At 43.0% G+C, this 51539-nt stretch overlaps 3 protein-coding genes across 6 annotated transcripts; 1 reads left to right on the forward strand and 2 right to left on the reverse strand.

The window, feature by feature from the left end:
- Positions 1–470: 470 nt before the first annotated feature.
- Positions 471–14267, reverse strand: LOC113426388 (vomeronasal type-2 receptor 26-like). The gene is made up of 6 exons (XM_087954121.1): positions 14056–14267; positions 12643–12934; positions 4051–4375; positions 3563–3876; positions 2560–2784; positions 471–587 (listed from the first exon to the last, which is right to left on the reverse strand). Exons 1-6 carry the CDS (start codon positions 14265–14267, stop codon positions 471–473), a joined length of 1485 nt encoding a protein of 494 aa, XP_087810247.1.
- Positions 14268–22280: 8013 nt separating this feature from the next.
- Positions 22281–29134, forward strand: LOC113429633 (uncharacterized). 3 transcript variants are annotated; one of them, XM_087953093.1, is made up of 4 exons: positions 22308–22596; positions 23051–23122; positions 24711–24824; positions 26522–29134. In XM_087953093.1, the coding sequence occupies exons 3-4, from the start codon at positions 24749–24751 to the stop codon at positions 28174–28176; spliced, it is 1731 nt and encodes a 576-aa protein (XP_087809219.1). In that variant the 5' UTR covers positions 22308–22596; positions 23051–23122; positions 24711–24748; the 3' UTR covers positions 28177–29134. The 3 variants fall into 3 exon arrangements, with proteins under 3 accessions (XP_026547920.2, XP_087809219.1, XP_087809220.1); XM_026692135.2 differs by lacking the exons at positions 22308–22596; positions 23051–23122 and adding an exon at positions 22281–22301; XM_087953094.1 differs by lacking the exon at positions 22308–22596 and having other exon boundaries at positions 23037–23117; positions 24709–24824.
- Positions 29135–35153: 6019 nt separating this feature from the next.
- LOC113426394 (uncharacterized) lies at positions 35154–43324 on the reverse strand. 2 transcript variants are annotated; one of them, XM_087953030.1, is made up of 4 exons: positions 43192–43324; positions 41065–41803; positions 39371–39500; positions 35154–37356 (listed from the first exon to the last, which is right to left on the reverse strand). In XM_087953030.1, the coding sequence occupies exons 2-4, from the start codon at positions 41785–41787 to the stop codon at positions 36254–36256; spliced, it is 1956 nt and encodes a 651-aa protein (XP_087809156.1). In that variant the 5' UTR covers positions 41788–41803; positions 43192–43324; the 3' UTR covers positions 35154–36253. The 2 variants fall into 2 exon arrangements, with proteins under 2 accessions (XP_087809156.1, XP_026544533.1); XM_026688748.2 differs by having other exon boundaries at positions 41065–41806; positions 43192–43284.
- Positions 43325–51539: the final 8215 nt, after the last annotated feature.

A 51539-nucleotide genomic window follows, 5' to 3' on the forward strand; every position in this document is an offset into this window, starting at 1 on the left:
GAACATGGCAACAGAGCCTTCATGGCACTGTAGAATGATTTCTGCAGATTGTGAATGCATGTCAGACTCAGGCGATGGAGGGGAAACAGCTAACCAGATGCTGCAGAGAACAACTTGGAACCCACTGCAAGAGAGGATAATGGAGTTGGCCAAACTTTTTCCCAGCCATCTCTGAACATTACTCCCTGGTTTTGTGGCCCAGAAGGCCAGCACCACTGTGATGGTTTTGGCCAAGACAGAAGAAATGGCAGCAGAGAAGACGATACTGAAGGCCGTTTGTCATAGAAGGCAGGTGACTCTCCTTGGCTGACCAATGAACAAGAAGGGGGTGAAGAAGGAAAACAGGAGACAAACCAGAAGGATATAAGAGAGGTCCCGATTGTTGGCTTTGACTATGGGAGTTTCTTGGAATTTAATGAAGATTCCCAAGATAAAGCATGTGATCAAAGAGAGGAACAAGGCAATGGAAGTCAAGGCAATGCCCAATTTTTCTTGATAGGACAGGAAAGTCTGAATCTTGGGGATACAGTGATCTCGATTATTGTTTGCATATTGATCTTCTGAACATCTGTTGCACTTTTCTGCATCTGAAAAAGGGCAAGAGTAATATTTACCTTAAAGTTTATTCTTTTGTAAATGCTAAAATTCTTGGTTCAAGTGTTGTCTTAGTTGGAAGCAGTTGAGGAACTTTAATTTGGCTTCTCGGAGTGAGCAAAGCAATGGCCTCATGCTCTCATTGATCCCTGCCAAAACGAATTCTACTGAAAGGCATATATTTCTCTGATAAATGATCCGCAATTTCCCTATCAAGAGACCCTAAAACTCTGACTTTGGGAATGGGCTAAAAGAGTACTTTTGTGCTGATTCCTGTTAAAAGTAGAGTTCCCCAGGTAACCTTTCTTTTCAAGAGAGTCTGTTCTGATTTAACAGATAACAGATAATCAGAGTTGGAAGGTGATTTGTAAGTCATCTAGTCCAACCCCTTGCCCAAGCAGGAGACCCTACACCATTTCTGACAGATGGGAGTCCAATCTCTTCTTGAAAATCTCAAGTGATGGTGCTCCCACAATTTCTGAGGGCAACCTGTTCCATTTCCGAGGGCAAGCTGTTCCTTTAATTCCTTGACTTCTGTTTATTTATTATTAATGTATTTATTTATAAAATTTATAGGCCATCCATCTTACCTCAAGGTAACTCAGTGCAGCCAACAATAATAAAAAAATGAAACTGCAAAAATTAAAAGCATAAATCAGTTGATGTATTAGTTGTTATCAAGTCAGCCTTGATGGAATTGTTATTCTCACTTAGCAATCTTTTTAGAAAGTGTCAACTCATAAAACCTTCCTATGACTGTTTTTGAGTTGCCATAAACAAGGGATGGGGGAATCTGAAGGAGCATAACGGCAGTTTAAAACCAGAAGTACATTCCACCCTTATCTACAAAGATTGTAGCTAGGCTACCGGATCTTCTGCCCACTAAAATCCTTCATTGGAGAACGTCATTAATGACACCCAGCCCATGAACGTGCTTCATTGGAGAATCTGATTTATGATATACCCAGGGGGGAGGAGGGAAACACGGTCACAAGTAAATTATGTATGCCAGAGTTGGCTTCATTTAGGTTAATGGTGACATGTTGCTCCTTATAAATCTTTTGAATTTTTTTGAAGCTTGGCTTGAGATTCATGATTTAATTAGGGCAATCGCTGAAACCCTGACAGAAAGATTGTCCCTTTCCTCTAATGTCACCCACCTTCCATGGTGGAGATGCTTCCTTCTGCACAAGGAAGACAATCATAGCAACAGATGAGCTTCCCTTCCTGTTCCACCTTCATGAATCCAGGACGGCAGTTTTCCACACACCTGGAAGGAAGGAGAGTCTGGGCAGAGGGAGGAAGGCCATCCAGAAAATTATTTATGATTTCTTTCCCACAAAGAGGCAAAGTAGAAAGAGGTTGTTGATCACCACTTCAAGAGTTAGCTTTGCTAAATTGGAAACCTATATAAAAAGCTCAACAATCATGCTGCTTCCCTTTTCTTCTGCCTTCCTCATTTTTAGTCTACTTCCATTTTTTTGTTTAGGTTGTAAATTTACATATTCAATTGCTGTAAATGAGTTCGATCCTAGGTAGAGGCAGATATTTCTCTCTCTGGACACAATGAGAATATATCTGCTGAACAAAAACTCTGCATTGGGGACAAGAAGGGCATCCGGCCAGTAAATACTCTGCTAGCTCCATTCAGTTGCCCAGACTCCACCCCACAAGGGATGATGGGGTTGTTAAAACTATGATGATGATGAATTGCTAAAGGTAAATGGATTTTTCTCCTTTAGGGAAAGGAATTCAGACCTACCCTGTTTTAAATGCACATCCCTTCAGAGAAAATTATGAATTGTTTTCTTAAATTGTGAAAGATATACTTCTCATAGACAGCTTCATTTCTAATGAAAGAATTTGTTGCCTCTCTGGGAAACATTCAAAGCCACTCTCTGACCCAAGAAAGCAATCCAATTGGTAAGAGATTTACCAAGACTGAAATAAAGGTTTTCCCCCCACCTGGTTCATCTTATCCATCTCTGCCACATCCTTTGGATACAACATAAACTTGAAATCCAGGGATCCTTGTTTTTCTAGGCTTCCAATTATTATTCTGTGAACTATGCTTTTGTGAAGCAGCCAGTTGACAATGTCCAAGTCCACTGCCAGAACTCCATTCTCATCGAGAGACACTCCAGCTATGGATTTATTATAAAATTCAGAGTTTCCAAGGAAGGGATGAAGCTGGAATGGAAGAAACAATGGGACATGGCACATTACCCCTCTGGCTCTGTTACACAAAGGTGTTACATTTCTACTGCACATTCCCTCTCGTTCACCCTTCCAAGACATAGAGCCATGTTACTTGTGAGAGTGCCATCTCCCCAAAACATCAGCACTTTCGCAAGCTTTAGAAAACATGCCTCTCCAGCTTGCACTAGCAACCTGGGATAAAATCTGGAGAAAGGTATGCATGGAATGTGCTTCAGGTCATATCAACTGAGCTTCTCCGTCAGTTCTCCCACCTCCTTCTGTTGCAACTAAAGAACAAGCCAGGAATGCTTTATGAGTTGACATTAGGATCCTGTTCTCCAGACCAATCCATTCCTGCTAGCAAAGGGAAAAGGGACATCAAATGACATTGGATCGAATGGAGGAAAAGATGGCTAAACAGTGAAGACCTTGTAATATTCTCTTTCACAACCATTATCAGTTTCCATCCATTGCTTCTTGTCCTGCCCTCAGGTACTTTGGAGAATAGCTTGGCAACCCCTGAGATATTGGAAGGTGGCTATCATGTCACCAACCTCTAGAACATTCTGTTTGAAAACTTAGAAGATTTAGGAGAAGAATATGTTCCAAAGAAACGAATGAAAAGAACACAAAAGGAAGAGTAATGGAAAGTTCAAATTGACTTCTTTATTGAGAATAAATTATGTTTTTCAGAATAGCTACCCAGACCTTACAATTACAAAAGAGATTCTTGATGGCAGGAGAGATGCATGGAACAGAAAAGAAATACCTGCCAAGCCTTCAGCCTTGCAGTTTCCAAGCTCTTACTGCCTCTCATCTTTGTCCTCCTGGATCTGGACAAATCAGCTGCATGTAAGGCCCGTGCCAGAGCCCAGATGGTGCTGTAAATAAAGTAGTTGTCCAGACACAAGATTGGATCCATCTCCTCCTGGGACAAAGCCTGCAGTTCTTCCCTCTCTCTGCAACGTCTCCAGACTTTCACAGAAACGCCATTCTTGGTGTAGGAGCACAGAAAGGATTTCTCTGCTAAGCTTCTCATGAAAGCATCAAAATGACTATACCCACCATACTTCATCACTTGATCTGATTTCAAAACAAAGGAAAAAATGCTATGGATGTTTAGGTAAAGAATTCCCCTCTCTTTCAAATAAGTGCTTAAGTCCCAGAGTACTGTTGTCACTAGGACTTTTCCTGCAGGAGATTTCATAATCCTTTTATGTAACTGATACAGAATTATTATTCCTGTGCTGATTGTACCAGTCTCTGCAGCATAAAGAGACACATTCACTTTGCTCCAGTTGTGATACTTGATAAAATCTATGAAAATATTTTGAATATTGGGTGAAAAAGCCTGTGATATTATTGGACAAATGCCATTTCTTTTCAGCATGGAAGTCAATGTTGTTATGAATTTCTGCCCCTGGTCACTGTCCGGAGCAAGCAACCCAACCAAAGTCCACCTGAAATGGAGGAGCAGCTTGACCATCCCTGAATACTGGAATCCTTCAGCAGGGAGCATTGGATAGAAGAAAGGAAACCCAGTTTTATCCGTCAGAATTTGGGAAACAAAATTGTAATTAATCTGAAAAGGAAGGAAAAGTGAGTACTTTACGTGAGATCCATGAGACCAAAATGTAAGGTGTAAGTCACTGTCCCTATTGAAGGTTAAGTCCACTCTTTGCAGTGAAGACCTATTTCTCAGTCATGACTTTATGCTTTGCTTCCCTCCTCATTTACTCCTTGACAAAGTTTTTAGCCCAGAAAAGATTCCCAAATCTGGACTATGACCACAATGAGAGCAGATATGTTTACTTTACTCCTTCCCTCCTTTTGGATCATCAGAGCCATCATCCTTAGTTCAGCATTCAATACCATTATTCCAGACATTCTTTTAACTAAATTAAACCAGCTAGCGGTACCTGAACACACTTGTAAGTGGGTCATAAGCTTCCTAACACACAGGAAGCAGCCAGTGAAGCTAGGCAAAGTCACATCTGATACCTGTACAATTAGCACAGCACCCCTCCCCAGGGCTGTGTGCTTTCTCCACTTCTCTTCTCCCTATATACCAATGCCTGCACCTCAAATGATCCGTCTGTTAAAATACTGATGTTTGCAGATGATACAACTCTGATTGGTCTCATTCAAGACAATGACAAATCTGCATACTGACAAGAGGGTGAACAACTTGCCTCATGATGTGACTGGAACAATCTGGAACTGAACACACTCAAAACCGTAGAAATGGTGGTAGATTTTAGGACTACCACCTCTTACAATACTAGACAACACAGTATCAACAGTAGAGATCTTCAAATGTCTATGTCCTATCATATCACAAGACCTAAAATGGACACCTAATATCAAAAACATCATCAAAAAAGCACAAGAAAGAATGTTCTTTCTGCACCAACTCAGAAAGCTCTAACTGCCCAAGGAGCTGCTTCCTGATCCAGTTCTACAGAGGAATTATTGAATCTGTCATCTGCACCTCTATAACTGTCTAGTTTGGTTCTGCAACCCAACAAAACAGACGCAGACTTCAGAGAGTAATTAGAACTGCAGAAAAAAGAATTGCTTCCAACCTGCCTTCCATCAAGGACCTGTATACTGCACGAGTCAAAAAGAGGCTAAAAATATTTACAGACCCCTCGCATCCCGGAAATAAACTGTTTCAACTCCTACCCTCAAAACGATGCTATAGAGCACTGCACACCAGAACAACAACTAGATACAAGAACAGTTTTTTCCCAAACGCCAACACTCTGCCAAACAAATAATTTCTTCAACACTGTCAAACTATGTACTAAGTCTGCAATGGTATTGCTATTAATCCTCCCATCCTTTCTTTCACCCATCTCCTCCCGCTTATGACTGTATGACTGTAACTTGTTGCTTGTATCCTTATTTTTTATTTTACAAATTTTATTAATTTTAAAGACATACAAAACATAAACACACAGAAACACAAAACGTAGAAACATAAAAAAACTCTTTTCTGAAAGTTGCTTAGTCCCTGGTTAAAACTCTTGGTACAGACACAAATTCAAATTCATATTCATTTTGCATACCATTCCATATCTTATTAACATTTTCAATTTTCTATATAGCTTCTCCTCTCTTTTAAATTTTCTTAATTTTATTTTATTTATCTCCTCTCAATTCGAATCATAATATTTATTATTCTTTGTCTGTTCTATTTCCAGCTATCCATTTATCTTTCTTCTTTGGAAAAAACTTCTCCTGTACACTAATTGGAGTATGATGCCTTTATCTCTTTCCCCTATATTTATAATACTTAATATAGAATACATAGCTTACATTGGGATTCTGTCTGGTACATTCTAAAATTATACAATATTATCAATACCAATACAAATCTATTCATTAATATTAATATTCATTTATATCTTAAACATTTAGCACATTACTTTTCAGTTAAATCACATACTTTTATGGGAGCACCTATTTTCCATAGTTATTCCCCCCCACATCACATATTATAAATCATTATTTCATTAAAATGTTCCCCCTTCTCCTACTTCAAATCTCTCATTTCACAAGAAATTTCACTAGGATAACATAGTCTAATCATTAATATTAACAATCATTTATATCTTAAGCATTTTACCCATTTCAGTTAAATATCATGCCTTTATGGGAACACTTATGCTTTCCAAAATTATCCCCCCCCCCACATCACATATCTTAAATCATTGTTTCATTGAAGTACTCCCCTTTTAACAAAAATTTCACTAAATTATACTAAATATTTTATCACATTTTAAATTGCATATTATTTCCAATTTTCTAAGGTTATATCTAAGTACAAATGTAAAAATACAATCTTATGTACCTTTCTAGAATCCCTTTTTCAATAAAATTTACCCATTATCTCTAAAAAAAACTTTTGTTTCTTTGCATCTTGCTCCCCACCATTAAGGCTTCTTATCCCTTCCTTTCTCCCTTGCTTATTCTTATCCTTGTCCTCTTTACCCCCTTGTCTCTCCACCTCCCTTTTATTCTGCTTTCCTCCTTTCTGTTGTTTTCTAACATAATATCCCCTTTTCACCTTATTCTTCTCTTTTTTGATTGTTTTTCCAAGTCTTAAAGTCTTCTTTTCTTTTTTCTCTTTCTCCTTTCCTTCCCCGACCAAAGTCACTTGTTCATCAAAAATGGCTTCTTCTTTGTCCCAGTCATCCTGTTGCTCATTCAGCTTTACATAAGTACAAACCGCCATTTCTAAAAATTGAAAAAGAGTGCCAAGAACATCCTTCCCTTCTTGCTTTTCTTTTTCATATTTTTGGTATACAAGTTTCAATCCATCCACAAGTGATGCCATTGTATAGAGAAAAAGTTTTTCCAAACAACCACCCAAGTGCTTTTAATCAAAGATAATTCTCAGAAGTTCCAAAATCACCAAACAATCCAAACAAGCTGTTTCTTTTAAATAAATACCTTCTCCTTCTTCACTTTCTCTTTCTGGGGTTAAAGTTTAGTCACAAAGTTCCCTTTAAAATATATCTTTTAGAAGTCTTATTTATTTAAATAGAAATATTTAACAAAAAGAGTTCTCCACTCCTCTACTCGTTGCAGAAAACCTTATTCCACCAGACTTGAAATTTTAGACCTAGATAATCTAGAACCACGCTGCCTTCGGTCCGATCTTAGTACATAAAATTATGTATTGCAATGCCCTACCTGCAAATGAATACTTCAGCTTCAACCATAACAATACAAGATCACACAATAGATACAAACTCAAGGAAAACTGCACCAAACTTGATTGCAGGAAATATGACTTCAGCAACAGAGTGGTCAATGTCTGGAATACTCTACCTGACTCTGTGGTTTCTTCCCCAAACCCCAAAAACTTTAACCTTAGACTTTCTACTATTGACCTCACCCCTTTCCTAAGAGGTCTGTAGGGGGCATGCATAAGGGCACCAACGTGCTACCGTCCCTGTCCTACTGGTTTTTTTTCTTATATGTATCCCTTTCATGTATTCATAACTATGTTTATACTTAAACCTGCTATCGTATAATCACTTGACAAAATAAAATAAAATAAAATAAAAAAATTAATTAATTAATTGTAATTAGTTTACCCGGCAAAGACTCACCTATGGCATTTTGTAGGTGCCCAACATGGATGATATCTGGATGGAGAAGCCAGTCTCAGCCCCTTCCAGAACAGCCACTGTGTTTCTCTGCCTCCCACAACTGTAGTTGGGAACATTGGCCTCCCCGTCTGAAAGCAGATCCAGCAAAGCATCAGAAGTCTTTTCTACATTGAAATAATTTTCATAGATATTGTAGCCCAGAGTGATGTTGGGTAAGAGACAGGAATCCTGATTGATCTCCTGGATAGCAAAAAGGAAGGATAGCATATGGTGGCATAAGGTATTCTGCAACGAGTAGAGGAGTGGAGAACTCTTCTTGTGAAATATTTCTGGACTTTCTCAACTGTGCTAATATCAGATACGTAATGTGGGTTCCAGACTGATGAGCTGTATTCGAGTATTGGTCTAGCAAATGTTTTGTATGCTCTAGTTAGTAGTGTGATATTACCAGAGAAAAAGCTACGTAGGATTAGGTTAACAACTCTTAATGCCTTTTTGGCTATGTAGTTACAGTGGGCTCTAGCACTTAGAAATGAGTACTCCAAGGTCCTTTACAGAGCTTGGATCAACAACAAGGTCTTGACTATTCAGCTTGTATTTTATTTTCTGATATTTTTTGCCAATATGTAAGACAGAGCATTTATTTGTTGAGATTTGAAGTTGCCATTTGTTTGACCATTCTGATACATAGTTGAAGTCTTTTTGAAGGGTAGCAGTATTGTCTGTGATATTGAACAGCTTTACATCATCAGTGAAGAGAACTCAGTTGCTCTTGATATGATCACAGAGGTCATTTATGTAGAGTATGAAGAGAGTTGGTCCTAGAACACTGCCTTGGGGGACACCATAATTGACAGGTACAGAATTTGATAGGACACTCCCAATTTTGACCATTTGTTGTCTGTTTGACAGGAATGCTTCTATCCAGTTATGCAGTTGTCCAGAGATACCATAAGATTTTAGTTTTAGGAGTAGTTTGTCGTGTACCACTGAATCAAAGGCTTTACAGAAGTCTATGTAGATTGCGCTCTATTGTTTTGCCCTGATCGAGTTGTGTAGTCCATATGTTTTGGCAGTGTAAGAGTTGCAAATTACAGGATAGTTTTTTTCTGAAACCAAATTGTTTATTGGAGAGTAGGTTGTTTGTCTCTAAGTGGAGGATAATGGATTGGTTAATAATTGATTCCATGACTTTACAGGTGACACAGCATAAGAAGATTGGTCTGTAATTTTCAACTAGGCTGGGTTTCCCTTTTTGAAGATGGGGATGACCGTGGCTTGTGACCATAGGTTAGGCAAGGAGCTGGTCCTGAAAGATTTTTCAAAGATTATGCTTAGAGGTTCTGCTATGGCAGTAGATAGCTTTTTTAAGAAGTAGGTACATATTCCATCCGGTCCAATAGATAGAGATGGTTTTAGATTGTGTAGTGCTTTTTCAACATTGTCTTCTGTAAAATCGATATGTATTAGATCATTGTAGTTTTCTGTGGTTCGGCTACAAAATACTGGACATGATCCATTGCTTTAATGGTGTCATCGTTGCAGTCTTTACCATTAGGTCCTATCAGGGGTGGGATGGACCTTGAGTCTTTTACTTTGTTGTTTACAAAACTGTAAAAAGCGCCGGTGGAATTGGTGCGTAGAAGGTTTTCCTCTTGTTTAATGTGATAATTGGTGCATTCAATCTTTATCTGGTGGTATAAATTTTTGTATCGGTTTTTGAAGTTGGCAATGTGACCAGATTTGTTTTTCCGCCAGAGTGATCTCTTTTTGGATTGACGTTTCCTTATTGTTATGGATAATCTGTTTTTTTTGGGGGGGGGGAGTTGTTATTGGTACATATAGTTTGATGACTCTTTTGACTGCAAGTAAAAATATGTTGTAATGATCTTCAACAGTATTGCATCCAGTGAATAGAGATTGCCAATCAAGGGATGAGAGATCGTTGTCTATAAGATCATAGTTGCCTTTTTTGAAGTTATAATTGGGGATTGTGTCATTGTGATGATTTTTGTGTGGGCGTATGTTGAGACAAAAGTCAATCATATTGTGGTCACTGTTGGAAAAGGGTTCTTTAGTTTGTATTCCGTAAATTAAATTCAAACTATTGCAGAAGATGAGATCGAGGCAGTTGTTAAGTCTAGTATTGTTGGTTACTAGTTGTTCCAGTCCCAGATTTGTAACAGCATTGTAGAAGGTTGCATGTATGGGTTCAGTTGTACATTCGTTTAGGGTCCAGTTAATATGAGGTAGATTGAAGTCACCAAGAAAGATAAAAGCGTGTGGGCAGGATGTTGCCCATGTTAGTAGTGAATTTAGCTTGTTTACATGTTCGATGTCATAATCAGGTGCTCTGTAACATAGTAAGAATCAAAATGTGATATTTAAGGATAGTTCACAGATGATGGTCTCAGGAAGAGTAAGCTCCTGGGTAACTTGGATGTTTTTTAGATATAAGGACTTTTTATAGAAGATAGCAACACCACCTCCTCTATGAATTTCATGATCTGATTGGTAAACATGATAGCCTCTTACTGTGGTAAAGGAGTCAGGGAGAGATGCATTGAGCCATGTTTCACAGACAAATATGATGTCGAATTTAGCCATATTTAGTAAGAGGAGAAATTCAGGTATTTTATTCACAAGGCTTCTTGCATTGAGTAGCTTGCATTTAAGGCCAGCTGTAGTTGGAAATGAGGTAGTTAGGGGCGTGCGTGCCTAGTCTTGGGTGATGGTGGATTGGTTGAAGTAGGATTGTGGTTGAAGGTTAAAGCTGAGTTGCGGGTTGTGTGGTTTACTTTTGATACAGTCAGCATGGTAGTCAATGTACAGGTCCTTCTCTCCATTGTCTAGACGTTTCTTGAGTTCTATGTGGAGTAGACGGGAGCGGGCATGTTGCTGTATGGTTAAGTCAGGGCGAGAACGTTCTTATGGTTGGTGTTGCTTTTGGCAAGTAAATTTATAGTATAAATGAATTTACGTTTTCTTGATTCATTTTTGCAAATGACCCTGCAGAAGCGTGGGGCCACAGAGCCATCTCTGTTTTTGAGCTCTCGGCCAATGCGGGAAATGTCAAGTATTTCATCAGGAGTGATGGTTGATGCTTGATAATCACAGATGATGTTTCAGACAGTTGTGATGTCATCAATGTCATTGATGTCCTTTAGAGTCTAGACCACATAAGATGGCGTTTGGACGTTTCCATTCACGCTCAACAGCTTCTCTGATGAGGATTGAAATATCATTATTTGTCTGATTTATGTGTTTTGTGGATTGGGTTGTGGGTTGGGTTGTGGTTTTGGGGTAGAGATGTGGTTTGTAGCTATTGGATGTTCAGGTTTTTGTGTTGTGTCTTTTTTTTCAAGGTTGGATAATCTTTCTTTTAAAGCGTCCAGGGATGCTACTATGGTGTCAAGGGATGTTATTCATGTTTATATGGTTTCAACTCTTTCAAACAGATCCAGTTTGGGTCTGCATGATTTGCAGAGATATGGAAACTCATTGGATGATTCTAGGTATTGAATCATTTGCTCAGGTAATCCCAAGCAGTCATGATGAGCATATTTGTTACGTAGAGAACATTTGATGGAATTTTCATTATCCTTTAGAGTTTTATAGCATTTAAGGCATGTGCAAGAGTCTTGTGGTTCATTGGTGGGGATTACTTTCTCTTTAGGTTGTGGTTTGGCATTGGATTTTTTTCTTGGCATGGTAGGTTTGTTAAGATGGTAAAATTACTTAATGAAACAATTTTGGGCAATCAATATAGCCAATATCACGCCAATCAATCAATTGCAATAATCTCTCTAGTCAAATAATTTTGCTAAGCAACAATCAGCCTAATCAATTAATTACACTAATTGCTAATCAATTAATTACACTAATCATTAATCACACTGTTCAATTAAATTCACTAAATCACTAATTTTACTAATCAATTAAATTACACAAATCTTGATCTTTTAAACTAATCAGTAATCACACCATTTGCACTAAACACTCTAATCACACTAATCATTATAATTATAATCTCTGCAGCATAAAGAGACACATTCACTTTGTTCCAGTGGTGATACTCATGAAAACTGTGAAAATATTTTTAAGACTTGGTGAAAAGGCCTGTGATATAATTGGACAAATGCCATTCCTTTCCAGCATGGAAGTCAACGTTTTCATGAATTTCTGTCCCTGGTCACTGTCTGGAGCAAGCAACCCAACCAAAGTCCACCTGAAATGGAGGAGCAGGTTGACCATCCCTGAATACTGGAATCCTTCAGCAGGGAGCATTGGATAGAAGAAAGGAAACCCAGTTTTATCCGTCAGAATTTGGGAAACAAAATTGTAATTAATCTGAAAAAGGAAGGAAAAGTGGGTACTTGATCTGAGATCCATGAGAGCCAAAATGTAAGGTGTAAGTCACTGTCCCTACTGAAGGATTAAGTGCACTCTTTGCCATGAAGACCTGTTTCTCAGTCATGACTTTATGCTTTGCTTCCCTCCTCATTTACTCCTTGACAGAATTTTCAGCCCAGAAAAGATTCCCAAATCTGGACTGTGACCACAACAAACACATCAGAGCAGATATGTTTACTTTACTCCTTCTCTCTTTTTGGATCATCAGAGCCATCCTCCTTAAGGCTTCTCATTTCCATAATAAAATCCTGATCTTCATAAACAAGGAAGGACCTCTCATTCATTGTAACTGGTTTTCCCAACAAAGACTCACCTGTGGCATTTTGTAGGTGCCCAACACGGATGATATCTGGATGGAGAAGCCAGTCTCAGCCTCTTCCACAACAGCCACTGTGTTTCTCTGCCTCCCACAACTGTAGTTGGGGACATTGGCCTCCCCGTCTGAGAGCAAGTCCAGCAAAGCATCAGAAGTCTTTTCTGCATTGAAATAATTGTCATAGATATTGTAGCCCAGAGTGATGTTGGGTAAGAGACAGGCATCCTGGTTGATCTCCTGGATAGCAAAAAGGAAGGATAGCATCTTCCAGTATTTTGATTTCATTTCCCTGCAAGGATAATGTATTAAGCATACAGTGATCAAAATACTTTTTACCAAAATACATCTAATCTGCCAAGAAATTCTTCTGATTAGAACAATGCAGAAAAATGTAACCTACAAATAATTGAAAAAACTGTAAACTATATTAATAAAATATATCTGATTTTATAGTTCATAGCACAAATCAGGGGTCTGACTGCTGAAAATATGTGGAGCATTTGATGAGATATGTGGATGGATTGTTCCATCTCTCCTACAAAAGCTAAGGCATTTCCCTAGATATCTGACATATTTTAATAAAACTCTGGGATTCATTCAATATATATTTCATTTTAGGATATTCAATGCAATTTTAAGTATATCTATTTATTATTACCTTTCTCATTCTTGATGTTGTCAATATCCTTGGAATTGGACTAAGATTTCAGGTTCATTTATATACATTTTTCTCTCTAGTAAAGTTTTCCAATATTTAATATTCGGATTGTTTGACTTGATATTAAATATAAAATCATGAAGTGCACACTCAGACACAAATCCACACAGATAATGAGGAGCTGTGATACTCGGCAAAGCCAATAAAATATTGATTCCAACATATATTTGAATGTTGATGTGAAACATCTTTGACAGGAATCAAAATCAGAGGTGGGATTCAGCTGTTAAATTATTTGAATCCCACCGCTTGACTTAATCCACATTTCAATTATTATAAGATTAGAATCAGCTTAAAATAGGAATGTTAGACCAGGGAATTGAATAATAAATTCTGATCTGGGATTTTTTTATATTATCAATGAACACAAAAACCAGAACAAAAGGGAGAGGGGAAAATATAGCATTCTTTTATTTTGGGGTCCATGTTGTCTTCTTTATGGGGTAAGGGAGGTGTAGAAGAAAGTATCCACTTTCTCCTCTCTATCCCCTGTTTATGTCAACCAAAGTGGCTGTTCATTCTTCAAATCCAAGAAGAAAAGAACATTTTCAAGAAAACACCTGAAAATGTCAAAGGAGGCTTATCATCTGTGGGGGCTAGAACAGATCTCAAAAGAAGAAATGATGCAGTGGAACTGTTGAAATAAGTCAGAAACAAGGTTGCTCTAATGTAGTGCTAGAAGATAGACTTACCCTGATAACTGAGTCGAAGGATATTTTTCAAAACTTATTATTTGGAATAAAGCCTTACTTTCAGAGATGATGCCACCAATGGAAAGCTCCCCTGGCTTGTAATGATTCTTTGGGGCCACCTCATCCATCTCCAGAGTCAGGGGGCATTTGGCTTTCAGCAGCCCTCCGACCCCCTGAACCCATAAAAGAAGCAGCAGAAACAGCATCAACATAACGTGTTTCTGATGGAGCCTCCAAGCTCATATGTGAATTATACAAAGAGTGAGAAAAAGAGTTGGGGGAAAGCTTTTTTATTTTACACAGAACCCAGACAAAGCTTCATTTCTGAACCTCATTAGAAGGGAAAAACACCTCCTTGCCTGCCCTTTTCTTTCTCTCTAGCACCATTTATGCACCCACAGATTTCCAATGCCCTTTATGCACCAGACCAAAAGGCCTTTGTGTGAAGTCAAAGTGAAAACCTATTATTGAGATGTTTGTGTCAAATCTTCTGACATGTTTCTAGAGAATTAGCACCAAGACAACAATTAAATCACTATAATCTGGATAATGGCCAATGGGGAGAGAAGTCACAGATGAGGCTCCAAATCTTTGGAGATGAGCAGCTGAGTGAGACAGGGGACTTGGACTCCAAACTTCTGTAAGAAGTTGTCTTGGTGCAAAACCAGTGTCTAGAATGAGTGGTAGCAGGTGTGTAAGTAGTCACACATTGTTCTGGATGTAGTTGGTCTCTGTTTGTGCTGGACTTCGGCTATATTGTCAAATCAGTCAAGGGTCTGTGTTATATTGATGGTTGGTCCTTTTTATGACTGCAACCACCTACCTTTTTTCTTTTATTTCTTTTATATATATATATATATATATGTGTGTGTGTGTGTGTGTGTGTGTGTGTGTGTGTGTGTGTGTGTATATGTATATGTATATATATATATATATATATATATATATATATATATTTATTTTATTTTATTTTATTTTATTTATTTATTTATTTATTTATTTATTTATTTATTTATTTATCAAGCATGTATTAGAATAATAGATATAATTAGAACATGATTATGACTACATGAAATGGGTACAAATAAAAGGGGACATTAGGACACATTGGTGCGCACATTGGTGCGCTTATGCACGCCCCTTACAGACCTCTTAGGAATGGGGTGAGGTCAACAGTAGACAGTTTAAGATTAAAGTTTTTGGGCTTTTGGGAAGAAACCACAGAGTCAGGTAGTGCATTCCAGACATTGACCATTCTGTTGCTGAAGTCGTATTTCCTGCAATCGAGTTTGGAGCAGTTTACCTTAAATTTGTATATATTGTATGCTCGTGTATTATTGGGGTTGAAGCTGAAGTAGTCATTGACAGGGAGGACTTTGTAGCAGATAATTTTATGCACTATGCTTAGGTCAGACCGAAGGCAGCATAGTTCTAAGTTGTCTAAGCCCAAAATTTCAAGTCTGGTGGTATAAGGTATTCTGTTGCGAACAAAAGATTGGAGGACTCTCACCAGGCTCAAGGTTGACTCAGCCTTCCATCCTTCCGAAGCCAGTAAAATGAGCACCCAAATTGTTTGGGGGAAATAGGCTGGCTCTGTAAACCACTTAGAGAGAGTTGTAAAGTGGTATATAAGTCTAAGTGCTCTTGCTATATAGCTGGCCAATCCACAGTAAATATAATGAGAACTGATTCTATTGATTCTAGTGATCAATAGAAGATAGTGATCTCCTGTCTGGCTATTCCCAGTTTTAAGAGCAATTATTCTATATTGAAGGGGGGATATTTTTTTCCTTCCTTGTGAAAATTGAAATAATTACAGGGGTGAGGTGCTGGGGTTCGCAGGGGTTCGAGAGAGACCCTACCTAAGATTCTGCAGAGTTTGGAGAACCCCCAAATCCCACTCTTGGCTGGCCCTGCACATCGCACCCCTCCCCTCCCAGGAATCCCCACATGGCCCGTTTTGGTTGCAGGTAAGTGCAGGGGGTCAACTCATAAAATATTTCTATGGTCTTTTTAGAGTTGCCAACAGAAAGGGAGGGGGAGCAGTGCAGCAGCTTGCAAACCGAAACTGCATTCCATACATGTTTTCAAAGATAGTAACTAGGTGACCAAAGTTTCTGCCCCACAAAATTCTAACTGGAGAGTATGATTGATGACTCTTGGCTATGGATGTGTCCCATTGGAGAATATGAATTACAATACACGCAGGGGGGTGGGGGAAAACCAGGGTCAAGGGTGACAATGAAGGATGTGTCTCAGAGTTGGCTACACCCAGGCAGTGCTGGACATGTTAACTCCTAATAAATCATTTGGAAGTTTTGGTAGTTTGGCTTGAGACTCATGATTTAATTGGGGTAACTGCCAGAGCCCTGACATCAACTCACCACAGCCAATTCGCCATGGTCCGTTCACCATGGCCAATTTGCCGCGAGACGACTCACCACGGCCACATCACCACGGGACAGCTCACTGAAGGACAATTGAAGGATTCAATTTAATTATTTAAAATGACTTTTAAAAAAAAAAAATTTAATTTTGTCATTCACATTTCATTTTGCCCCTCCTTTGGCATCCTTTCTTTAATGATGCCATTCCATAATTTCTTTGATTTTAGTGTAACTCTTGTCCCATGACAAATTGACCTCTGTGTCAACTCATAAAATATTTCTATGTTTTTTTTAGAGTTGCCAACAGACAGGGAGGGGGGAGCAATGCAGCAGCTTGCAAAACCAAAAGTGCATTCCGTACATAGTTTTCAAAGATAGTAACTAGGTAACCGAAGTTTCCGCCCCGCAAAATTCTAACTGGAGAGCTTCTTGGATGCTGTGGTTTGCTGGCAGCCTGTGGAGATGGCAGTGGAATCAGACAGTGGGGAAGAAAGGGGATAAGTCAGGGAGTCTGGAGAAGACTCAGATGAGGGTCCTGTGTCCATTACAGAGATGGGGCCAGGACCATTTGGGAGTGGGGTGTTGCCTCTGGAGCCTTCGGAGTTTGGCAGCAGCGAGGCAGAGGAACAAGGGGAGTGCAAGTGTGCGCAGAGCTGCTAGAAGGTGAGAGCAACTGAAACAAAAGGGGCGACTCAGGAATAAGGCTGGGAGGTGATTGCCCCTCCCATAAGGGATAAAGGACAGGCAAAGATGACAAAACCTTTGCAGGAAGCAAAGTCGTTCATTCAGTTCAGACTCGTTCTTGAAGCTTTTTGTATCTTGGTTGGGTTTTTTTCTAGTTCATTTGACACTTCTGTTATTGGCAGCACTTCACAGGAACAAAAGGTGGGTGCTTATCTCAAGGGACTGTTTGAGATTCATTAACGGCTGGGAATGAAAATAATTCCTAGCGTTGCAATAAAACAAGACTTATTTGTAAAATAAGCATGTGCATAATTATGGTCTCGGAAGCCTTGGTCAGAACGTCTTCAAAGAAAAACCAGAAAGTCCAGTTGCCTCTTGAAAAAAAAAAGGACTTTTGGGACAACCATGACCTAGATCAGGGGTCGCCAACCTTTTGGACCTCAGAGACTACCAAACTCATAATTTTAAATCCCAGGGACCACTAATATGAATTTTGACTGACGGTGGCTTGCTGACATTGGTGGGAGAGAGAGAGAGAGAGAGAGAGAGAGAAGAAGGAGAGAACATCTGATCTAACATCTCTCTCTCTCTCTCTCTCTCTCTCTCTCTCTCTCTCTCTCTCTCCCTCCCCTCCCTCCTCCCTCCCTCCCACACAGACACACACAAACACAGAGGCAGGAGTGGGATTCAAATTTCTTAACAACTGGTTCTGTGGGTGCGGCCTAATTTGTGGGTGTGGTTTGGTGGTCATGTGACTGGCTGGGCATGGCTTGTATGTAAATATTATAAATATTTATATAAATATTGAATTTTTTTATTAAAAAAGAGAAACTTTTACCCAAAATCAGGCAGAGCAGGCAGGCAGGTTGTGTTGGTCCTAGAATCACAGATTCACTCAGACATCTACCATTCTGCAATCTGCTGCCTGAGTCTGTCAAATAAAATTTGCTAGCAAGCAAACTCACAAAATTAACTCACAACACACCATGTACATAAATATTGGATTTTTTATTTTAAAAAAGAGAGAGAGAGAGCAACTTTTACCCAAAATCAGGCAAAGCAGGCAGGCAGTTTTAGTTGCTCAGAGAATCACAGATTCATTTAGAGATCTGTGTTTCTGCCATCAGCTAGCTGAATCTGCATTGCTTCAGTCCTAAGGGAGGTTCGGCTCTGCTTAAAATCCAACAATTTCCTGCTTTCTAGCTAATCTAAATCTCCCAGCACAGCAGAACAGCTGATAGTCGGGAAGAAGGAAAAAGGAAAAATAGCAACTTAGCAGGCAAGTTGCCAGGTAAGGAATGAGTGGACGGGGAAGGTTCCTGCGGGCCATGTGGGCAGCCATTGACCTAGATGACTCTCCATAGACTCCTATATCAGGAGTGCAGTCAATAAGTTAGTAACCCAGTTGTTAATTGAATCTGGCTTCCCCATTGACTTTGCTTGTCAAGACGGTCGCAAAAGGGGATCGCATGACCTTGGGGCACAGCAACGGTCATAAATATGAACCTGTTGCCAAGCATCTGAATTTTGATCGCACAATTCAGAGGATGCTGCAAAGGTCATTCACCGTGGAAACAATGGTGATAAGTCACTGCTCTCTGTGCCGTAGTAACTTTGAATGGTCACTAAATGAACTCTTGGAAGTCCAGGATGACCTGTGTTATTATTCAGCAGCTTAAGAGCAAACCAACAGCTCCTGTTCACAGGACGCTGGGAGAATTTTTTTGTCAAAAGTAATAAACCAGCGACTTGAGAGGAAACTTCCTAACAGGGAGGAATTCAAAGCAACAATAAAGTTATTCTAAGCCTAAATCTCTAAGAATAGACAAAGGTGTTCAAACTTGACAGCTTTAAGACTTGTGGACTTCAACTCCCAGAATTCCTGAGCTAACATGACTGGGAGAAGGAATTCTGGGAGTTGAAGTCCACAAGTCTTAAAACTGTCAAGATTGAAGACCCTTGGAATAGAATAACAGAATTGGAAGGGACCTCGGAGGTCTTCTAGTCCAACCGCCTGCTTAGGCAGGAAACCCTACACCACTTCAGACAAATCCAACATCTTTTTAAAAACTTCCAGTGTTGGAGCATTCACAACTCCTGGAGACAAGTTGTTCCACTGATCAATTGTTATGACTGTCAGGGAATTTCCTCCTTAGTTCTAAGTTGCTTCTCTCCTTGATTAGTTTCCATCCATGGCTTCTTGTCCTGCCCTGAGATGCTTTGGAGAATAGCTTGACTCCCTCTTCTTTCTGGCAGCCCCTGAGATATTGGAAGACTGCTATCATGTCTCCCTTAGTCTTTCTTTTCATCAGACTAGCCAAGCCCAGTTCCTGCAACCGTTCTTCATATGTTTTAGCCTCCAGTCCCTTCATCATCTTTGTTGCTCTTCTCTGCACTCTTTCTAGAGTCTCAACATCTTTTATTACATCGTGGCGACCAAAACTGGAGGCCATATTCCAAGTGTGGCCTTACCCAGGCATTATAAAGTGGTATTAACGCTTCACGCGATCTTGATTCTATCCCTCTGTTTATGCAGCCTAGGGCTGTGTTGACTTTTTTGGCACCTGCAGCCCACCCCTAAGTGAGGAGAATTAACTAGTGGAACAGCTTGCCACCAGAAGTTATGGGTGCTTTATCACTGGAGTGTTGGAAGAAATATCCTTCTGGGTTCAGTCCCAAGTGGGGGAAAAGACACTGGAAACTAGGAGGCTGTTTGGAAAGATGGTTTAATGATCACATGGCTTGGAGCTCCAAAGTGAAAAGGACGATCACATGCTTCAAGGTGTTGGGTGAAGGAAAAGAAGAGCAAAAAGGGCCAAGATGCTGAGAGTCCCTGAGTTTTATGCCCTCTGTTGGGATTTGAATTTGGGCTTGTATTCTGATTGGTTGTCAGACTCACATGAGGCCATGCAGGGCCAACTTTGTAGGCTGTCCTGAGTCCCAAGGCTTGGTTGAGCCTTGCTGGATGATGATGTAATGAAAGGGCTTTGGGCAATCCTATTATGGCTCTACCTGCTGTAGATCTTTGTTATGTAGAATAGAATGGCCCAGGCCAGAATAATGGTCCATTAGCAGAGGTGTGTGTGGGGGGGGTGAGTTTCTGCCTCTCTGAGTTTCTACTTTTCTTTTTAGGGGAAATATTCTGCCATTTTAGTATATCCTATAATATTTCATTTTCCTAGGAGAGGGGTGGGTTTTAATAGATTCAATAGAATTCTTTATTGGCCAAGTGTAGTTGGACACACAAGGAATTTGTCTTGGTGTAAATACTCTCAGCATATATAAAAGATACATTTGTCAAGAATCATAAGGTACAACACTTAATGATAGTCATAGGGTACAAATAGGCAATCAAATCATACTAGGAAACAGTCCATATAAACAGTCCATATAAAGGATACAAGTGACAAAGTTACAGTCATACAGTCACAAGTGGGAGGGGATGGGTGATCAGGAGCGATGAGAATAGTAATAGTAGTGCAGACTTTGTAAATAGTTTGACAACGTTGAGGGAATTATTTGTTTAGCAGAGTGATGGCGTTCAGGAAACAACTGTCCTTGTGTCTAGTTGTTCTGGTGTGCAGTGCTCTATAGCGTCGTTTTGAGGGAAGGAGTTGAAACAGTTTATGTCAAGGGGTGTTGAGAGAAAAATTATAAGTTGCTCTTTTATAAAAGGATTCATATAATTAGACTAAAATATTCTCTTTTGCTCTTTCTGATGCTTCTTGTTAATTTCCTCTGTTTCTCTTTCTCTGCATAAACCCCCACCCTATAACGTAAAATGTGTTCAGCTACAAGTACATAATACATTGTTATAATCTTCTTGGAAAACAGGAAGATGTGCCCAGGCTAAGCAACAAGTAAATAAGATAAGGGACATCCTCCCAAGGTAAAGGCCAGCATCAAAATTAAGATAAGATACTGAAACACAGGAAACAATGTCATGCTGACCCTCAAACTTATAGTTTAGAATATAGAGAATGGGGGTGTCTGTGGAGGGGGCTTCTTAGGGGTGGCATGTTCTGTGCAGGGGGTATAAAATGTGTTGTTTGAATATGAAAGCTTGCTCTTCTTGTACCCAATCCACTTTGGAAGGGACTTGAAGGCCCGTTTGCAAACGCTTATTTTCTTTAATAAACCTTTGAATTGTGAACCAGACCTGTTCCTGTGTTGTATACAGGATTGAAGGCACGTTGGTAGCAATTGTTTTTTTTCTGCAGTCCTAATTATCCTCTTGTTGCAGAAAATTACAAGACTCAGACCTTGGAATCAGAAATAGTTTTATTTACACAAAGGTTCAGAGCAATTTAGCCAAAGCAACATCTAAACAACTTCCTATAGATTTTACACTCACATATATATATTCACTTCAAAAGTAGTAAACTACGGAAATGTAACTTGTCATTCATCCATTGGTTACTTGAAACACAGCCTCTCGTTGCTAGGTTGGAGTAGCTAGATGTCACAAGTGCCTTGCTAAACCATCTAGCTTCCTGTAGCTCGTTTGTGGTTTTGTTTTCTGTAACAAGCTTGACAAATATGAGTGAGTGACCGACAAATGAACCTATGATCTGACATTTTTCATTTCTTTAATACACACATTTCACTATCAAAAGAACAATCTTTTATATCCTCCTTTATATTCTGCCTCACTCTGAAGTCCTGTTGGGTTGCAGAACCAAACCAGACAGTGATAGAGGCGCGGATGACAGACTCAATAATTCCCCTGTAAAAGGAAACATTGCCGAATTCTAATTAACTTCCAACAGGAGGTTTTTAAGAAGAGACCAGAGAGTCACCTCTGTCTGAAATGGGATAGGGATGTCCTGCTTGACCAGGGGGCTGGACTAGAAGACCTCCAAGGTCCCTCCCAGCTCGATTCTGATTCAGAAACCGCTCTCGCTTCGCCCAAATTCAGGAACCTTCGATTGAAAACGAAGGGAAATTCCAGTCGCTTCCAGGAGAAAGGTGTTTTCACACGACTCGTGGGTGGGTGGGGGTGGAAGAACGCGTCTAAAAAGCCCGATCGGCCATAGGGAAATCTACACACACACACGCACGCACGCCGGCGACCGGCAGAGGGCGCTGGACCGCGGCTCCGCTCGACGCTGCTGGCTCTGGGAGGAAGGGGCCGATCTTCCCAGCCGGACGGCGGAGTTCTATATCCGGAGACAGGTAAGAGGGCTGCAGCCGGGAGGGGGATTCGACCTCTCCAGCACAGGAAGGAGCGCAGGTCGTTTCAAACCTCCCCAGCCCCTCCCTCCCTCCCCCTCCAAAAAATCCCACTCCATGGGGTTCAATTAACCCTCCCCCTCCGAAGCTGCCGCCCTTCCCGCGTGTATTTTCGAACGATCGGTGCAAAGATCAAAAGGAGAAAGCTTGCGATCCAAGCAACAACTCCTCCGATTGTGACGTCAGAAGAATTCGGAGGGGATTCCTTTGAAGTCGGGGCGCCGGAAGAATCCCAAGGGTTCGAAAGAGGCGGGGCGCTGAAGTCAGCTTTTCGGCCCTTTTCTCTCTCTCTCTCTCTCTCTCTCCCAGGATCTAGAGACTACAGTCCCCATACACTCTCTCTCTCTCTCTCTCTCTCTCTCTCTCTCTCTCTCCCTCTCCTCCCCAGGATCTAGAGACTACAGTCCCCATGGATCTAGAGACTACAGTCCCCATACACTCTCTCTCTCTCTCTCTCTCTCTCTCTCCTCTCCCCCCCAGGATCTAGAGACTACAGTCCCCATACACACACACACACACACACACACACACACACACACTCCCCAGGATCTAGCGACTACAGTCCACACACACACACACACACACTCCCCAGGATCTAGAGACTACAGTCCCCACACACACACACACACACACTCCCCAGGATCTAGAGATTACAGTTCACACATACACACACACACACTCTCCCTCCCCAGGATCTAGAGACTACAGTCCCCATCGGTCGCCGCCCGCGCCCTGTTGGGAATCGCCTTTCAGAGGAGGAGGAGGTGAGCTTCAAATCCACCAAAGTAATCTTGGAATTTTGAGGACTGCTCAGGAGAGGTTTGAGAGCAAAAAAAAAAAAAAAAAAGCACTCTGTATAAGCTCAGGGGAACTGGCTGACCCAAAGGTGCTTTTTTTTCCCCAAGAGACAACTGGACTTCCTGTTTGTTTGTTTTTTCCTCCTTTGAAGACATTTAGCTTCTCCTCCAAGAAGCTTCTTCAGCTCTGATCCAAGAAGCTGCTCCAGAGCGGAAGAAGCTTCTTGGAGGAGAAGCAAAACGTTTTCCAAAGAAAAAAATCAGAAAGTCTAGCTGCCTCTTGAAAAAATCACCTTTGGGACAACCATGACCTGGGATGACTGAGAATCTCCATGGAAATGTCCCTGGCTGAAATCTTGGATCACAGAGCTCTAGCTGGGCACCATGGAAGTTGTAGTCTTTTATAGATATACAATTTTATTGACTTTTTATTAGTTACATTTCTTAGTGTTTAATAAACATTGTGTTGCCTGGGTATTTAATTTGCTTAACAATACTGATTTATAATATATTTATATTAATTATAGTGTGTGTTTGTGTGTCAGTTAGGAAAGGCCTGGATGGAAGGGAGTTTAGATCTAAACCAGTATTACTTGACCTTGGCAACTTCTAAGAGGTGTGGACTTCAACTCCCAGGATCCCTCTGGTGAAAGCATGGGGACGGGGGGATTCTGGGAGTTGAAGTCCACACCTCTTCAAGCTGCCAACATTGTGAAACACTTCTAAACTATCAAGAGACAGGAAGAGAGTCTCAATAAAGGAGAAGCGAGATGTCATGCCCCATCCGAATTTGACTCGGAGGAGGAAGCCGAACAGCTGATAGGGAGTGGGAGTGTGGCTCAGTTGGCTGTGGAAGAAACTGGGGAAGGGCACAGTCTGGTTGGGCAGAGCAGGGGAGAGGTAGAGCAAGGGAGAGAGAATTCAGAGGAAGACCCAGGCCCCTACTCCCTCTTCATCCTAGGGCATGCAGGAAGGAACGGAGAAGAGAGCAACATGGGTTGTGTGGCTTACGGGGGAGGAAGGGGCCCTGATTCCCTTCATTAGCTGCAGCTGGGAACACTGTTTAAAAAGGGAAGCTGCACGCAGCAAGCTGTTGGGAGCAAATTGTGAATTTATCTTGTATCGTGGCTTATCTGTGTTCCTGGCGTCTTCCCAACTGTGTGAGTTTTACTGTGCTTTCAAGTTTGAAATTCCTGCCCTGCCCTGCCAAACTAATTACCTCAGTTTGGTTTGTTTGGATTTTAAGTTACAGTTTGTGTGTACCTTGTTTTGGACTGAATTTCCTCCACTTAAAGGCTGTTCCTGAGAGAGTTTTTCTTCAGCCTGAAAGTAACCTGGATATTGGGGGGCAAAGTTAGAGATAATAAAGGGACTCTTATTGCTTGACTGACTGTGTTGCCTTTGTGCCATGCCCCAGGTCATCACACAATATTCCATATTTTAGCATGGAAAGGAGTCTGTTTATCTTCTGAACAGAAAAGGAAGAGCAGATTTCAGAACGGAATAGCTTAATACCCAGCGTTGTTAAAAACCACTTTTAATATCCTTTTTCTAGCTGGGAAGGCATTGTGGTTCCGCAAACAGCCACGTTTCATGGAGCTAGGAGAGACTTCTGCGTCCCCGATGGAGCGAAATCCCATCCTCCAGAACGTAGATCCAGAGCGCCGAGGTAAATCGGATTTTCTTTCAGCTATTGGGGCTCACGTCTTCCCAATTCACTGCTCAACTTCCAGGTCCTGTTTTCTTTAACCATCCCCCGCAGAAGCCACTACCTAGTGGCGCTTTTTAAAAATATAGGAATTTGTCTTGGTGCAAATACTCTCAGTGTACATAAAAGAAAAGATACATTCGTCAAGAGTCAAGAATCATAAAAATGGAATGGAATAGGAATAGAATAGAATTCTTTATTGGCCAACTGTGATTGGACACACAAGGAATTTGTCGGTGCAGATGCTCTCAGTGTACAAAAAAGAAAAGACATTCGTCAAGAGTCAAGAATCATAAGAATAGAATAGAATAGAATAGAATAGAATAGAATAGAATAGAATAGAATAATAGAATAGAATAATAGAATAGAATAATAGAATAGAATAATAGAATAGAACAGAACAGAACAGAATAAAATTCTTTATTGGCCAAGTGTGATTGGACACACAAGGAATTTGTCTTGGTGCAGATGCTCTCAGTGTACATAAAAGAAAAGATACATTCATCAAGAATCATAAGAATAGAATAGAATAGAATAGAATAGAATAGAATAGAATAGAATTCTTTATTGGCCAAGTGTGATTGGACACACAAGGAATTTGTCTTGGTGCACATACTCTCAGTGTACATAAAAGAAAAGATACATTCGTCAAGAGTCAAGAATCATCAGGTACAACACTTAATGATAGTCATAGGGTACAATGAGCAATCAAATCATACTAGGAAATAGTCAATATCAATAAGGATACAAGTGACAAAGTTACAGTCATACAGTCACAAGTGGGAGGGGACAAGTGATAAGGAGTGATGAGAAGATTAACAGTAATAGTAGTGCAGTAGTAATAGTTGTACAATGTTGAGGGAATTATTTGTTTAGCAAAGTGATGGTGTTGGGGAAAAACTGTCCTTGTGTCTAGTTGTTCTGGTGTGCAGTGCTCTATAGCATCGTTTTGAGGGAAGGAGTTGAAATAGTTTATGTCCGGGATGTGAGGGGTGTGTAAATATTTTCACAGCCCTCTTTTTGACTTGTGCAGTATACAGCTCCTCGATGGAAGGCAGGTTGGTAGTAATTGTTTTTTCTGCAGTCCTAATTATCCTCTGAAGTCTGTGTCTGTCCTGTTGGGTTGCAGAACCAAACCAGACAGTTATAGAGGTGCAGATGATGGACTCAATATTTCCTCTGTAGAAGATTAGATAGAAGATTAGACACAACAACATTCTTTTTCAGAGAATCAAGGACATGTTGCCCTGCAGCTGGAGAGGAGAGGGGTGTCTCCAGTTGGGATGATGATTTAATTGGGCCATCTGATGAACTGGTGGGTGCAGGGGATGAATCTTTGATTTTTGTTTTGGGAAGGGAAAACCTGGAACTCTCAGATTCGGGTTATACCAGATGTACCAACATGACAGAACTTTGAGGAAATGCCTGTTTTATTGGTTTGGAGTTATTGGTTTGGAGTTTGTTCGTTGGAACGCTGACACCATATCCGTCATCAGACATTGGCGATTATGTTGGCAATCCTATTTTTATCAACAGCCGCACAAAAAATTGCTGAGTTTTGTCCAAACCGGTCCCTTAGATTTTGAAAGCTATTATGTTTTTTTTCTGTCTTTCCTCATCTTTATGGGCTAATCACTTGATTCAATTTGTTGTTTCAGTAATTCAAAGGCCGAAGTCTCAAGAGGAAGAGCAGAAGGAGGCCATTTCCAGCCTGGATAACTCTGACCCATTAGGCGTACGCGAGAAACTGTTCAGCAAATCCAATTCCCACACTCCGAAGGAGGGAGAGAATTTGGAAAACAAGCCGAAAAAGGAAGAACAGGCAAGGAAAAACATGACTCAGCCCCTTCACAGTGGAGCAGGCGATGTAAACAATGCACCCAAAGGCAAGGGGAAACTTGTCTGCAGCCGTTGCAAAGAAAGCTTCAGCAGTACCTCCCACCTTATTGCTCACGAGAGAATCCACACCAGAGCGAAACCGTGTAAGTGCCATCGTTGCGGGAAAAGCTTTGGCAAGAAATCGACTCTGGTTGCTCATCGGAGAATCCACTTGGAGGAGAGACCGTACAGATGCCGCGTGTGCGGGGAAAGCTTTCGGCAGATTTCAAGCCGCGTCACCCACGAGTGGATCCATACCGAAGGAAAATTCAACGCCTGCCCGGAGTGCGGGAGGAACTTCCGTCTGAAATCGAGCTTGGTTTCCCACCAAAGAATCCACATGGGAGGGAAACCTTACGCGTGCTCGGCCTGCGGGAAACGTTTTAGCCAGAGCTCTAACCTCATTGCCCATGAGAGAATCCACACGGGGGAAAAACCCTACCCGTGCCCTCACTGTGGGAGAGGTTTCGCCTGCAGCTCCAGCCTCGTCCGGCATCAGAGGATCCACGCGGGAGACAAACCGTACGGATGCACGGCCTGCGGGAAAACCTTCCGCTGCAATTTGAGCCTCAGCAGGCACTGGCGCACCCACACGGGGAAGAAACCCCACCAATCCCCCAATTGTGGGAAAACCTTCAGCGTGAGCTCCCAACTCGGCGTGCATCGGAGGACCCACACGAGAGAGAAACCCTACGAATGCTCAGAGTGCGGGAAAAGGTTCGGTGTGGCATCGAGCCTTAATGCCCACCAGGGAACGCACGGAGGTACAGAGCCTTATAAATGTTCTGAGTGTCCCAAAAGCGTTTATTTGGGGTCGAGTCTCGCAGCTCACAAGAAAGAGCATGGAGAAAAGGCATTTGACTCCATAGAGTGTGGCAAAACCTTCACCGGCAGCTCCGGGCTCATCTGCCACCCGAGAATTCACACAGGGGAGAAACCCTTCCGTTGTGCCGACTGCAGGAAAGGCTTCATCTTGAGCTCCAACCTTGTTGCCCACCAGCGAACGCACATGGGAGAAAAGCCGTACCAGTGCTCAGAATGTGGCAAATCCTTCAGCGTGAGCTCGAAGCTCGACGTCCATCAGAGGACCCACATGGGGGGGAAACCGTATGTGTGTCCCCATTGCAGCAAGAGCTTCACCTGCAACTCCGCCCTTATCCGGCACCTGAGGATCCACACCGGAGAGAAACCCTATCAGTGCTCGGAGTGTGGGAAAAGGTTCAATCTGAATTCGAATCTAGTCGTCCATCAAAAGACCCACGCAGGAGGGAAGCCCTATAAATGCATTTATTGTGGAGAAAGTTTCTATACAAGGCCACATTTTGTAGAGCATCATAAAGCCAGACATTTGGATGTTCTAAATACGAAAACAGCCGAAAGCAACGTTAATTCCAAATCCATTAATTACCAAATAAACTATGTGGGATGGGGTTGATTAAATTGAGGAGGAGGAGCCTGAATCCACCGGAAAACTTTACATCAGAGGTCTCCAAACTTGGCAACTTTAAGACTTGTGGACTTCAACTCCCAGAATTCAGAATTCTGAGAATTGAAGTCCACAAGTCTTCAAAGTTGTCAAATTTGAAGCCCCCTGCTTTTACACGAAGTGTTTTGCAATATTCCGTTGCTTGCACCCCTAAGCCTTATATTTGGACCGTGCTAGCCATTTATTGGATGTTTAGGGATCCTAAAAGTCCACCCTTCCTTGGGTTCTGCACCTATATTTTTAGAGAAACAATTTCAAGGGAGGTAGAAAGTGCAAGCGGAAAAAAAAAATCTTTTTTGCTTATCCACATTGCACCTTCAAGTAGCAAAGCTCCAAAGTTGTAAAAATGGGACTAATTCGATAAAAATCAGAACTACTTTTTTTTTAAAAGGGAGAGAAACTATGGACTTGTTTTTTTATACAGAAGAACCGTTTGTGATGCCCAGAAACATTGTTTATTTCAATGCCTGGCTTTAAAAAAAAAAAAAAAAGTCACAACAGGAAGAGGAATTCTGCTGGTTGTGAGGAATTCTGGGAATCGGAAGTTCCACCCATCTTAAAGTTGCCAAGTTTAAAAAAAAACAACACTGATCCATAATGTCATGATCTAGGGAGGGCCTGGTTGTTGGAGGGAGTGTCTGCCCACCCCATACCTTTTACTCCCAATGGTAAGATGGGCAGTGTATACATTTAATAAATAAATAAAAATAATCCAGCAGAATCAGGTTCCACAAATTAAGCAATGGCCTCTAATGAGACCCAAGAAACCAGCTGTCAAGATATTCTCCCTAAGAATCCATATGGCACCCATCCTGGCTTGGGGAATTCTGGAAGTTGAAATGTCCACACATCTGAGATTGAGAAACACTGATTTAAATAAATCCTTAAAACCTGGCTGCTTCTAGAATGTTGTGAATTGTGAGTTGTGTTGTTGAATTTGTGAGATTGGATTTTTTTAAAAGTTCATATTATATGGATGGGCCGTTTTAAATGTTGTCTGGTTTATACCTCCTAGAGTCGTAATGGTGTTGGGTAGCAATTAAATTAAGTCCTAGTGGAATCCCTTAAATATGAGCCAGCAGTGTGCAGCAGCTGCCAAAAAAGCCAACACAGTTCTAGGCTGCATAAACAGAGAGAGAGAGAGAATCAAGATCACATGAAGTATTCATACCACTTTATAATGCCTTGGTAAGGCCAAACTTTGAATAATGCATCCAGTTTTGGTTGCCATGATGTAAAAAAAAAAAAAAAAAAGATGTTGAGACTCTAGAAAGAGTGCAGAGAAGAGCAACAAAGATGATGAGAGGACTGGAGGTTAAAATATATGAAGAACGGTCGCAGGATCTGGGTATGTCTAGTCTGATGGAAAGAAGGACAAGGGGTGACATGATAGTAATGTTCCAGTATCTCAGGGGCTGCCACAAGGAAGAGGGAGTCAAGCTATTCTCCAAAGCAGGGGTCCCCAACCACCGGTCCGCGGACTGGTACCGGTCCGTGGAACAAGTCCTACCGGGCCGCTGGTTTGCTGGGCGCCGCCATCTTTTTTATGAAAAAGTGCTTCCGGTGAGCTTTTCCAGGTAGAAAGCTCACCGGAAGCACTTTTTCATCAAAAAGATGGCAGCGCCAGCGCTTCAGTGAGCTTTTCCGGGTAGAAAAGCTCACCAGAAGCGCTGGCGCCGCCATCTTTTTTTGATGAAAAAGTGCTTCCGGTGAGGTCACCAGAAGCACTTTTTCATCAAAAAGATGGCGGCGCCCAGCTAATGCCGGTACCGGGCCGCGCCATAAAAAAGGTTAGGGATACCGGGCCGCAGCATAAGAAAGGTTGGGGATCACTGCTCCAAAGCACCTGAGGGCAGGACAAGAAGCAATGGGTGGAAACTAAACAAGGAGAGAAGCAACCTAGAATTAAGGAGACATTTCCTGACAGGAAGGACAATTAATGAGAGGAATGGCTTCCCTTCAGAAGTTGTGGTTGCTCCATCACTGGAAGCATTTAAGAAGAGACTGGATAGCCACTTGTCTGGAATGGGTATAGGGCCTCCTGTTTGAGCAGTGTGTTAGACTGGAAGACCTCCAAGGTCCCTTCCAACTCTGTTGTTTTCTCCTCTCCTATTTCTATCCTAAATATTAAATACTTAAGTACATTTTCTCTGGGAACACAGCCACGATATGCTGCGGAGACTTTTAAAACATGCACATAGCCAAGCAGCTGTCACCAGTAGAAAAGCTACACCAGTGGAAGCACAGTTGTATAGGAACCCGAAAGTAAGAAGCAGCCTAAACAGAACTTTTGAACCTACCAAAGCTGCAAGTTTTGTTTCCTATCTGCCTCTAATCATCCCGCAAGGGGCTGTCCTTAATTATCCATAACTGGTGATAGAAAAAAGAAAAAAAAGACTTCTATTGTGTAAATTCATTCTGCGCCTCTATGTTACCTTCCCATGGCTGCCCCCACTCTGAAATATTAGATCGCAACTCAGAAAAGAGGATGTAAAGGGGAGGAGAAATTATTATTCTTTGTTGTTGTTTTCGGCATCCAGCCGGGGTGGTTTTTCTACAGGTAGTCCTCGCATTATGACCCTAATTGAGCCCAAAATGTATCCTGCTAAGTGAAACATTTGTGCAGTGAGTTTTGCCCCATTTTACAACTGTCCTTGCCGCAGTTGTTAAGGGAATCCTTACATTTGTGAAGTTAGTCACACAGCTATGAAGAAAATCTGGATTCCCCACTGACTTTGCTTATCAGAAGGTAGCAGAAGCTGATCACATGACCCCAAGACCCTGCCACTGTCGTGCCCTTGTTGGAGTCAGATTCTGAGGGGGAGGTGGAACAGCTGACAGAGTGGGAGTGTGGCTCCGGTGGCTGTGGAAGAAACGGGGGAAGGGCACAGTCCGGCTGGGCATTCAGAGGAAGACCCAGGGCCACCACCTCTTCATCCTAGGGCATGCAGGGAGGAACAGAGAAGGGAGCAACATGGCTTACGGGAGAGAAAAGGGCCCTGATCCCTTTCATTAGTTTCAGCTGAGGGAACAGGATACAAGAAGGGCGTTTGCACACAGCACCTTGCTGGAAGCAAAGTGTGCATTATCTTTGTCGAGGCTTATCTGGGTTTTGACGTCCTCCCAACTGTGTGTGCTTTGTTATCTTTTGGAACTCTGCAATTTATCATCCTGGCCTGTCGTGTTAATTATATCAGCGTGGTTTGTGTTGGTTTTGTTATTTCTAATTTATCTTTACTTTGGGTTCGGACTGCATTTCTTTCCTTTGTAAACTGTTCTTGGGAGTGTTTTTTCTCTGATGATAACTGGACATTGGGGCCAAGTTGGAGATATTAAAGGGAATTTACCTATTTTTCTGACTTTGTTGCTTTTGTGCCACGCTCCGGGTCATCACAGCCACCTTCATAAATATGAACCAGTTGCCAAGCATCTGAATGTTTTATCATGTGATCATGGGGATGCTGCAAAGATCATTGGGATGAAGAACGGTCCTAAGTCACTTTTTTGAGTGCCTTGTAACTCTGAACGGTCACTAAACTGTTGTAAGTTGAGGACTACCTGCATAAACTCTTTATTGCAATGTTTTTTAATATTTTCTTTGCATTTTCGCGGGCCTCGCCTTTAAGTCAAACCTCACCGATGCCCACACCTTTCCCCAGACTCCACTCTGGGCAACGCAACTGGGTCAGCTTAACCCTTCTGAGCAGCTTTGCGAAATAGAAGGAGCAAAACGGGCACGAAGTATTGTGGCTTGCCAGTGGCCAGCAGAGCTGGCAGCAGACAGTGAGGAGGTTGGGGAGGAATGTGGGCTAGTCCTGGAGTCTGGGGGAGGCTCTGACGAGGGCTCTTGGGTCAGAGGCAGAGATGGGGCCAGGGCCGTCTGACAGTTATCAACTGCCTTTGGAGTCAGACATCAGTGAGGCAGAAGAACAGCTGGAGCCTGTTCCCAGTTTGCGCATGCACAGAGCTGCCAGAAGAAGGGAACAGCTAAGGAACAAGAGTCAACTTGGGAGTAAAGCCACAGGTAGACAGTGAAGGGCCCCTCCCATAGGGAATAAAAGAGGAGCGAAAGGGGAGTGGGCTTTTGCAGGAGACAGTTCATTTGGGAGAAGATCTTGCCAAGTATTGTCTGCTACAGTGAGGCCTCTGAAAGATATCAGCCTGGCACCTCTCCAAGTCTAATAAAGGTCTGTAGTTGTGAAATAACTTGAGAGACTATTGACTGGGACTTCGTTGGAGAGGAATTCACTATAAACAAAATAAAAGGGGTTTATCAGAAGGAAGACTCAGCTTCGTGCTGCTGTGGAAGCCTAGGTCAGAACACAAAGCAGATGCCAAGCAGGCCCATCTGTGGTTTGTCTGCCTGCCTGGCCGGCTGGTGACGGGGATTCCTGCTTTTTCTTCTCACCGGGTGCCGAACACAAAAGCTTTAGAACAGGTGCAGCAGGCAGCGCGGTTCGATGATGCTCCGTTTGCCAGAGGAAGCCACCTGGCCTGGGCAGTGGAAGCGCACAGCTGCCAATTCTGGATCTTGAATATTTTTGTTTGTTTTTCATATTTCTTAATTGCCCATTTCCCTTGGAGAAGAGCTCTGGGCAGAAGAACCCATTCTTGGCAAGGTTCAGAACCACACTAAGGCACAAGTTTCTTACCAGATATTTACACTATTTTATTTTGTGGGCTCTAACGATTTAGCCTTGCAACATGTTTGTGTCATATGCAATGCTTGTATGCAGTGGTGAGATTCAAAAAAAAAAAAATTACTACCCCTTCTGTGGGTGTGGCTTGATGGGCGTGGCTTGGTGGGCATGGCAGGGTAAGAATACTATAAAATCTCCATTCCCTCCCCAGTCCTGGGGGAAGGTTACTGCAAAATCTCCATTCCTTCCCCACACCACTAACCTGCTTTCCAGTTCCATTCTCCTATGCAGGGCAACCAAAGAAGACGCAGCCGATCAGCAGGGACTCAATGGGAGGCAGAGAATAGATGGGGGCGGGGCCAGTCAGAGGTGGTATTTGCCGGTTCTCCGAACTACTCAAAATTTCCGCTATCGGTTCTCCAGATCTGGTCAGAACCGGCTGAATACCACCTCTGGTTATATGACCTTGTGGTCGTCTGCTCACTTAAAAGATTTGAGCCGTTAACCAAAGCAGTCAATTGAATAAAAATAAGGCAAGTAAATCAATCAATGGATATAAACATCATTTTAACCATTGTCTATCCACCGCAGGAGGATGGCCTCTTCTGCATGTTTCCGACCAATACGGAACTGAGGGCCGTTTTTGAGGTTGTTTTGGCATGTGGGAGGAATATAGGCCATAATCTATCTGCCTGCCTGTCTGTCTGTCTATCATCTCTCTATATTTATTTATTTAATATTCATTACAGTACTCGATTTTTGCCTTGTTTTTATTTACATGTATGTCTATATATGGGACGCGGTGGCTCAGTGACTAAGAGCTGAACTTGTTGATCAGAAAAATCAGCAGTTCGGCGGTTCGAATCCCTAGCGCCGCATAACGGAGTGAGCTCCCGTGACTCGTCCCAGCTTCTGCCAACCTAGCAGTTCGAAAGCATGTAAAAATGCAAGTAGAAAAATAGGAACCACCTTCGGTGGGAAGGTAACAGTATTCCATGCACCTTCAGCACTTGGTCCTGCTGGCCACATGGCCACGGAGACGTCGTTGGACAACACTGGCTCTTCAGCTTTGTAACCGAGATGAGCACTGCCCCCTAGAGCCAGGAATGACTATCACGTATGTGTGAGGGGAACCTTTACCTTTACCTTTACGGTGTGTGTGTGTGTGTGTGTGTGTGTGTGTGTGTGTGTGTGTGTGTGTGTATTCTAAAAATACAAGTTCCAGGTATACTTGTAAAAGAAGAAACAGACTGAAGCAAAAACAATAGAATTAATTACAGGTGGGAGGCTGTTGGAAGGGCCTATTACACATGCAAGGGCTAAATTGATTAATGATATATAAAGGCATAGATCTCTCTAATGGTAGCTTAGTACTCAGATGATGTCAGCAGAGGCTGACGTAAGCTTAGTAAGTATAATAAATATAATTTTAGTTCTGGAGATCGCAAGATGTCTGTTTCTTCTTTTACACACACACACACACACATTCCTCCTCCTATGAGCGAAGGGGCTTGTGTGGGTTATATCATCAGACATGTATATATCCAGAAGGGCCTCCCAAGAAGAACAGGCCATGATATCCCTGATTAACACTGATCACATCTGCCAACCCGCATTGGACCGGCGTAAGCAGATTATGGTCTATACAGGGGTGGGATTCAAATTTTTTAACCGGTTCTGTGGGCGTGGCTTAGTTGGTGGTGGTCATGTGACTGGCTGGGTGGGGCCAACTCAACATCACTCATATCGAGGCACGCATCTCCTCGCCTGGCCTCTCATGACTGTGGGGATGCTGCAACAGTCAGTGTGAAAATTGGTCATAAGTCACTTTTTTCAGTGCCATTGTGACTTTGAATGGTCACTCCACACAAGCAAAGTACCAGCAAAGGAGGGGGAAAAAACTCCAGAGAGGTTCCTAAGACAGGAAGTCTTGTCCTGCCAAGAATGTAATAAGGGTTAACGGAGAGGCAGTTTCTGTAAGCAACACCAGAATGTTTCCTGCCTGCCTTCCTTACAGGATTAGGCCAATAATTTCTTCTAACAACTGGTTCTCTGAACTACTTAGAATGTTAACAACCGGTTCTAGCAAATAGGTGGGAACTGGTAGAATCCCACCCCTGGTCTATACCTTCCACTTGCCAATACAACCTCAAAAACGACCCTCCCTCAGGACTGGATTGGTTGGAAACATGCTGAAGAGGCCTTATCCTGCAGTGAATAGACAATGAAAACATATTTGGCAGCAACTGCATTAGCAAACAAAAGGCAAGCTTAGAGAGAGGCTAATTATGAGGCACTTCTAATGTTTGCTTTAATCCGTTTCTGTGCTATACATTATCCTCTTATCCTTATCATACAGAAACACAACAGCATGTTGGTGTCCAAAATGAGAAACGTGGAGACCAACCACCAAAGAACAGTGGCAACAAAACAACACTGTGATGGGGAATTGAACAAAAAGAAATGAGGTGGTTTCTCTGTTGGACACATTCTCTTCTACTAATTGATGTCTTGTGTACAAATGGAAGGGCTTAATCTGTCCTCATTAACTGCTGCCTTTATCACTGTAATGCATAGCTAAAGTAGGCCTTGAAAAAATTGACTTCGCCACGACTCGACTACAACACCGGCAACTTTCATCTGAAAGACACACAGAGACAGTCACAACATGGAAGATGAGTGTCAACTCATAAAAGATTTCTAAGATCTTTTAGAGTTGCCAACAGAAAGGGAGGGGAAAGGGAGCAGTGCAACAGTTTGCAAACCGAAACTGCATTCCATAAATGTTTTCAAAGATAATAACAAGGTGACTGAAGTTTCTGCTGTGCAATATTCTAATTGGAGAACATGATTGATGACTCTTGGCTATGGATGTATCCCATTGGAGAATATGAATTATGATACACCCAGGGGATGGGAGGAAAACCTGGGTCAAGGGTGACAATGAATGATGTGTCTCAGAGTTGGCTACACCCAGGCAATGCCGGACATGTTAACTCCCAATAAATCCTTTTGAAGTTTTGGAAGTTTGGCTCGAGACTCATGATTTAAATGGGGGTAAATGCCAGAATCCTGACAATGAGGGGACCAAGGGGTGTAGGATCCCTGCAGGTATCAAGTGTTGCCTACCCCATCATGCTCAGCCCTGGGAAAATGACTGCTTGCCACAGTGTGATTGTAGTCATCCTGATTGTCTGATACATATACATCTTCGCACAATACAGCCGAGTCCTGTGCTATCAGGCCAACCCGGTTTTCTTTAATGGACTGCAACTCCCATCTGTTTTAGCCAGGAAGACCATGGGCTCTGGACGCATCTGGAAGCCCCTCCCCCCCAAAAAAAGTTAGGCAAGGCTCGAGGAAGAGCGTTGCCCGTTGGCATTGTTCTAAGTTGAGCCTTCATCCACCTTGCAAACTTTTGTGAAGTTTTCCTCGCCGCGCTGCAGCTCCTCTTGCGATTTGGCTAAGCTCAGAGCTTCTCGGGCGTGGATCTTCTGGTGCTTCACCAAGACGGTGCGGTGGGTGAACCTCTTCCCGCAAGTGGGGCACTGGTGAGGCCTCTCCCCTGTGTGGACCTTCTGGTGGCGGATGTGGACGGCCCGATCGGAGAAGCATTTCCCGCAGGTGGCGCACTTGAAGGGCTTCTCGCCCGTGTGAGTCCTTTGGTGCACCATCAGAATCTGCCACTGGCTGAAGTTCTTCCCGCACTCCGAACAGGTGTAGGGCCTCTCCCCGGTGTGGACTCGGTGGTGCTTGACCAGCTGGGAAGATGTGTTGAAGGATTTCTCGCAATCGGGGCATTTGAAGGGTTTCTCTCCCGTGTGGGAGCCCTCGTGCTTCTTGAGGCTGGAGCTCCGGCTGAAACCTTCTCCACACTGGGCACACTTGAAGGGCTTCTCCCTCACGTGGATCTTCTGGTGGCTGAGCATCTGAGACTTCTGAGTGAAGCTCTTGTCACACTCAGCGCAGCTGAAGAGCTTCTTCTCGACGTGGACGCGGTAGTGCCTGGTGAGGACCGAGCTGACGGTGAAGCTCTTCCCGCACAGATCGCAGGTGTAGGGCCTCTCTCCCGTGTGGGTCCTTTCGTGGGCAACCAGGGTGGACTTGAAGCTGAAGCATTTCCCACAATTCTGGCACATGAATGGCCTCTCGCCCGTGTGGGTCCTCTGATGGGCGGCGAGCACCGTGCTCCGGCTGAAAGTCTTGCTGCACACGGCACAGGTCTTCTTTTCCCGACTTCCGTGCCGTCTTCGGGCCACGGCGGGTTGACTTGAGTCCCCGTCTTCTTCTGCTGGAGGAAACCCTTCAGGTCTGTGTTGACCGGGGTTGTCCTCATCCTTCTGGCCAGCTCCATCCCCAAGAGCTGCAGGGCTGTCTCCATCTTCTTCCGACCAATAAGGTTCTTGCAAGGGGCGGGCGCACAATTTCACTGGCTCGGTGTCTTCCAACTGGAGATCCCCTTGCCTTGTCTCAATCACCCACTTGTCATCTGTGGGGAGCGGCAGAGAGAAAAAAGGATTACTCAAGAAACCAAGCAGAGCATGGCTGCCACATCAAAGTCCCAATATCCCATTTTCCAACTGGCCAATCAGATGGTTCCAAGCCATTTCTCAACTATGATGTTGTCAGCGTTCCAACAACCCTCCCTTGCAATCAATAACTCCGAGACAGACATCTCTCAAAGGTACCTTTATTTGGATAGTAAACTGGCACATCTGTGGAATCCCGAATCTGAAAGTTTTCGGGCTTCCTTGCAAAAGTCAAAACTACAAATCCATCCCTCCTTAGCCATCACCACATCACATGGTCCAATCACCATCCATCCTAAAGTAAGATTCCCATTACAAAAATCAACTTGGGGCTTATTTTTGAGATAGGTCTTTTTTTTCTGGGGAAACATGCTAGAATAATTTAGCTCTGGTCTTGAGAAACAGGCTGGATGTTAGGAATAACCATAATTACCTAACGTTTGGGTAAATAATATATAAACCATGATAGCAAAGTTTAAATGTGTTTTTCACTTTAAACTCTAAATGATATAATTTGGGTGCGGTTGAGAAACTGCCATAAGAGGGAGCTAGAGAAACTGGATTGCTACTGGATTGATGGTTGATTGTTCTGCGTGTTCCCTGTTGCTGAAGTCGAAGGAGGAAAGAGTTTTGAATGCTACATATCTAATCTACTGTGAGAAGATATTTACTGGACTGATTTATGGATTGACATTGTAAGTTAACTGATTTATTTTGACACTGGATTTTTGCAATTGAACAATCTCCGGACTGAACTGACTGAACACTAGTGAATGATATTTTGGACTGTTTGACCCTGCTAAACTCTTAATGGAATAAACTATTCAACTAAGACAGTGTATCCGTTTTTACTGAGTGAGAAAACTAAAAAACGCTTTCTCTCATATTCGCCTGACTGCCTGACTGTTGTGCACATTCTGCTAGGGTATATCCCTAACACTGGAGAGGAGAAACTGTTCTCAGCCCTGAGTAAGTAGAAAGTGAGAGAGAGACTGACAACAACCCTGCTGTCAGCGTTCCAGAAAACCTCCACTCCAACCAATAACTCTAAGACAGACATCTTCTCAAAAGTTCCTTTTATTTTGGATAGCAAACTGGCTCAACTGGGGAATCCCGAATCTGAAAGTTCCGGGCTTCCTCGCAATAAGTAAAAACTACAAAATCCACCCCTGCACCCATCATCACATCACATGCCCCAATCACCATCCGTCCCAACTCGAGACTTCCCCTCACTTATGCGCAAAATCACATGACCTTGAATTAGAAAAAGAATGTTGTTATGTCTAACTACATACACTCCAAGAAATTCCCCCTTCCCACTTTCCCAGGCTCAAAATGTGGCAGCGTGGGAGCATCTGGTCTCAATATGGCTTCCAAAGCTGACACTTTCCTTGTTATCCTTAAAAAAAGGAACAGTAAAGGTTTGGAACAGGCTTCTGCTAATGGTTCTGCTAATGGTTCTGCTAATTTATCCTACAAGAATCCTGCAAGATTTGTTTCTTGACCTGGCCTACTTTGAAGGGCTGATGTTCTGCTTGAAACAACTTCTGATTTTTTTTGTTTTGTTTTTTCTCTTTAATCCATTTATACCATTTATCCCAAGCTGTAATATATCTTGAGTCTTCCTTATTCCTAAGGAAATTAAAAGATATGTTTTTGATGAATGCAGTAGTTAAGAATGTTTACCAAATAAGAAACAAATAGTAGTAAAATCATTACCAAGAGAAAAGCACACCGTCTTAGTTGATTAGAAGCATATGTTTTATATGTTTAACGCTGACAGCAAATAATAATTTATTATGTATTTGTATATATAGAATTTCTCTACAACGTAAGGTTGTATTTGATGTACAGTGTACAGTGTTTTTCTTTTTTAATCTCTAATAATTTTTTCTTTTAAAATTAAAAAAAAAAAAGAACCAACTTCTGAAAATCCAGGCATCTCGGAGACAGCAACCCGCCACGAGCCCTTACCTTCTGTGTCGCTGCCATCGTCCTGCTCCTGCTTGACTCCGGCGGCACTGGCTTGTCTCTCTCCAGTCCCTGTCGGAGTCTGCTCGGCCATGGAAAACCCCTCAGCCACCTCCTGCACCAAACCTGGTCCCTGAAACAACCCCAAAAGTTATATTTAGCAACAAGAAACAGAGGAGGGAAAGTAGGTTGGGGAGATTTCGCAAAGTGAGGGTGCCAGTTTCTTCCCCCACATAAAGACCCATCACATCCAGAGATCATACAGGTTCCTCAAAAAGAAAAAGGAAAAAAAGAAAAGGGGGTGATGGTGTTCGTAGTACCCCTAAAGCAGAGATGGGGAACTATGACCCCTTTATGACTTGTGGACTTTCAACTCCCAGAAATCCAGTATTGGCTGACTCAGGACACTCACAAAGTGAGAGAGGAGAAAGCACATTAAAGCTTGCAAGATTCTATTACCAGATCTATAATAAAAGTCATATTGGCCTGTATGTGTCAGGGTTCCGACAATTGCCCTAATTAAATCATGAGCCTCAAGCCAAGCTTCAAAATAATTCAAAAGATTTATTAAGAGCAACATGTCTGGCACTAACCAACTCTGGTATGAAGCCAACTCTGAGACACGTAATTTACTATCACCTATCACCCTGTTTCCCCACCCACCCCTGGATGTGTCATAAATCAGATTCTCCAACAAAACACGTTCATGGGCTGGGTGTCATCAATCACACTCTCCAATGAAGGATTTTCCTGGGCAGAAGATCCAGTAGCCTAGGCTACAATCTCCACAAGATAAGCATGGAATGTGCTTCTGGCATTCACATACAGCACTGCTCCCTCAGGCCTTTCCACCCTCCTTCTAATATCAATTTGGAAACAGGCATAAGAACGCTTTACGAGTTGACAGCATGACTTTGGTTTCCTAGTCTGATCTTCCTGGAACAGTTAACTTCCCCCTCCCTCCATAGTCTTGGACCCCTCCCCAGCTCTAGCCTATTCCCATTAGAACAGTGGTCGCCAACCAGTGGGCTAGGGATCACTGGTGGCCCGTGAGAAATTTTTGGTGGTCCGCAGAGAAATGTCCCCCCCAAAGCAATTAATCCAGGCTGCGCGGGAAAACAAGGCTGCGCTGCCCACATGGCTTGCATTGTGAACAACTTGAGGTAGTGAGGGGAGGGGGTAAAGGGCGAAGAGTGGGAACTTGCCCCACTCACCCCATGCGCCTCGCCTGGCCACCGGGCTGCTTCTTTCTGCTTTTTTCTTCTGCTGTTTTTGGCTGCATGCAAGGAAAGTAGCAAAAGTCTTTCTTTCTCTCCCCCAAACTCCACCAGAAATGAGTCTTTGGGACCCTGCAAGGCATCCTGCTCCAAGAGGCTGTGCCAGCAAAGACTCATTTCTGGTGGAGTTTGGGGGAGAGAAAGAAAGACTTCTGCTGCTTCTGCTGCTTTCCTTGCATGAAGCCAAAAGTCTCTCTCTCCCCCCCACCCCCCCGAGAACAGAGCTGGAGATGGTATCCTGCGATCCCAAATAAAGAATGATCGATTGGTAGGAAAACGGAGTGGGAAATTTTTTTGGGGGGGGGGGGGATTCTTAGGGTCTCTGGTCCGAGGGATTTAAAATGATGAGTTTGGTGGTTCCTGAAGTCCAAAAGGTTGGCGACCCCTGCATTAGATAGTTAGCTTTCTCTAAAGTCTCACCTCCTGTGGCCGTCTTGAACGAAAGCCTTCAGCCAGGGCCACCGCTTGATCGCAGGTGTGAGGCCCGGCGGCTTTGACCCACCTCTGGAGATCGGAGGGCAGGATGTCCAGGAACTGCTCCAGGATCACCAACTCCAGGATCTGCTCCTTGGTGTGCCTCTCCGGCTTCAGCCACCGGTGGCAGAGGTACCAGAGGCGGCTACAGGCCTCGCGGGGACCCTCCACATCTCGGTAACGGAACTCTCTGAAAAGAGTTCGCTGGGTGTCGTTGGCCGCCGAGTCCTCCCTCAGGACGTCCTCGCCCACCTTCCAGTAGTCATCCATCTTGGCAGCATTGGCCCACTCATTCTCCTTTTGAGTTTCTCTGCTGAGATCCACCCATCCTTTGTATCTCCAGTAAGTTTCAGCTGCTCCTTCCAAGGAAGCCAGGCAGGCCGTGGCGTTCTCCCACGGTTCAGAAACCACGTCCTCCTGCTTAGAGGACTGCATGGCCTTCAGAGCAGCTCGGGGGTCCAAATATTTCCGCCGCCGATCTCCCACCTCGCTCTTGGCTGAACTGGAGCCCCCTATTTGGGCAAAATCTTCCGTACTCCCAGCCTGGAAGTCTTTCGTCATTCTTCCTGCCTTCTCCAGGGTGACCCCAGCTTTGAGGCCCTCTTGGAATCCTCTTTCGGGTTTTACATCTGGATTTTTCCCCTTCTCCGTCATTATTTTATGCCTCATGACCAGCTTCCCGCAACTCCTGGAGAAAAACAAGTTTGGAAGCGTGTTTTTAATCGGAAAGGCCAGCGTTAGGCACATAAGCGCAAAATAAAAACATCCATATCTGTGAGCCTAGAGGTGGCCTAGAGGTGGAGCTCTCGTCTCACAACCAGGAGGCTTTCAGTTCGATGCTAGGTAAAGGCAGATATTTCTCTCTCTCTGGGCACAAAGAGAAAAATATCTGCTGTGAAATCCATCTAGGCGTCAGGAAGGGCATCTGGCCAGTAAACACTCAGCTCCATGCACCCCGATTCCACCCTGATGCAAGGAATTATAGTATCGTTAAAAGAAAAAGTAAAACCATGTACATATCTCCAGGCCAAATTATCCACCCATAATTTATCAATTCCAATCACAGCCAGGGTGTAAGAGCACAAATGGTTACTTCCTGCTGTTATAGAATAGAATTCTTTGTTGGCCAAGTGTGATTGGTCACACAAGGTATTAGTCTTGGTGAAAATACTCTCAGTGTACATAAAAAGAAAAGATACATTTGTCAAGAGTCAAGAATCATAAGAATAGAATAGAATGGAATGGGAATAGGAGTAGGAGTAGGAATAGAACAGAATTCTTTCTTGGCCAAGTGTGATTGGACACACAAGGAATTAGTCTTGGTGAAAATACTCTCAGTGTACATAAAAAGAAAAGATACATTTGTCAAGAGTCAAGAATCATAAGAATAGAATAGAATGGAATGGGAATAGGAGTAGGAGTAGGAATAGAACAGAATTCTTTCTTGGCCAAGTGTGATTGGTCACACAAGGTATTAGTCTTGGTGAAAATACTCTCAGTGTACATAAAAAGAAAAGATACATTTGTCAAGAGTCAAGAATCATAAGAATAGAATAGAATGGAATGGGAATAGGAGTAGGAGTAGGAATAGAACAGAATTCTTTCTTGGCCAAGTGTGATTGGACACACAAGGAATTTGTCTTGGTGCAAATGCTCTCAGTGTACATAAAAGAAAAGATACATTCGTCCAGAATCATAAGATAGGATAGGATAGGATAGGATAGGTCTCTTCTTTAAAAACCTCCAGTTGATGAATCACCCACAACCTCCGGAGAAAAGCTGTCCGAAGAAGGTTGCTGTCTAACCTTTGCTAAACCGCCTCCAACGAAGAACACCGCCTTGTGTGCAACGTGTGGATGTGTGTGTGGGGGGGTGTAATAGGGCCGAAAAGGGCTTCCCCTCTTCCTTCCAGGCCTGCAAGGTGTCTCGCGCACAGCTTTTTTCCCCCCGGGTTGTTGTTGTTTTTTGGGGGGGGGCAAAGGCGCGCGCCGCTGGTCCCGTGCCTGTTGCTGCAAAGGGCATCATCTCTCTCTCTCTCTTCCTACCCAACCCCCCAAAACCGCTGTCGTTTACCCAGGCTTTCCGGCGTCACGGCTCGAACGGGGGGACCCCCCACCCTCGGCTTCTGGAAGCCCAGCTGCACGCTTTCCCCCCCACCCCTCAACTGGAGAGGAAGAGGAAACGGCGCCCTTCCCCCCTTCCCAAAAGTGACAAGCGCGCACCTTCTTCCAATGGCTTCTCTCCTCCCTTCTGGGCAGTGGACCTCGGTCAGTTTAACTCTTCAGCCTCTCACGACTTCTGCCAGAGTGGGGAGGAGGGAGTGGCAGGCAGAAATCTGACGGGAGAGGTGATTCTCCCCACCCACCGACCCACAGACACACACACACACACACACCACATCTCTGGGCTGCAAGCTGCAGGGTCAACCAGCCTTGGCACAGAACAGAATAGAATAGAATTCTTTATTGTCCAAGTGTGATTGAACACACAAGGAATTTGTCTTGGTGCAAATGCTCTCATAAAAGAGAGCGTACATAAAAGAAAAGATACATTCGTCAAGAATCGTAAGGTTAGAAATAGAATAGAATAGAATAGAATAGAATAGAATAGAATAGAATAGAATAGAATAGAATTCTTTATTGTCCAAGTGTGATTGGACACACAAGGAATTTGTCTTCGGTGCAAATGCTCTCAGTGTGCATAAAAGAAAAGATACATTCATCAAGAATCATAAGGTTAGAATAGAATAGAATAGAATAGAATAGAATAGAATAGAATAGAATAGAATAGAATAGAATAGAATAGAATTATTTATTGAACAAGTGTGATTGGACACACAAGGAATCTGTCTTTGGTGCAAATGTTCTCAGTGTACATAAAAGAAAAGATACATTCATCAAGAATCATAAGGTAGAATAGAATAGAATAGAATAGAATAGAATAGAATAGAATAGAATAGAATAGAATAGAATAGAATTAGAATTAGAATTAGAATTAGAATTAGAATTAGAATTCTTTATCGGCCAAGTGTGATTGGACACACAAGGAATTTGTCTTGGTGCAAATGCTCTCAGTGTACATAAAAAGTGAAGATAACATTCATCAAAAATCATAAGGTACAACATTTAATAATAGTCATAGAAGGTACAAATAAGCAATCAAATCATGCTAGGAAACAGTCAATATGAATGTAAGGATGCAAGCAACAAAGTTACAGTCATACAGTCTTATGTGGGAGGAGATGGATGAAAGGAAGGATGAGAGGATTAATAGTAATAGTAATAGTAATGCAGACTTAGTAAATAGTTGGACAATGTTGAGGGCATTATTGGTTTAGCAGAGTGATGGCTTTCGGGAAAACACTGTCCTTGTGTCTAGTTCTGGAGTGCAATGCTTTATAGTGTTGTTTTGATGGAAGGAGTTGAAACAGTTTTTGTCCGGGATGTGAGGGGTGTGTAAATATTTTCACAGCCCTCTTTTTGATTCGTGCAGTATACAGGTCCTCAATTGAAGGCAGGTGGGTAGTAATTGTTTTTTCTGCAGTCCTAATTATCCTCTGAAGTCTGTGTCTGTCTTGGATTGCAGAACCAAACCAGACAGTTATAGAGGTGCAGATGACAGACTCAATAGTTCCCCTGTAGAACTGGATCAGCAGCTCCTTGGGCATTTTGAACTTTCTGCGTTGGCACAGAAAGAACATTCTTTGTTGTGCTTTTTTGATGATGTTTTTGATGAGAATAACAGAGTTGAAAGGGATCTTGGAGGTCTTCTAGTCCAACCCCCTTGGCCAGGCAGGTTGTTGTCCAGTCTCTTCTTAAAAACTTCCAGGATCAGCGCATCCATAACTTCTGGAGGCAAGTTGTTCCACTGATTAATTGATCTCACTGTCAGGAAATTTATCCCTAGTTCTGGGTTGCTTCTCTCCTTGATTAATTTCCACCCGTGCTTCTTATCCTGCCCTCAGGTTTTTTGGACAAGTTGACACTCCACCCTCCTCTTCTGTGGCCACCCCTCAACTATAACTATGTCGCCCCATTAGATGTAAAACATGGGATTCGACTTCCATCAAGCACTTGGAATACTCAATAATGTACTTTGGAGCACTTTCTCCTTCGTTTTTCTCACAAGGAAGGGCTGTATTTGCCTCCAAGAGAAATTAAAACAAAAAACAATTACCAAACCCCAAACAAATTAACAAACTCTACAAAGTTCCGTTAACGTTAACACAAAATGACAATGCCTTAAGACAGGGGTCCCCAACCACCGGTCCGCGGACCGGTACCGGTCCGTGGAACAAGTCCTACCGGGCGCTGGCTTGCAGGTGTCGCCATCTTGTTTTGATGAAAAAGTGCTTCGGTGAGCTTTTCCGGTAGAAAGCTCACCGGAAGCACTTTTTCATCAAAACAAGATGGCGGCGCCCAGCTGATGTCGGTACCGGGCCGCGCCATAAAAAAGGTTGGGGATACCGGGCCGCGGCGTAAAAAAGGTTGGGGATCACTGCCTTAAGACAGTGGTCTTCAAACTTAACAGCTTTAAGACTTGTGGCCTTCAACTCCCAGAATTCCTCCTCCAGTCATGTTAGCTCAGGAATTCTGGGAGTTGAAGTCCACAAGTCTTAAACTTGCCATGTTTGAAGACCCCTTGCTTTAGGATGTTCCAAACCCCCTCATGGGGAGAGCGTGGGGCAGAGGAGCAGCTTCTGGTTCCTTCCAACTCCAAAGGTCCCCACCTTTCCTGTCCTCTGTTTCCCCCATTTCCCAGCCCCAGCAGGTGGGAGAATATATGTGGCTCCTGGCTTTGCCTCCATTCTATCCAGCCCTGCCCTGCCCTGCAAACTCTTCCCGCAGAGTCCAGTGATGGGAGTCAAACATTTTTTACTACCGGTTCTGTGGGCATGGCTTGGTGGACATGACTTGGAGGGCATGACAGGGGAAGGATACTGTAAAATCCCCATTCCTTTCCCATGCCACTAACCTGCTTTCCAGCTCTGTTCTCTTGTGCAGGGCAACAAAAGAAGACCCAGCCAATCAGCTAGGACTCGGGAGGCAGAGAATAGAAGGGTGTGGGGCCAGTCAGAGGTGGTACTTGCCGGTTCTCCGAACTACTCAAAATGTCCACTACCGGTTCTCCAGAACTGGTCAGAACCTGCTGAATACCACCTCTGATTTTAAGGAGATACCGGACAGTCACTTGTCTGAAATCCCAAAGGTGTTTTTTCCAGCTCTGAAGAAGCTTCTTGGATGAGAGGCGAAACACCTTTCAAAGAAAAACCAGAAAGTCCAGTTGCCTCTTGAAAAGGAAAAAAAAAAAAGCACCTTTGGGACAACTATGACAACTGGATGTGACTGAGAATCTCCTTAGACACTTGTTTGAAATGCAGGACAGTCTTAACAGCATTATGGGCCCCGGGCAAAGCAGTGTACTGGGGCCCTACGACAACTCACAGGAATAAAAATGTAGTACCTGAATAGAATAGAAAAATAGAATTCTTTTTATTGGCCAAGTGAGATTGGACACACAAAGAATTTGTCTTGGTGCAAATGCTCTCACCGTACATAAAAGATACATTTGTCAAGAATCATCAGGTACAACACTTAATGATAGTCATAGGGTACAATAACCAATCAAATCATACTAGGAAACAGAGAATATAAATCGTAAGGATACAAGCTACGGTCACAAGTGGGAGGGGATGGGTGATAAGGAGTGATGAGAAGGTTATAGTAAAGAAAAATCATACTTAATTATACATTTTTTCACAGCAGCTAGAGTTGTATTTGCTCAAAATTGGAAAAGCAATAAGATACCAATAGAGTAAAAAGTAATTGAACAAATATTTGAATGGGCAGAAATGAATAGATTAACATTGGAAATTAAAGAAAAAGAAGAATCCGAATATTACATGGTATGGGACTTGTTTTATAAATGGTTAGAAAATAAAATTAATTAAAAGGGATTAGACATATTTATAAAACAATAAGAGAAACTAGTGTAATAGACATAATGAATATTATATATATATATAATTTGTTTTCTTAAGTTTTGTATTCAGTATGGCCTTCAGCTTTGTATTTAAAGTTACACTTAAAGCACACTAGATGACGTGGGAAAATACTCGAACAAAGCTGAAGGCTATATATATATATATAGCCTTCAGCTTTGTTCGGTATTTTCCCACGTCATTATAGTTGTGCTTTTAAAGTTGTAACTTTAAAATACAAAGCTGAAGGCCATACATGTAAGTACCCGAAACTTAAGAAAACAAATTATATATATATATATATATATATATATATATATATATATATATATATATATATATATATATATATATATATATATATATATATATATATATATATATATATATATATATATATATATATATATATATATATATATATGTGTGTGTGTGTGTGTGTGTGTGTGTGTGATTATTATTATATTGTTATACTGTTAAGAAGAATATTATTAGTAATTGTTAAGCACATGAAATATGTACGTAATTGACACATGATTGAAATGGAATAGATTTATTGTATGTTAAAAACAAATTTTTTTAAAAAAGGAATAAAAATGTAAACGGTCGATAAAATTAAACATATATTTATTTTACTGGCACTTCCACAGGGAAAAATGAGTGTTAATTTCTATTAATGCATGCTAGTATTAATTTTTAAAAATGCAGTAAAATGTAATAAACACGTTGCTGCATTTATATGATACAAGGTGCATGGAAGGGTTAACATACACAGATTAGTATGGGGGCCCCTATGCTCCTGGGGCCCACGGGCAAGTGCCCATCAGGCCCAGGCGTTAAGAAAAGTCCTGCTGAAATGGGACAGGGTCTCTCCGCTCGGGGCAGGGGGCTGGACTAGAAGACCTCCAAGTTCCCCCCCTTCCAGCTCTAGCCCCAAGTAGCAGAAGCAGTGAGGAGGCGGGGCCAGAGGGGACCTCCAACCCTTTTTTTCCCCCTTCCCTTCTAGGAATCCGCTCGTGCGCTTTAACCCTTGCAGCCCGGTGAGCTCAGCAGGTGTCCTCCCGGAGCCTTCTCCGCCCTCCCCGCCTGCTCCGTTTAGCCGGTGCTGCTGCTGCTGCTGCCACCTGGGCGGCGAAGGGAGCGGCGGCGGCGGTGAGGAGCGCAAAGCTGGGAAGGGGCTTTCGGATTTGATTTGATTTGATTTATTTGATTTGTCAATCGCTTACAAGATAACAGGTATAAGTATAAACATAGTTATGAATACATGAAATGGGTACATATAAGAAAAATAAAAAGAAACAATAGGACAGGGACGGGAGGCACGCCCCCTACAGGCCTCTTAGGAAATAGTAATAGTAGACAGTCTAAGGTTAAAGTTTTTGGGGTTCGGGGAAGAATCCCCTGGCGCCCCGCCGAGCCTTGCCGAGCTGGAGCTGATCGACCCGAAGCAGAGGAGAGCCCGATGGCGAGCATCTCCAGGTTGTGGAGAGGGGATGGCGGGCAGGAGGGAGATGGCGCCTCCCCCTGGATGGGTAAGAAGGGATGGAGGAAAGAGATTTCGCTTGGTTTCCTTCCTTCCTTCCTTCCTTCCTTCCTTCCTTCATTCCTTCCTTCATTCTTCCTTCTTTCCTTCCTTCCTTCCTCCCTCCCTCTTTTCTCCCTTCTTTCTCCCTTTTCCTTCCTTCTTTCCTTTCCTCTCCTCCCCTCCCTCCTTTCTCCCTTCCATCCTTCTTCCTTCTTTCCTTCTTCCTTCCTTCCCTCCCTCCCTCCCTAATTTCTGTCTGCTTCCCTTCTTCCTCCCTCCCTTCTTTCCTTTCCTCCCCCTCCCCTTCCTCCCTCTGTCCCTTCCTTCCTTTTTTCCTTCTTTCCTTTCCTCCCCTCCCTCCTCCCTCCATTCTTCCTCCCTCCCTTCTTTCATTCATTCTTCCTTCTTTTCTCCCTCCCTCCCTCCCTTCTTTCCTTTCCTCCCCTCCCCTTCCTTCTTCTCTCCCTTCCTTTTCCTTCTTTTTTCCTTCTTTCCTTTCCTCCCCACTCCCCTCCCTCCTTTCTTCATCCCTTCCTTCTTTACTTCCTTCCTTCATCCCTCTGTCCCTTCCCCCTCCCTTCCTTTACCTTCCTGCCTCTCTCCTTCCTGCTTACCTCACTTCTTCCTTCTTTCCTTTCTTCCTCCCTCCCTCGCTCCTTCCTCCCTCTGTCCCTTCTCCCTTCCTTTACCCTCCTTTTTTTCCTTCTTTTTCCTTTCCTCCCAGCCCCCTCCCTCCTTTCTTCATCCCTTCCTTCTTCACTTCCTTCCTTCCTTCTCCCTCTCCCTTCTCCCTTCCTTCCTTTACCTTCCTGCCTTCCTCCTTCCTCTGTACCTCACTTCTTCCTTCTTTCTTTTCCTTTCCTTTCCTCCTCCCTCCCTCCCTCCCTTCCCCCTCTCTTCACATAGTCCTGTAGAGAAGGCACCTGCCACTTTATTAAACATCCCACATGAAATTGTACAGGCAGTCCTCGACTTACAATCACCATTGAGCCCAACATTTCTGTTGCTAAATGAGACAGTTGTTAAAGTGAGTTTTGGTCCCATTTTACCACCTTTGTCCCCACAGCTGTTAAGTGAATCATTGCACTGTTAACATTGCATTGTTAAGTTGGTATCACTGTTGTAAAGGGAATGTGGGGCCATGCATGTGCACGAACACTCACTCACCGGCCGGCCACTCATACGGCCCGGTGGCAATTAGGCCACAGCCCGGTAGTGGGCTGTGACCCACAGGTTGGGGGCCCCTGCTCAAGGACATTTCCCTGGGAGAAGAAAGCAGCTGCAAGAGTGACTTTCAAAAACGCCTCTTTTCAAACTGATTGGACGATAGAGGGGACCAGCAATGGGAAGCATCTGTGAGGGAAAAGCTATAGCAAAGGTCTTCAAACTTGGCAAGTTTAAGATTTGTGGACTTCAACTCCCAGAATTCTTGAGCCAACATGACTGGAGGGGGAATTCCGGGAGTTGAAGTCCACAAGTCTTAAAGCTGTCAAGTAGGAAGACCCCTGGTTTAGATTCATGTGTTTCAAGCATGGCCACCTTAAGACTTGTGGACTTCAACTCCCAGAATTCCTCCTCCAGTCATGCTAGCTCAGGAATTCTGGGAGTTGAAGTCCACAAGTCTTAAAGCTGTCAAGTAGGAAGACCTGTTTTAGATTCATGTGTTTCAAGCATGGCCACCTTAAGCCTTGTGGACTTCAACTCCCAGAATTCCTGAGCTAACATGACTGGAGGAGGAAGTCTGGGAGTTGAAGTCCACAAGTCTTAATAAAGCTGTCAAGTTTGAAGAGCCCTGAGCTATAGTGTTGTTCTGACCCAGATGTACTTCGTCAAATGTACTTCAACACAAACTTGTTTGAAAAGCAAAACCTATTTTAATGCAATGCTGGGAATTACTTTCATTTCCAGCCAGAACTAATTAAAAACTAGTTCCCCAAGATAAGCCCATGCTTGTCAGTGCTGGGGAATGTTACCAAAAACAGAAGTCTCCAAATTAATTATAACAGAACCCAACCGAAGTATCAGAAAAAAATGACCAGAATATACAGAGCTTCAATGAGGACTCGGAATGTATTGAATTGCTTTGCTTCCTGCAAAGAGTTCGTCCTTGAGGTCTGACTTTTATCCCTTATGGGAGGGGCAATCACCTCCCAGCCTTACTCTGAGTTGCCCCTTCTGTTTCAGCTGCTCTTGCCTTCTAGCAGCTCTGTGCACCCGTACACTGGGAACAGGCTCCCCTGGGTCCTCTGCCTCGCTGCTGCCAGACTCTGAAGGCTCCAAAGGCAGCACCCCACTCCGAGATGGTCCTGGCCTCATCCCTGCATCGGACACAGGACCCTCATCCGAGTCCTCTCCAGACTCCCTGATTGATCCCCTTTCTTCCTCACTGTCCGGCTCCACTGCCGGTCTCCACCAGCTGCTGGCAAACCACAACAAGTGTAGGGATTTGGCGTGCGGACATCAGTTCTGGCTTTGCTTTACTATATATCACTTGACCTTCAGTAAACGATACCTTTCTCAAAAAATGGAGGCAAGGATTCGCTCTTGCTTTAAGTTGAGGCGGGACTGATACCTAGTGAGAAGAAATTGGGTTTATATTTTGATTAGTGTAATAACTGTATAATGGTGACTTAGGCCTCCTCTTAAATTTACAGATGGTGTCAGGATGCTGGGAATAAACTCTCGGCGACCGATTCTTTGTGAATGGGAAACAACTGACGTGCAGATGATACGAGTAAGCTGATTGAAGAAGGAAATTCTTGGGAAATCGATCTGGAGGCAATCTTGGTGACTGGATCACCTGTTCTCTTTCCTGTATTCGAATATATCTCTCTCCCCTCACTGCGATGATCTCAATGCCTTTTGCAAGCAAAGGATTTTGGTGGAAGCAAAGCTAGTGTTGTGTTAGCCTTTGGG

Source organism: Notechis scutatus, chromosome 2 (assembly GCF_049901735.1).
Source record: "Notechis scutatus isolate UNSWTSFEM ecotype Mainland chromosome 2, rNotScu1.2, whole genome shotgun sequence".
Taxonomy (NCBI): domain Eukaryota; kingdom Metazoa; phylum Chordata; class Lepidosauria; order Squamata; family Elapidae; genus Notechis; species Notechis scutatus.

Bases quoted from the DNA above. Each gene is read 5' to 3' on its own strand.
- LOC113426388 (XM_087954121.1), bottom strand. From the start codon at position 14,267: ATGTTGATGCTGTTTCTGCTGCTTCTTTTATGGGTTCAGGGGGTCGGA. The intron at 3,877-4,050 runs GTACAATCAGCA...TTTTGAAATCAG, and splicing joins TCTTTATGCTGCAGAGACTG to ATCAAGTGATGAAGTATGGT. The intron at 588-2,559 runs GTGGGGGGAAAA...GCCCTTTTTCAG, and splicing joins AGATGGATAAGATGAACCAG to ATGCAGAAAAGTGCAACAGA.
- LOC113429633 (XM_026692135.2), top strand. From the start codon at position 24,749: ATGGAGCTAGGAGAGACTTCTGCGTCCCCGATGGAGCGAAATCCCATC. The intron at 24,825-26,521 runs GTAAATCGGATT...TTGTTGTTTCAG, and splicing joins CGTAGATCCAGAGCGCCGAG to TAATTCAAAGGCCGAAGTCT.
- LOC113426394 (XM_087953030.1), bottom strand. From the start codon at position 41,787: ATGAGGCATAAAATAATGACGGAGAAGGGGAAAAATCCAGATGTAAAA. The intron at 39,501-41,064 runs GTGAGACTTTAG...GGGTTGTTTCAG, and splicing joins GTTCAAGACGGCCACAGGAG to GGACCAGGTTTGGTGCAGGA. The intron at 37,357-39,370 runs GTAAGGGCTCGT...CGCTCCCCACAG, and splicing joins CGATGGCAGCGACACAGAAG to ATGACAAGTGGGTGATTGAG.